Genomic DNA, 72,089 nt, shown 5'->3' on the forward strand with positions numbered 1-72,089 from the left:
ACATTTTTACATAAATAATACAAATAATTTTCATTCATTCATTCATTTATATAAAACCATTATACACCTAAATTCTGACTGGATGAGCTGTGAAAATAAAATAAAATTAACTATACATGCATTTACTATATTGACATACTCATATGCTGTATTTGTATTTGAGAACCATTCAAATGATTCGCAATTCACGCTCCGAAATCCCGAACTGAATCAAATGATTCCCGAACCCGAACTGAAGCGAATGAATCGAACTCCCGAACTGAAACAAATGATTCCCGAACCCGCAATAAAGACTCGATCTGAATCAAATGATTCCCGAGCCCGCACTAAAGACCCGAATTGAATGAAATGATTCTATGTCCCGAACTGAAACAAATGATTCCCGAGACCGCACTAAAGACTCGATCTGAATCAAATGATTCCCGAACCCGCACTGAACACCCGATCTGAAACGAATGGTTCGAACTCCCGAACTGAAACAATGATTCCCGAACCTGCACTGAACTCCCGAAAACAAATGATTCGCAAGCCCGCACAAAAGAACCGATCGGAATCAAATGATTCGAACTCGCGAACTGAATAAAAAAATTCCCGAACCCGCACTAAAGACCCGAACTGAATCAAATGATTCGAACTGCCGAACTGAATTAAAATGATTCCTGAACCCGCACTAAAGACCCGAACTGAAACAAATGATTCGAACTGCCGAACTGAATCAAATGATTCCCGAAACCGCACTAAAGACCCGAACTGAATCAAATGATTCGAACTCGCGAACTGAATAAAAAAAATTCCCGAACCCGCACTAAAGACCCGAACTGAATCAAATGATTCGAACTCCCGAACTAAAACAAATGATTCGAACTGCCGAACTGAATCAAATGATTCCCGAAACCGCACTAAAGACTCGAACTGAATCAAATGATTCGAACTCGCGAACTGAATAAAAAAAATTACCGAACCCGCACTAAAGACCCGAACTGAATCAAATGATTCGAACTGCCGAACTGAATCAAATGATTCCTGAACCCGCACTAAAGACCCGAACTGAATCAAATTATTCGAACTCCTGAACTGAAATAAATGATTCCCGAAACCGCACTAAAGACCCGATCTGAAACGAATGATTCGAACTCCCGAACTGAAACAAATGATTCGAACTGCCGAACTGAATCAAATGATTCCCGAAACCGCACTAAAGACCCAAACTGAATCAAATGATTCGAACTCGCGAACTGAATAAAAAAAATTCCCGAACCCGCACTAAAGACCCGAACTGAATCAAATGATTCGAACTCCCGAACTAAAACAAATGATTCGAACTGCCGAACTGAATCAAATGATTCCTGAACCCGCACTAAAGACCCGAACTGAAACGAATGATTCGAACTCCCGAACTGAAACAAATGATTCGAACTGCCGAACTGAATCAAATGATTCCCGAAACCGCACTAAAGACCCGAACTGAATCAAATGATTCGAACTGCCGAACTGAATCAAATGATTCCCGAAACCGCACTAAAGACCCGAACTGAATCAAATGATTCGAACTCGTGAACTGAATAAAAAAAATTACCGAACCCGCACTAAAGACCCGAACTGAATCAAGTGATTCGAACTCCCGAACTAAAACAAATGATTCGAACTGCCGAACTGAATCAAATGATTCCTGAACCCGCACTAAAGACCCGAACTGAAACGAATGATTCGAACTCCCGAACTGAAACAAATGATTCGAACTGCCGAACTGAATCAAATGATTCCCGAAACCGCACTAAAGACCCGAACTGAATCAAATGATTCGAACTGCCAAACTGAATCAAATGATTCCCGAAACCGCACTAAAGACCCGAACTGAATCAAATGATTCGAACTCGTGAACTGAATAAAAAAAATTACCGAACCCGCACTAAAGACCCGAACTGAATCAAGTGATTCGAACTGCCGAACTGAAATAAATGATTCCCGAACCCGCACTAAAGACCCGAACTGAATCAAATGATTCAAACTCCCGAACTAAATCAAATGAATGGCTCTTTTAATGTAATCTAGCTAACGATTAATGTTTTATACTATTTATACTATTAATGTTTTTTTAACTGTTGAATTTTGCGTAAAAAGATATGAGCATATTGAAAAATAACACTGCCTTTCAGTAATACAGCAATTTTTTTTTACAAGGGTTTTCTAGGCCTTAAATTTAAATTATATAAATAAATAAAAATAAGTCAATGAAAAAATAAAAACAAAACAAAGTAAATAAAACAATAAAAATAAAATAAAATAAAATAAAATCTTAATGGTCCTAAAAGCAGCTTCATGTTTTTTATGAAAACCATAATTTGCTGGGAAATAAATAAATAAATAAATAAAAAGTACAAAGAAGAAAACCCTAAGCCTAACTTTAAAATCTATTAATATAAACAAAAATCTTCATGTTCCTAAAACAGCTTTATGTTCTTCATTAAACTATTTACTATCAGTAAATGACTGCAGATTCCCGCTGGGATCCAAAGCACTGCTTTATTGAGAACAGTAACATGTTTTCATACAAATGACGTACCAACGTCCTTCAGAGTCTCATAATGACTTTAAACATGTGCTTTAATCTAAATCAAGTACCGCGCTTGTGTGGAGGAAAACAGAGCTGATTCCTCATTAAAACCTTCCTGCTCCTACGCAAAGCGCACTGAAATGCTTGAAATAAACGGATAATACTAAACTCTCATAACACTTCCTACAACTTAAAACTCAAGTCATGAACTGAGGATTGTAGTCTATGGAATATAATAACGCTGAACGTGAAGCAGAGCTTCAGCACAGACTACAGTACAAACATCAAACACAGTTCAGTCTGCGACTCCCGCTGGAAAAACATCATTCATACGTCAAAACTCAGCTGAACTGTGCAGATCTCGTCCACCGCTTCAATCCTCATCAGGAAATACAGTCAGAATAAACCCTGTCATGATACTGCAGCGTTAAACTCACATGAGTGAAACCATCACAAAATCGACCAGGTCACACTTCACCTCAAAATCTGAAGACATTATGTTCTGCTTGAAGTAAATAAGGCCTGGAATTACTGTTATTTATGGATTGTTTTGGCATTATTTTCTTGAAAATTGCACAGATATTTCCAAACATTTATTGTCATAATGCGAAAAAAAATATTGCAAATGTAATGTATTTAAACATCATGCTATTTATTTTTTGTACTAGACAGTCAAATTTAGTGCAAAAAAAAAGAAAAAAAAAAATCTAAGCAAAGCTTGTAAATCCATTACAGAAAATACACTGAGAATTTGAGGGAACTGAAGTAACTATAAGTAAATCCTAAATAACCTGAAATAAAAAATGAAACAAAAATAAAATACAAAAAATAAACAAAAATAAAATACAAAAAATAAACAAATAAAATCTTCTTCCTAAAACAGGCATCATGCGCTTTATGAAATAATAATAATAATAATAATAAAGAATAAAAAAATGAATAATCCTTAAATAGGCAACATAATTTGCTAAAATAAAACAATTAAAACAAACAAATATATGAAAATGAAAAAAAAGTTAAAAATAAAAAAAGAATAATCCTCACATAGGCAACAATTTGCTGGGAAAAATAAAATAAAAATAAATAAATAAATATATATAAATGAAAAATAAAATAAAAAATAATCCTTATATAGGCAATATAATTTGCTGGGAAAAATAAAATAAAATAAAACAAAAAAATGAACATTATATATATTTTAAAAAATGAACATTATATATATAAACAATAATAACTGAAAAATGAAAAAAAAAAAATATAGCAATTAATAAGTAAAATAAAATAAAACAAAAAATTTAAATTCAAAAATATATAAAGATGGAAAAAAAAAACGAATTAAACCTTCATCCTAAAACAGGCATCATGTGGATGGATACAATATAAGAAAAGGGGGGGAAAAAATAAGGCTTCAAGTTCTTTATGAAAAACAGTATACTGGGGGGGGAAAATAAATAAATAAAACTGAAAAAAACAAAATAAAATCTTTATTTTTAATAAATAATTATCCAACATAATATAACATAAATTGCTGGTAAAAATAAAATAAAATAAAACAAAACAAAACAAAACAAGCTTGTAAAACTGGTTCTAAAACAGGCCTCACTTCATTTATGCAAACTATAATTTCTAATCTTTTCTGTTCTATTTCTGAGGTGAAAGTGACCTGGGTGTGTTTTCATGAGGTTCACCTCACACTCTTTCAGTATCGTCTGGATCGGTGACGCGAGCGTCTGCGTCGTCCTCGACTGGACGAGCGGCTGCGGCTGCTGCTTCCTCTCTGACTGCGGCTGCTGCTGCGGCTCTTGCTGCTGCTCTGGCTGTACTTCCTGCCGCGTCTGCCGCGAGAGCCCCGCGTCCGGCTTCCGCTCCGCCTGCGACCGCCCCTGCCCCGACTGCGGCTGCGTCGTCTCCCGCCGCTGCGTCTGCGCGTGCGATCGCGTCTGTCTCCGTCCGTGCGCTCCTCCTGTTTCTTGGAGTTGCTGGTTTCTTTGTCCGGGTTTTCCGTCGGCAGCGTCACGCCGTTGAGCTGCGCCTGCGCGCCGCAGATCTGCAGGTCCACGTGGACGAGCGGGGCGGCGACGTTCTCGTCCGTGTTGGTGCTCTTCTTCAGCAGGTTTCCCAGCAGTCTGTCGCGCAGCTCGCGCTCTTTCCTCTGCAGCTCCAGCGCTCGCGCTTTCTCGGCCTCCACGCGCCGCAGCTCGTCCTCCTGCTGCCGTCTGCGCTCCTCCAGCTGCTGCAGCCGCGCCAGCTCCACCTGCTGCTGCTCCACCTGCTGCTGCTTCAGCCTCTGAACACAAACAACACTTCTTTACTTTTAATGGTAAATTATTGAGATTTATTAAAAGTTCAAGAAAAGAACCCTACTAAATTTGACTTTAAACACCAAAGTGCTGGGTTTTTTTACATTTGAATTTTTGGCTTTAATAAATACATAATTTTTAGTAATCAAAAAGCACTTCTAATTGCAATTTAAAAATTTAATTTTTTTTTCTTTTTTTCTTTCTTTTTTCTTTTTTTTTTTTTTTTTACAATTTATCATGAATTTATTAACATTTTTGGAAAATTTTCCGACACTATATTTTTTTTCTTGTATTAATGATTTATGTTTTAATGATTCAAATAAAATTTTGTGATCAAAAAGTATGTTTAATTATTGAAATTATATACATTTATGGAACTTTATTCCATTCTCTGCAGGACTACCCCTCCCCATATATATTTTTTTCTACTTTAAATGTTTTCATTCTTTTTTTAAAGATTTAGGTTTACATTAAATGTTACTAAATTTCACAATTTTAATGGTTAAAATAAATTTTAGTGATCAAAAAGCATGTATAATTATTATTATAAAAAATGATAGTTTTATTATATTCTATTTATTTACTTTATAATTAATCAAGTTCTGAAATGTTGTGAAATCTGTATTTTTTTTTCCAAATGACCTTTTTTCCCCATTTTCTCCTGGACCCCCCCCTTTAATTTTTTCTATATTATATATTTTTTCTTTTTTTAAAGATTAATGTTTAAATGACATTTTACCTTTTCAAACCTCATGAAATTTGTATTTTTAATTAATTTTTTCCATTTAATGTTTTATTCATTATATAATCAAAAAGCATGTATAATTAGTGAAAGAATATTTTTTATTTATTTAGTTTTTTTTAATTAATCAATACTATACTGCAAGTTTAAGAAATAAAAAAAACTTTTTCAATCTTTATGAAATCTGTATTATTTTTGTCCCCAAATTACCTTTTTCCATTTTCTGCCGGATTCCTCCACCTCATTTAATTTTTTCTACATTATAGAATTTTTTTTTAATGATTTATGTTTACATTAAATGATTTATTAAATGATCCATTTTTATGATTAAAAAAAATTTTAATGATCAAAAGGCATGTATAATTATTGAAATTATTATTTTTTCTATTAATTTATTTTATTTTTTAACAATTAATCAATAATATATTGTGCGTTTTAAAATAATAATAGTCATTTTTCAGTTTTCAAATTCAAATGATTTTTTTTAATTATTTCATTTATTTATTTATTTATTTTTCTTACAATTAATCAATAATATATTGACTATTGAAAAAGTTTAGGAAAAATATGTAAAATTATTTAAAATAAATTTTATTAAATTTTTCAGTGTTCAAATGACACCTTTTAGTGATCAAAAATCATGCATAGTTATTTTTTATCTTATTTTATTTTGTATTTTTTTTATTAATAAAAAAAAATAGCTTTTCAATCCTTTTGAAATCTGTATTTTACCTGTAAATTACCTTTTTTACATTTTCTGCTGTGTTCATTTTCCCCCCATTTTAATGGAAAAATTAAATAATAAAAATAAAAAGCATGTCTAATCAATCCCATGTATTACTTTATTACAATAATAGTGTCCTTTTAAATATTAACATTTTTCATAAATTCTAAGTTTTCTGTTTTCATTTTTCTGGATTTGTGATTTATTACAAATGTTTTATCATAAATGGTGGTAATCAAACGAAGGCATAAATTTCTCATGATTTTTTAAAATCTGTAATCAAATCAAAATGTTTAATTCCTTTTATTTAAATTTATTGTGATTAAAATTGTGTGATTATTTCTTTAAGTTTTAATAATAATAACAACAATAATAATAATAATAATAATTCCTGTCACAATTTCTTCAAGTTAAACCAAACTTTCATGTTGGTGTGTTGTTGTGAAGAGCTTTAAAATTCAATGCCATTCCACGATATGCTGTAAACCCCATTTTTATGACTGAATTCCCACACAAGAAACCACAGGGGCCCAAAACTACGACTGTAAGATCAGACACAAGCCCTAATGACGGTTATATCTGTGAGTGAAGGTGTGAATGGAGTGTCGGATGAACCTTGGCTCTGCTGAGCAGCTCGGCGATGAGTCGGATGGACTCGAGGTTCCTCTGCGCCAGCAGCAGTTTGCGCTCCTCCATTGCGATCTTCAGCTGGAGCTTCTTCTGCTCCTCCTCCTGCTGCTTCTTCAGCTTCTTCTGGGTCTTCTTCTCCTCCTTCTCCTTCAGCTTCTGCTCTCGTTTGCGCAGTTTCTCCTCTCTCCTCCTCTCCTTCTCCTCCTCCTCCTGCTCACGCTGCTTCCTGAAACACAGAGTAATGATGCCGAAAATTCAGCTTTGATCACAGAAATAAATTACAGCTGAACAGATATTCACATGGAAAATGGATCATTTAAATTCCAAAAAATGTTCACAATTTTTACAGTATTTTTGATCAAATAAAAGCAGAAGAGACTCTTTCAGTCTTTCAGTTGTGTGGATGAGTGCAGCACCTCTCCTCCTCCTTGCGTCGCTCCTCCTCCTCCTTCTCTCGGCGTTTCTGCTCCTCTCGTTGTTTCTCCAGCTCCTGCAGCTTCTGTCGCTCCTGCTGACGTTTCTTCAGCGAGGAATCGCTCAGGTGTTTAGTCGTGTCAAACGTCACCTGAGAAAACACACGTTCAGCTGTTAATAAACATCCTAAAACTTCAGGTTTGCAGCTGTCTGAACAGGCGAATCTCACAAAAACATGTGAAAATGTATTTTGCATTAAAAAAATAAACCTTATTTAAAGACCATTAAGGTTTTTTATGCATTGCAACATTACAATCATTACCAAAAAAATAAAAAAAACAAATTCTCATTAATCATTATATTTCTCATTATATATCTCAATCATTACAATTTTCTGTGAGTTTATTAAAGATTTAAAGTCCTATAAAATGTTTTATTATTTCCCAAATTCTGTTTTTGTTCAATTCCCCGACCATTTATTTTTTCTACATTTTATATATTTTTTAATTGTTAATCATTTAAGTTTAAATGACATTCTTCACCATTTTAATGATTAGTGATCAAAAAACATATATAATTAATTAAATAATAATTATTTTATTTTATTTAGATTTCTTTTAATAATATATTGTAAGCTTAGGAAAAATACTTTTTCAGTCCTTATGAAATCTGTATTATTTCTTTCCAAATTTGTTTTCCCTCCTTTAATTTTTTTTATACATACATATATACACACACACATATATATATATATATATATATATATATATATATATATGTAATGATTTATGTTTAAATTAAATTTTATTAATTTTTTTACTATTTTAATAATTCAAATAAATGTAAAGCATGTATAATTATTGAAATAATGATTTATTTTATTTATTTATTTATTTTTACAATTAATAATATATTTCAAGTTCAAGAAAAATTATTTAATTTAAAAAAATAATTTTATTATAATAATTATAATTATTATTATTATTTTATTATAATTAATTAAAATGAATTTTAGTGATCAAAAATAATTATTGAAATAATGATTTTTAATTAATTAATTTATTTATTTATTTATTTTTAATTAAGCAATAATATATTGCAAGCTTAAGAAAAAATTACTTTTTCAATCCTTGAGAAATCTGTATTTTTTTCCAAATATTTTTTCCATTTTCTGCTTTTATACAGTATACGATTTTTTTCTTTCTTTTTTAAATGATCTGTTTAAATTAAATTTTATTACATTTTTCACCATTTTAATAAATAAAATAAATGTTAGTGATCAAAAAGTTTATAATTATATTATATTATATTTATAATTATTAAAATAATGATTTTTTAATTTAGTTTTTCTTCTTTTTTTACAATTAATATTTGCAATATTTGCAATATATTGGAAGTCTACAATAACTTAGAATGACATTGATATTTATTTAGGTTTTATTTAACTTAGAATGATATTTATTTATTTATTTTATTATTGTTTATTACTACTTATGCACTGTAACATTACAATCACTACAAAATAAACAAACACCAGATTCTCATTAATCATTATATTTTTCACTATTTTTACTAGTATTTTTGTTAAGTTTAAATTGAAGTGCTTAAATAATTAAATAAACAAGCTAATCAACAAAAATTCATAAACACTATATTGACATTTTAATAAAAAAAACACTAATAAAAATGACAAAACCACATCAAAATGACTAAAACTGTAACTAAAAATAAAGTAAAAACAGATAAAAATATATTTTTTTATTTAAACTGCTAAGATACTAAGCTAACAATGTTATGTAAATCAACATACAGTAAAAACACATTAAAAAATTTAAATTGTGCTTATTTTTTATTATTATTTTGAAAAGATAAAATAGAAGCATTTAGACATTTGGATCCCCATATGTGTGTGTGTGTGTGTGTGTGTGTGTGTGTGCATATATATATATATATATATATATATTTTTTTTTTTTAATACATGTTTTGAGGAGCAACTAGGGAAACTGTTTAGGCAAAAGGATTTTTCGGATGAGAATTAAGGGTGAAATAAGTTCAATTGCCATAAAAATCTCACAAAAAAACAGCAATGTCTTCAGTATAAGCTCCATTCTCATTATGCAAAATGTAATGTGATGTTTTAGGTTTGGTGTAAGTGTGAGTTCTTGACAGGTTCTGTGAACTTTACACAGTTGAAGATGCTGTGGTTAAAGTTCAGTGTGATAATGAGCAGCGACAGACAGAGTTCAGATCATCTGACACAGGATATGGTGTGTGTGAGTGTGTGTGAGTGTCTCTGCGCCGCTGAATAATCCCCCGATTCATAACACAGCCGTGACTCTCATTTAATTAAAGGCGGTTAAAGCGATGCTGTGATTGAAGCGCTCTGATGAACAGACTCGTCTCATTAACTGAGCTGAAGAACAGCACGAGACATTCAATATCAAACCTGCTCAATGAAATTAAGCTTCTGAGAAAGAGCTGGATAAAACTGGAGCACGTTTCCCTCAGCTTTTCTTCTCTACTGTGCGTTTACACAGCAGGGTTATTATCGTAATTAAAACTAAAACCAAAATGATTAAAAAAAATTACCTGAAATAAAATAAGCATTCTCATGTCTTCTTTGAGCTTAAACAATAAAATTACATTTTTTAAAAATGTTTTATGCCTTCATTTTTCTTAAACTAAAACACAGGACACAAACTTTCTGAAAAAATAAATAAATAAATAAATAAATTTAAAAAAATAAAATAAATCACAGAATCCTATTATTATTGAATAATAATATACATACAGTCATGTGAAAAAGTGAGGACATCCTATTGAATTCCATGGTTTTCTGTATCAGGACATCATTTAAAAAAAAAAAAAAAAAAAGGTGCTTGGCTGGTGTCATTATTCACTGAACAAAAATAAAGCCAAAATAGAAAAGCCATGTGTGACAAAGTTAGGACGCCCTGACTGTTAACACTGGAATTAAGAGGGTAAATCACAGTCAAATACCTTTGATTAACTGATCGTCAGCATGTCCGAACGCTTCTATAAACGCAAAAGCTTTGGCAGTTTGCTGGTCTGGAGCCTTCAGGTGTGTGTTAACACAATGCCAAGGAGGTAAGACATCAGCAATCGTCTTAGAGAAGCAACTGTTGCTGCCATCAATCTGAGAAGAGTAATACGGCCATTTCCAAACTATTTGAAGTTTATTCACAAGTGGGAGACATTTAAAACAGACACCTCTCCTTCCAGGAGTGGACGTCCCAGAAAATTCACCCCAAGATCAGACCGTGTAAAGCTCAGAGAAATGGCAGACAACCCAAGAACTACACCTCAGACTCTACAGGCCTCAGTTCACATGTTAAATGATAGAGTTCATGACAATACCATTAGGAAAATATGGGACGAAAATGTCATGTTTGGAAGACTTGGCAGAAGAAAGCTTCATTGCAGCACAGTTTAGGTCTGCAAAGTTGCATCTGAACAAAACACAAGTCTTCTAGAATAACGTCCTTTGAACAGACGAGAGCGAAGTGGAGATGTTTGGCCATAATGCACAGCGCCAAGTTTGGTGAAAACCTAAAGAGCATATCAGCACAAACACCTCATACCAAAAGACAAGCATGCTGGAGGAGGGCTGATCATTTTGGGCTTGTTTTGTGGCCACAGGACCTGAACACCTCACAGTCATTGAGTTATCCATGAACTCCTCTGTATATCAAAGTATTCTACAGTCAAATGTGAGGGCGTCTGTCTGACATCTAATGTTGGGCCAAAACTGGGTCATGCAACAGGACAATGATCCCAAGCACACCAGCAAATCTACAACAGAATGGCTGAAAAGAAAAGAATCAAGGTGTTGCAATAGTCCAGTCCAAGTCCAGAGCTCATCCTGACTCAAATGCTGTGGTGAGAGCTGTGCATAAGCAAATGCCCACAAACCTCAATAAACTGGAGCAACGTTGAAAAGAAGAGTGGTCCAAATTCCTCCAGAAGGATGTGAGAGACTGATAAAATCACACAGAAAATGAATGCTTCAAGTTACTGCTGCTAAAAGTGGATCTACAGGTAATTGACTCATAGGGTGTCTTAACTTTGTCACACATGGCCTTTCCATATTGGCTTTATTATTGTTAAATAAATAATGACACAGTGTGATATGTCATGTGATGATGTTTACCTGAGGATTTATTTTCCAAATTTTAAGACCTGCCAAGGACCAGATAATTTTTTATTATGTCCCGATACAGAAAACCATGAAATTCAATAGGGTGTCTGAACTTTTTCACATGACTGTATATTAAATAATTAACGTTTTATGAATTCAGTTGATTAGACTTTCCTTTTGGTTTTTAAAATTTAAATAAAATAAAATTTAATTTAATTTAATTTAAATTAAAACGGAAAAAAAAGAATTTGGGAAAAAAATAAAAGATTTCACAGGGGTCTAAAATATAAATTGTTGAATTTTTAATTATTAATAATTTAATTACTAAAATTCTTCACACAAAATCCAGAAAACAAAACAAACAAAAAAAAAAAAAAAAAAAAAAAATTCAAACATTTCACAAGATCCTAATATTATAAAAAATAAAGTAAAATACAATCATTAAAAAGTTTAATGAAAAAAACAAGTTTAATGAATTCAGTTGATTAGACATGCCTTTTGATTAAAATATGTACATGAAAAAATAAAAAAATATTAAAATTACAAAAAGAAAAAAAAAAACAACAAATTCAGTAAAAAGTTGTATTAATTCAGTTTATTAGACATGGCTTTTAATTAAAATATGTAAATAAAAAATAAACATTTAATTATTATTATTTTTTTTTAATAAATTAATTTGTGAAAAAATAGAATTAATTTCACAGGGACCTAAAATGTTAGTTTTGTTGAATTTTTAGTAAACTGTTGCTAAATTTTCAGAAGTTTAATTAATTAGACATGCTTTTTGACTACTAAAACTGTTAAAATACAGAAAAAAATAAAACCTTTTTGTAAAGTTTTATGAATATTTAGTTTTTAAAAATGAAAAATAATATAATAATAATAAATAAATAAAATACATAAATAATAATAATTAAACTTCAAGCAGAAAAAAAATTTCTAGTAAATTGCTGCTAAAGTTTCATGATTTTAATTAATTACACATGTTTTTTAAAATCATTAAAACAGAATCCAGAAAAAATAAAACACTTCATAGGATCTTTGTATTGTTAAAAAAAAAAAAAAAAAAAAAAAAAAAAAAATTCAATAAATAAATAATATTTATTAAATAATGTTAAAGTGTAATGAATTCAGTTGATTCAACATGCCTTTTGACTATTAAAATTGAAAAACAAGAAGAAAAAAAAAAATAATTTTTATTAAAATTAAAGCAGAAAAATGAGAAAAAATAAAACTATGTAATTTTTTGTTAAACTTCTAACAAATTGTTGCTAAATTTTCATGATATAAATACATTAGACATGCAATTACATTAAAAGAAAAATAATTAATTTATTAAAAAGGTAGTTTCATGAATTCAACTGATTAGACATGCCTTTTGATTATTTCAGTTTAAATAGAAAAATTATTTCCTATTATTGTAAAGAAAAAAGTAACATGTATTAAAATGGTAAAGTTGCAATAAATAAAAAAAAATAATTATAATTGTTATTATTTAAATGTAACTAAAAAATAAAATTTTAATCAAAAAACAGAATTTGAGAAAAAATAAAGGGATATTAAATGTTTATTATTTTAATTAATTACACAGGCTTTTTCATTTACTAAAATCATTAAAACACAATCCAGAAAAATAAAACATTTCATAGGATCCTTTTATTTTAAAATAAATAAATAAAAACTATAACAACAAAAACAACAACCACAATAAGAATTATTAAAACTAAAGCAGAAAAAAAATGAGAAAAAAATAAAACTTTATGTAATTTTTGTTACATTTCTAACAAATTGTTGCAAAATTTTCATGATTTAAATTAATTAGACATGCAATTAAATTAAAAGAAAAAAGAAATTAATTTATTAAAAAGGTAAAGTTTCACGAATTCAGCTGATTAGACATGCCTTTTGATTATTTACATTTAAATAGAACAATGATTTCATATTATTAAAAAGAAAACTACTAAAATCATTAAAACACAATCCAGAAAAACATAAAATATTTTTACTATTTTACTTTTATTTTAAAATAAATAAGTAAACTATAACAACAAAAATAACAACAATAAATAATAATACAAAATAACAATTATTTAAAAATAAAAAATATATATTATTACTTTTATTTAAAATTAATACATTTTTTTATTTAAAATTATTTGTGTTTAAAAAAAAAAAATTTAAAGAGAAAGAAAAAAATCAATTTGGGGGAAAAAAATAAAACAGTTAATGTTCATGATTTTAATTAATTAGACGTGATTTTCAATTACTAAAACTGAAGGGAAAAAGCTGATTCCAGAAAATTAAAAATGGAAAAAATGTGAATTAGTGAAAAAATACAAACTGAGAACTGACCTTAATGCTGCAGGCGACGGCCTTCCCGTCATCGCCCTTAAACATGAGCTTCATCCCCCTGAGCGAGTCCATGGCTCTGACGAAGCCCGTGTGGTCCTGATACTGAATGTACCCCTCAAAATTCAGGTGTCCCCCCGAACGAGAAGGTGTTGAAGTTCTTCCCGGTCATCTCCTCCCGGTACGGATCCAGCATGGGGATGTCCACGTTCCGGATCTTCCCGAAGCGCTGGAAAACCGTCCTGAGCACCGTCTCCGAGGGTCTGTCGGGAACGCCGTCCTTCGGCGAGAACCACTTGCACGGGAGCCCCTCCAGATGGACCGTATCGGGCCGTTCTCCCGGAACCGTCTCGTTCATGTCCTTGGCGTCGCGGAAGAAGGAATCCCAGTCGTGACGGGTGGGAAAATCGGCTTTGTTTTCGACGGCACGGATTTTTAGGATGTCTGTGAATCCGCTGAGCTTGATGCTTTTTCCGTCCAGCTTGGTCAGGACGCGTTTGACGGCGCTCTTGTTCTCCACCTCGCCCTCGAAGCGGATGAAGTCCATGGTGCTCTTGGAGATGCGCAGGGAGGAAAACTGCTCCGGTTGCACCATGGACTTCAGACGCTCCATCACCTCCCAGTTGGAGATGGATTTGCCGGGCGTCTTGAGGTGAGGAAGAGCCACGCTCACCGTGATTTTGGCGATGGGCTTGAGGTAGAGGTTGTATTCTGGACACAGATCCACCGCCTCGGCCGTGTCGCTCACGATGGACGTCATTCTGGAGACGCTTCAGCTGAACACTGCACAAAAACACAGTGTGGACATCTATTTTAACTAAGCGTTAAACAAATATTGGGAAAGTGTATTTAACTCAATACTGATCTGTATCAGTGTTACTATCATTAACTAAAATTCACCTTATTTGAAATAAAATAAATGCTAAATGAAATTAAAAAAAAATATATCAGTTACAATTTCAACTTCAATCAACAATATTTCAGTTAGTTGCCAAAAAAAACATTTCTCATTTTCTTGAAGTACTAAAATTACTAAAAATTAAAATAACCCCTCAAAAAAGTAATAAATGTATTCAAAAGGTAGTTTCATGAATAACGTTGATTAGATATGCCTTTTTGATTATTAAAATTTTAATTAAAGAAAATAAATAAATAAAAGTTACAATAAATAAATAAATATTATTTAAAGTTAAATGTAAAAAAAAAAAAAAATAGAATGCAGGGGAAAAAATGGAATCCAGAAAATTTAAAATGGAAAAAAGGGGGTTAAATATTTATTTAAAAGATCAAATGAAAGATATGTCTTTTTGATTATTAAAATTTTAATTTAAAAAAATAAATAAATATAAGTTACAATAAATTAATAAATAAACAAATAATAATTATTATTATTTAAATTTAAATGTAAAAATAAATTAAATTAATTAGAGGCACTTTTCAATTACTAAAATCATTAAAACAGAATGCAGGGAAATCTGCATTCCAAAAATGGAATCCAGAAAATTAAAAAAATTTTTTTTTACTTCACATACTAAATTACTAAAATCGCTAAACTAAATTCAAATTAAAACTTAATTGAAAAATAATAATCATAATAATAATAATAATAATAATAATAATAATAATAATAAAAACCAAACAGAAATACTTGTAAATAAAAAATTAATAAATTACTAAAACCTAAACTGAAATGATTAAAAAACATTTGTTAAAGTAAATAAAATTAACGTTAACTTTTTATCTTAAAAAAAGATTAAAAAAAAAAAAACAATTTGCTTCCAAGGCAACACTTCTAATTTTCATTTAGTTTAAGATGAAGTACTAAATTACTTAAGTTGAAAATAATTATACTACAAAAAAAGAAACGCTGAAAACATTAAAAAAAAAAAAAAAACTAATAAAAACCAACAAAAACACAAACTGAAAATAACTACATTCAAATAAAAAAAAAAAAAGGAATAAAAGACAAGCTGAACTAAATCCAGCACTTATTTCACAATATTCACCACAAAACATTAAAAAACAGAATGATGAATACTATTACTACTGACAACAGACAAACAAACAAACAGACAAACAGACCAGCTCATATGTCTCTGTTTGAGCTCGTTCTGATTTTACCACAGTAAAATACAGTGTGTTACTGTAGTAAACTGCTGTAAATGATGTACATTTGTGTCAGAGTGAAAGAAACTGTTGACAGTGGCAATAATAAAGTGTTCCTCAGTAACACAACATTATTTGATCTTAAACAGTGTCTGTGATCATCGAATAAGAACTATATTATCCTGAACCCCCACGCAGAGCTGCGGTGATCTGCAGATTATTCATCATTTATTGATCATTTATTGATTTCTGAAAGTCGTTTTGCGGTTTAACCGTCACGGACCCGGATGACCGCGACACCGCGGGTTAACTCTGCTAAACTAGTGTCACTAGCTGAGATAAGGACACGTAAACGATTACTAACCTCTCTGAAAGCTTCAGACTGAAACATCAATAACAGCAGCAGCAGCGGTCAGTCCGCGCACACAACAAACTAACGGACATGATGCTGCTCACCGCTTCCGCATACGTCACCGCAGCCGGAAGTCACCGACGAACTCTGCTGCCCTCACGCGGACACTGCTCGACCTGCAGAGTCAAACTACTGCGAACTTACGAAAGTGAAAAGAGTTTAAAAATAGGTTTAGTCTGAATTAACAAAGATCTAATGACACACCAGCTGTGCTGAAGTCGGATAATAAATAAATGGTTTATTTACTTTGAATTTATAAATACAAAAAGAAACTGGTTTAGTCTTAATAAAGTTCTTAAGACACACTAACTGGTTTGTTAATGTCAGGTAGTAAAGCTGCTCTCATGATAAAATAAAATAAAAAAAATAAAATAATAAAATAAAATGTAATAAAAACAAAGCAAAACAGAATAAAATAAAACAAAGCAAAAGAAAACTAAATAAAATAAAATATAAAATAAAATAAAACAAGAGAGCAAAACAAAACAAAATAAGATAGGCAAAAGAAAACAAAAAATAATAAAATAATAAAATAAAACAAAACAAAATAATAAAATAAAATATAATAAAACAAAGCAAAACAGAATAGAATAAAACAAAACATAAGAAAACTAAATAAAATAAAATAAAATAAGAAAGCAAAGCAAAACAAAACAAAACAAAATAATAAAATAAAATGCAATAAAAACAAAGCAAAATAAAACTAAATAAAATAAAACAAAGCAAAACTAAACTAAATAAAATAAAATATAAAATAAAATAAAACAAGAAAGCAAAACAAAACAAAATAAGATAGGACAAAAAAGATAAATAATCAAATAAAATCAAAAATAATATCTAAAATAAAATAAAACAAGACAACAAAACAAAACATAATAAGATAAGACAAAAAAGATAAATAATAAAATATATAAAAAAATAAAACAAAAAATAATAAAATAATAAAATAAAACAAAACAAAATAATAAAATAAAATATAATAAATCAAAGCAAAACAGAATAGAATAAAACAAAACATAAGAAAACTAAATAAAATAAAATAAAATATAAAATAAAATAAGAAAGCAAAGCAAAGCAAAGCAAAACAAAACAAAATAAGATAAGGCAAAAATAAAATAAATAAAATAGTATATAATAAAATAAAACAAGAAAACAAAACAAAACATAAGATAAGACAAAAAAGATAAATAATAAAATGTAAAATAAAATAAAACAAAAATAATAAAATAAAATAAAACAAAAAATAATAAAATAAAACAACAAAACAAAGCAAAACAGAATTTAAAAAACAAAGCAAAAGAAAACTAAATAAATTAAAATATAAAACAAAAAAAGAGAAATAAAATAAAAAATTAAATAATATAAAATAAAATAAAACAAGAAAACAAAACATAATAAGACAAAAAAGTTAAATAATAACATAAAATAAAATAAAACAAAAATAATAAAATAATAAAACAAAACAAAAGAAAACTAAATACACTAAAAAATAAAATAAAATAAAATAAAATAAAACAAAACAAAACTAAACTAAACTAAATACATTAAAAAATAAAATAAGAAAGCAAAACAAAACAAAATGAGATAAGACAAAAAAGATAAATAATAAAATAAAATCAAAAATAAAATAAAATAAAATAATATTTGGGTTGAAAACATTAAAAAAGATCTTGTAGCCTCTTTACTGAACATTAAGAAAATTATTAAAGAGACGCAAATAAGCTGTTATAATCTATCCTTTAAAACTAGATTAAAAAAAACATTCTTCATCATCTAATTCTAATCAATAATATGGTGATTGGCAATACATGTTCAATTACTTAAAATTTATACAAATAAATGGGTCGCTAATCAGTTTGTTAATGTCAAATAACAAAGTTACTCTCAGATTTTGATGCAATAATAAAAAGTAAAATAAAACTACTATAGTGATAAAATAAAAAAAAAAATCAATAAATAAAACAAAATTATAAATTTATTTTACACACAAATTAACTACTATAATCTATCCTTTAAAAATAGAATTATTAAAAAAAAATATTTCTTTAAAAACATCACAGGGCTAGAAAATACTGATGAACTGATGAATCACGCTTATTTACGACTAATTCTCACCTATTATATAATGGAAAGTACCAGTGTATGAGGTTTGATGTTAAAACGAAACTCAGTCTGGAAACAATGTTAATCTCCAGTAAATCTGTGAAGGAAAAAAACAAATCCAGAGCAGGAACCTCTCACGTTGTGGAAAACGCTTACAATTCAAGAATTTCATCCACATTATTCTTTCTACCTGCATCTAAAAAACCTTCAGTGTCTTGAGATTTTCTTCTAAATGCCTCCTGATAGTGTAATACAGATCAATGAGTGTCGTAGAACATAATCAGGTGTTTCGTGTTGATTTCTGTGGTGTTTGTGTGACGTGCGGCTCATAATCTGCTGATCTGGATCTCAAAATCGCTTCTGTTCTGGATCAAATAAAGCCCTTTAATCAGACTCTTCACATGACTCAACGTCACATGACTCTCGTCAGGTTTGAACCTGTTTGACACTGAAACAGTGCAGCTTTTATAATGTAATGACTTCAGCTTTCAAACCTGACTATTCCACCTCTTTACAAGCACAGTCAGGTGCAATAACCTGTTTATTGTTGTTTTGTATTATAACACACGAAATATCATCTCCTGCAAAAACATCTTTCTGCATTCAAATACAGCTGTATATTACTGCTGAAATATAACGCATGAAAGCAGTATAAGTTACAATTATTTAAATATACTACATTTAATGTGTTAAAGGGGGATAAATGTTAAATATGATAAAAGATAAATAAAAAATGTATTATAATTTTGTTATTATATAATAATTTAATTATTATAAAATAAATGTAATAAATAATACAAAAATAAAATACTATATAATAATAATAGTAATAACACATTCAAATAATGCAAAATTCAAATAATGTAAAAATTAATAATTTATTAAAAAAAAATTAGCAAAATAAATGTAATAAATAATAATTAATTAAATAATATATAATTATTCTAATTAATATATAACAATAATTAAATAATATATAATAATAATAATCCTATTTTTTAATATTTAAATTAAAATAATTAATTTAAAAATTAATCATTTAATAAAAAAAATAATTATCAAAATAAAAAAAAACATAATAAAAAAGCATTTTAACTCTTCAATCATCTTTTTTTTTACTCATTTTGACAGTCATATTAGAATTTTATTAATTTTATAAAAAAAAAAAAAATTGGGATCTGAATAAAACAATATCCCTGAGAGTTATAGTATGATATATTTATACATTAAACAGTTCATTATACACCCAATAACATGACACTGATGCTCTATACATTTTTTTGCAAGCAATATAAGTCACAATTATTTCATTATAATATATTAGATGTTGTAAAGGGGGGGCAAATGTTAAATATTAAAAGATAAATTGTCAAACAATTTATTAAATGATCAAAATGGATAATAAAATTTAAAAATGCATAATAAAATATATCATTTTAACTGTTCAATCTTTTTTTTTATTTACCTTTATTTTGGATATGCAATCAAAACAATATTCCTGAGAGTTTTCATTTTATATATTTATATATGACATATTATTATGTTATATATAATTATTATAATTACAATAAATAAAATAAAAAGTAAAATAAAAAAAACTAAAAACTAAATAAGAATAAAATAAAACAGCAAACAGAACAAAATAAAATATAATGAAACAAAACAAAGCAAAAAAATATATAAAATTAGATAAAATTGTCAGACAATTTATTAAATTATCAAAATGGATAATAACATTTTTAAATATTCATAAGAAAATATAGCATTTTAATTATTCAATCTTTTTTTATTTTGGCTAAACATTTAGGATGTGCAATCAAAACAATATTCCTGAGAGTTTTCATTGATATATTTATATATAACATATTATTATGTTATATATAAAATTATTATATTATAATTATAATATAATAAATAAAATAAAAAGTAACAAAATAACAATTATATAATTATAATATTATAATTATTAAGTACATATTATTTATATATACACACCCAGTAACATGACACTCTCTATCCAGGTACTCAATTTATTTTTGCTAAAGCAAAGACAAATGCATGTTGTTGTATAAAAACAAGAAACGTTTCTAACGGTAAGGAAGCACTGTGGATGTGTCCGAACAAGTGTTGAAATCATCGTGTTTATCGCTTACAGCCAGAAAAAGCTGTCGTACCTGCTTTACATCAGATTACCCATTCTATCCAATTTCATGAGAAAAGAAAAGAAACGCATTTGTGTGTGACACCAACATGCTGATATGATAAACACAACAAAACACTTTCAGAGTTTTCACACAATTCTGTCTCAGCTCTGAGAGTTTAGTGTTTCCTAAACGTCTTGGCATCAGGGAGCTGACGTCACATTAATAATGCAGAGGCAGCAGACGTCCACCGTAGTGTCATTTAAGAGCAGCTCATCAGGAATCATTACTCACACGCTTTGGTCAAAACCTTAGTGCTTCTGCATGAAGGAGCAAAACATCACAGAGACGCTACGACATCACCTAGCAACCAGCTGGAGCACCCTAGCAACTGCATAGCAACAGCAAACACTGCTCACATTGTCTTTAGGAAACGTAAACATACAGTTACTGTCCACTGTCTGCATATAGAAAACACTTCACATATTACTGACACAACAACAGCCTAAAATCATCTCATCATTAACTACATGAGTAAAGACCAAATTCGCAGAGGAACTTTGAAGTTGGCTTGAGAAAACCTTGTCTGAAAGTTTGAAATAACTTTAAAAAGCTTAAAGTTTGAATTTAACAGTTGAAACTGAAGTTTGGGACAGAGTGGGAACGCACACGTTTCTAGCACGAATCAGCGCGTTACTACCATTAGGATGCTTAAACCATGCTGCTAGTATGATTTAACACAGTTTAACCATGTTGCTAGCATAATTTAGCATGAATTAGCATGTCACTAGAATGATTTACCATGTTCCTAGTATTTTGCTACCATGATTAGCAAGTTAGCATGCTTTTAGTATGATAGTACCATGATTACCACCATGCTTAACATGTTACTAGTATGTTGCTAGCATAATTAGCAAGTTACTAACACGTTTTAGCATAATTAGCATGCTACTTACATACTTAGTATGTTACTAGCATATTGCTAGCAGGATTATAACATGACTAACAAGTTACTAGCATGTTGTTACCTTGATAGCCATGTTTCTAGCATGATCAGCATGTGTCCAACATGATTAACATGTTACTAGCACGGTTTAGCATGATTAGCATGTTTGCTAGCATGTTGCTGGCATAATTATAGCATGATTAGCATGTTTATAACATGTTTATAACATGATTAACATGTTACTACCATGTTTCTAACATGATTAGCATGTTACTAGCACGGTTTAGCATGATTAGCATGTTTGCTAGCATGTTGCTGGCATAATTATAGCATGATTAGCATGTTTATAACATGTGTATAACATGACTAACAAGTTACTAGCATGTTGCTAGCATGATTAGCATGTGTCCAGCATGATTAACATGTTACTAGCACGTTGCTAGCATGTTTACAACTTGATTAGCAAGTTATTAGCATGTTTTAGCATGATTAGTGTTACTAGCATAATTAGCATGTTGCTAGAACAATTAAAACAGAATTAACATATTTATTACATGTTTATAACACAACTAACAAGTTACTAGCATTTTGCTAAGATGAATAGCATGTTACCAGCATGTTGTTAGCATGTTTCTAACATGATTAGCAAGTTACTAGCATGTTTTAGCATGATTTGCATGTTACTAACATGTTGCTAGCACAATTATAGCACAATTAGCATTATTATAGCACGTTTATAACGTGACTAACATGTTACTAGCATGTTGTTAACATGTTTTTATCATGATTAGCAAGTTACTAACGTATTTTAGCATGATTAGCATGTTATTAACATGTTACTAGCATGTTTTAGCATGATTAGCATGTTTGCTAGCATGTTGCTAGCATATTTAGCACTTTGCTGGCACATTTATAACATGATTAGCATGTTTATAACATGTTCATAACATGACTAACAAGTTACTAGCATGTTGCTAACATGTTTCTCGCATGTTTTTTTCATGATTAGCATGTTACTAACATAATTAGCATGTTGCTAGTACAATTAAAACGTGGTTAAGATGTTTATTACATGTCTATAACACGAATAACAAGTTACTAGTATGATTAGCATGTTTCCAGCATGTTGTTAGCATGTTTCTAACATGATTAACAAGTTACCAACATGTTTTAGCATGATTTGCATGTTACTAGCATGTCGCTAGCACAATTATAGCACAATTAGCATTATTATAACATGTTTATAACGTGACTAACAAGTTACTAGCATGTTGTTACCATGTTTAACAAGTTTCCAGCATGTTGTTAGCATGTTTCCACCATTATTCACATGTTACTAGCATGTTGTTAACATGTTTTTATCATGATTAGCAAGTTACTAACATGTTTTAGCATGATTAGCATGTTGCTAGCATGTTTCTAGCATGATTAGCAATTAAGTTACACGCATGTTGCTAGCATGATTACCAAGTCGCTGGGATGTCGCTAACATTTTTCTAGCATGATATTTTTTAACACGTTTTAACATAAAAAACAAGTTAAAATCAGCTGATTTTGTAAAATGAACTGCTTAAAACCAGCTAAAACCAGTTAAAAAATCAGATAAAACCAGCCTAGGTTTACATTGGTCTGCCAGCTTGAAGAGCTAAAAAGTGGCCAAAACCACTTTATCTCCAGCCTGGAAGAACAGCCAAAGCAGCCATTCAGCTGGTTTTAGCAGGTTTTTAGATACTGACTAAATTTTGGCTCAGAAGAGGATGAAACAATTGCTTTCTCAAGCCAACTTACTAAAGGCACTTCAAAAATGACTAAAAACATTTGGGAGTAGTGTTTTAGTATTTGGGATCACTAGTAATCAGCTAAAACATAATGAAGCTTAATTTGATCAGCTAATAGTGCATTGCCAATGTAACGGCTCATGGGTAAACTAAAGGAACAGTTCACCCAAAAATAAAACTTATGGGCTCATATTTTAGTTTAAAACGTCTTAATGATGGATTTGTTTCATCTTTTGTCTTCTCAAGATGTGAACTGATGGACTGGAGTGGTGTGGATTACTTGTGGATTATTGTGATGTTTTTATCAGCTTTCATTCTGACGGCACCCATTCACTGCAGTTTTGGATGAACTGTTCCTTTCTGCTCACGGAATCAGATTTCGTCTTAAACCATTTAAACAGCAGCGTTTTAAACGTCACTTACAGCACACAAACACTGAAATCACATTTACAGAGAAACAGTCTCAGTACATGTTGATTCCTGCATCTGGAAGACGATCATTAAAGGCACAGCAACTAAAACAGGAGAGCAGGACAAAGTGCATCTGTGGAAATATCAAATCAGAAATAATCTACATTACATCTACATGTTTTCAGAGCATCATGGTAATAAAATAGTGGTGCATAATTTTATAAAGGAGATGATTGCATTGAAGTTTGTTCCAGTTGCTCATCAACATCCATCCTAACAATTTAAAAAGCAGCTACTGTATATATTTTCATGTATAAAAATCCAATTTAAACCCTGAAAAATCAATATTATAAATATGTGTAAAACATATAGCTTCTATTACATGATTGTGCATTTTTAATGACCATTATTTAACATGTGAAATGAACTAACAATGAGCAATATATATATATATATATATATATATATATATACATAAAATAATCTTTGTAAAAATAAAAATATATTTTTTTTGTTCATGTTAGTTAACAGTGCATTAACTAATGTTAACAAATACAACTTTTAATTTTAAAATGTTTTAGTAAATGAATAAATTAACATTAAGACAAATACTGTAGAATACTGTTCATTGTTAGTTCATGTTCACAAATGAAACCTTACTGTAAAATTTTACTTTTATTTCTACTCACTATAGTACCGTTAGATGTATTATTTCTTTTAACCTATTTTTTTATTTTTTTATATATATATATTATTCATAATTTCTTAATTTGAATATTTTGATCAAAAACAATTTTAATTTATTTATTTACGTAATTAAATTTTTTATTTCAAATAATTTATTTGTTTTTTATTTTTATTTATTTATTTACGCTGTAAAAAAAAATTGTTGCAACTTAAAAGTAAGTGTTCATGCTGCCTTAAAATTTTAAGTGTACTCAACTCAAATATTCATGTTTTCACATAGTACAACTTAACATTTCATGTTGACTAAACTTAAAATTTTAAGGCAATACAAACACTTGCTTTTTTAAGTTGAAACAACTTTTTACAGTGTATTTATTTATAGATTTTCGCATTTTTCAATTTCAGAATTTTTTTTTTTTTTTAGAAAATTAGTTTAAACCACACATTAAACGAGCAGCTCAGTTGGTCTCAGAGTAATAATGTCTTTGCATATTTCTCTATTTATTCACACTTTGTTCTTAACCAAACAGGTTGGACATGGGTCTGGATTTGACGGGGCTCTTGAGCGAATCCTCTCCTTCCTCGTTCTCCCTGAATGAAGTGCTGTGGACGATCTGCGTCTTGAAGCGGTTCCTCTGCAGTCTGATCCGGCCGATGGAGGACTTCCTATAGAGCGACTTGGGCTTGGACTGACCATCGGCCGTCATCTCCTCAGGGTGATTCAGCAGCCGTAGAGGGTTAAGGTTGGACGGGAGGACTTTAGGAAGCTTCCATCGCCCGGCACCAGATGCGTTCTCCGTGTCTGAGCTCACACAAGCCCCTATGATGTCCTTGATGTCGCCTGTTACACTGGATTGGAGATACTGCGCTGCTTTCTTCCCGCTGTAGTCCCTCACATCCACATCAGCATTATACGCTCCCACCAGAAGCTTCATGACCTCGATGTGGTTGTGCATGGCCGCCAGGTGTAGAGGTGTGTAGCCGGCACTGGATCGGGCGTTTACGTTGATGGCGACGCCGTGCCGTTTGGCGAAATTCACCAGCATAGCAAAAAGCTCGTGTTTGCCTTGCTTGGCCGCCCAGTGCAGACACGTGAACCCGGTGACAAAGTCCTTTTTGGAGATGAGAGTGGGTTCACACTCGAGCAGCCGCTGCAGACTGTCCCATTCGCCATCTGCTGTGCACATCATCCACTCGTGCTCCAGCGGGTCTAAGGTTACCGAAGCACAATCCTCATCCACAGATGACATTCTGAACTCACTGCTTCTGGCCAACATGTGCCCTTGAGGGTTACGGTGCACCAGTGAGCGTCTCACCTGCATATGCATTACATAATATTTGCATTATGTACATTTGGATTATATATTATATGCATTATGTGATTTTGCATTATATAATATATGCAATATGTGATTTAGCATTATACATTTTATGCATTGTGTGATTTTGCATTATATATTATATGCATGATGTACACTTGGATTATATATTATGAACTATAAGCATAATCATTACTACATGCATTACGTGCATATGCATTATATAGTATATGCACGTAATGCATGTAGTGCATATAACATATTAAGTGATTTTACATGATTTATATGCATTTGGAATATACATATATTATATGTTTTATCCACATTTGGATTATATATTACATGCATTATGTGAATATGCATTATATACTATAAGCATTATGTGATTGATCATTATATATTATATGCATAATGTGCATTTATATTATATATGCATTATAACCATTATCATTATTACATGCATTTTGTGATTTCGCATTATTCGTTAGATGCATTGTGTGCATATGTATTAAATATTATATGCACAATGCGATTTTGCATTATATATTATTTCCATAATGTGCATAATTATTATTACACGAATTATGTGCATATGCATCACATATCACATGCATTACGTGATTTTGCAATATACATTATATGCATAATTATGTGCATTTGGATTATATATTATATGGAAAGAGCATAATCTTTATTACATGCATTAACTGCAAATGCATCATCTCCACCTTATTTTTCCCATAAGAGTGGGTGCAGCCATTTGTACATTTTTTGTGTCTGGCTTCCAGTCTCATCCACTTCCAGCTATTTTTAGCTGCACAAAAAGCTCGTTTTGCTGTTTCATATTGCAAACTGGTGTGTCTTAGCATATTATTTTACTGTATTATCTTAAATATGAACACACTGGTTTGTAGTGCAAACTGTTTTACCGTTTACTGCACTTCGATATTCTTCTCATTATTTCCCTATGGCGGATTATGAACCGGACGTCTAACACATTACCAGAAAACAGCTTACTTCCGCACTGAAAAAATAGGGTGGATATGCATTATATGATTTTGCATTATTTATTATATGCATTTTTGTAATGTATTTTCTATGCATTATGTGCATATGCATTATGTGATTTTGCATTATATATTATATGCATAATGTACACTTGGACTATATATTATATGCATTACAAGCATAATCATTATTAGATGCATTATGTGCATATGCATCATATATTACATGCATTAAGTGATTTTGCATTATTTATTACATGCATTATGTGCATATGCATTATATATTGTATGCACTATGTGATTTTGCTTTACATATACACATTATGCATTATTTATTATAATGTGCACTTGGATTATATATTATATGCATTATAAGCATAATCATTATTACATGCATTATGTGCATATGCATCATATATTACATGCATTATGTGCATATGCATCACATATATGGATTGTATGATTTTGCATTATATATTATATGCATAACGTGTATTTGGATTATATATTATATGCATTATGAGCATTATGTGCATTTACACTATTATGTGCAATGGCATTACATATTATATGCATAATGTGCATAATTATTATTACATGAATTATGTGCATATGCATCACATATCGCATGCATTATGTGATTTTTTTATATACATAATGTATTAATGTATTACATATAATGTATTATTTTACAATATACATTATATGCATAATTATGTGCATTTGGATTATATATTACATGGAATGAGCATAACCTTTATTACATGCATTATATGCAAATGCATCATATGATTTTGCATTATTTATAATATGCATTTTTGAAATATATTTTCTATGCATTATGTGCATATGCATTATATATTATATGCATAATGTGCACTTGGACTATATATTATATGCATTACAAGCATAATCATTATTACATGCATTATGTGAATATGCATCATATATGCATTATATGATTTTGCATTATTTATTACATGCATTATGTGCACAATCATTATTACATGCATTATGTGCATATGCATTATATATTGTATGCACTATGTGATTTCGCTTTACATATTATACACATAATTATTTATTATATTGTGCACTTAGATTATATATTATATGCATAAGCATAATCATTATTACATGCATTATGTGCATATGCATCATATATTACATGCATTATGTGCATATGCATCACATATATGCATTGTATGATTTTGCATTATATATTACATTCATAACGTGCATTTGGATTATATATTATATGCATTATGAGCATTATGTGCATTTACACTATTATGTGCAATTGCATTATATATTATATGCATAATGTGCATAATTATTATTACATGAATTATGTGCATATGCATCATATATGCATTATATGATTTTGCATTATTTATTACATGCATTATGTGCATATGCATTACATATTATATGCATTATGTGCTTTTGCATGATTTATTATATGCAATATGTGCATATGCATTATATATTGTATGCACTATATGATTTTGCTTTACATATTATACACATTATTATTTATTATAATGTGCACTTAGATTATATATTATATGCATTATAAGCATAATCATCATTACATGCATTATGTGCATATGCATCATATGTTACATGCATTATGTGCATACGCATTACATATATGCATTGTGTGATTTTGCATTATATATTATATGCATTATGAGCATCATGTGCATTTACGCTATATGTGCATTTGCATTATATATGATATGCATTATGTGCATTTGCATTATATGTGATATGGTTTGTGTGTATTTCCATTATAAACTGCATGCATTACATTACTGCATGTGCATTTGCACCCGTCCCACCTGTGGAGAACTGCTCATCATGAGCTCTATAAAGTTCTTGCGGCTGCATTTGGGGGTGCTGCCATCCTCAGTCTGTCCATCATGTGCTCCATCCTCAGAAGAGGCCAGCAGACTCCGCTGAGATCCCCTCGATGCTCTCCGTCGACTAATGATGACCTGTGGTGTGACAGAAGCTCTGCCAACTCCAGCCTCCAGCTCTGCCTCTCCTGCCCTAGATTCCGCTTCTCCTGTTGACTGGGCATTACAGAGCTCAGGAGCATTTGCTTTCACATCATTTCCAGGCAGAGTTTCAGACTCTTTCTCAATCAGTGCAATGTCAGACACACACAGCTCCTCCTCAGCATCTCTAACAGCTTTCATCTCCTCAGAATCACCGATTTCCCCACGCACTTTGCCGTTCTCTTCGAAATGCAATGCATTAATTCCTCTATTGATGTCTTCATCATCATCACCATTATCGTTAGGCTTCTCATCCTGCGCGCTCCCGCTGCGCATCTCCGGGTTTCTGTACTTCTTCTTCAGACACACCACTTTCTCCCCGTTTTCTTGCTTTACGTAGGCGATATTATCCACAAAACGCTTAAATCTCTCTTTTAGCACGGCTCGCTTCGTATTTTCGCTGCTCAGAAAGACTTTAAAATGCGCGACCAAGTCCTTGTTTTTCACACGCCCCCCATTTTCCAGTAGAAAGTCCAGGACGGATTCTTGCGTGCACTCCGTCGCCATCATATCATGTTTTATAATAATAATAAATAAGCGAACAGCGTCTAGTGCGTCATTTCGACAGGTTGACATCGATAAATCAGTCTGTGCGCAGGTGAACACATCGTGGTTTGTATTAAACGCAGGCTGTAGATGAGATTGAGTACTGACTGTGTCAGATAGGGGTCGGTAGAGTTTATAAAGATGATGTTTGCATCCTAGCAACTCCTGTTGGAGAACAAAATCACTGATGTGAAACTGGAGTGCACGGACGTCCATTCGGGCTCAAACGCGCTTAGCGTTAACACGCTCAGCGGCTCCGCGTTGAGCCAAAATGAATTCCAGTTTCACCGCGACAGCACTGAGGGCGAGTCCGAGCTTGGAACGTACCACTTTGCCGGGACGAGGGGGGGTTGGAGGGCTATTGAGCGTTAGAGGCTTTAATTAATCAAACCGAGCACGATTTCTATCTTTCATTTGGATTAAATCGGCTTGTAATCTTAAGTAAGTGCTCGGTAATATATTTAGCGTTTGAAGTCCTTATACTCTGTCGACTAAAATTCAGACTAAACCCTCTCCGTGAGAGTGAAATGGTAGAGCAGCTGTTCCCAGTGGTGTGTCAGCTGGAAATTATTGGAGAGGCGGGTCAGGGCAACTTTTGACTTTCATCCGAAAGCGATTCGAGATTTCTACAAATATTCGCTACTTTTCCGCGCGCAAATGGCTTCTTCAGACGTGGTTCGACAGATGGTACGTATGCGATCGATGTTTTCCCGATTCGGAGTGTTTTGTCCTTTCTGTGGCTGTGTGAAGTTTGGGACAGTGGGAGTGAGTTGGCGTGAGCGCGCTTGGGAGTGTCCCGGATCAGCGCTCAACTATTTCACTCAATGACGAGAGCGCGCCTCATTTATTCATCTGTAAACAAACATTTAATTAATTAGTCGGGATAAATATATCCATCTATATCGATCTGAATGAATTAATCTGATTTATCAAACATTTATCTGATTTATGAATCCGAATGCGTGTGTGTGAATGATCAATCGGAATGCATTTCTAAATCTGAATTATTAATCTGAATACAAACATGCCATTTTATAACTGAATAAGTTTATTCGTATTATCTGATTTTTAAAATTGAACGCATTTATCATACATTAATCTGATTTCTGAATCTGAATGCATGTAGCCGATATGAATGAGCAATCTGAATACATTTTTTAATCTGAATTATGAATCAGAATGGATTTATCTGATATATCAGTTTGAAAGCTTTTATTTGTTGATCTGATTTATCGAATTGAATGCATTTATCTGATTTATGAATCTGAATGTGTATATAATCAAGCAATCTGAATACATTTCTTAATCTGAATTATAAATCTAAATGTAAACATGACTTTTGAATAAATTTATTGGATTTATCAGTTTGAATTCATTGATCTGATTTATGAATCTGAATGAGCAATCTGAATACATTTATCAATCTGAATACAAACTTCTGAATGATCAATTGTAATACATTTATGGTATTTCATTATATTTTACTAAAACATTTAATTTAAATAAAATACTAATACTAGATAAAAAAAAAATCTTATTAAAGTATTTCTAATTTTCATTTAGTTTAAAATGAAGGACTAAAATTGCTAACTTGAAATCAAATAAATAAAACAAAAATAAATGAAACCCGCATAATGATAATTTAAAACATTAAAATGACAATACAATGACAACAAAATTACAAAAAAGTAACTAAAAAGAAAATTAAAGCAAAGTATAAAAGTAAAAGCTAATTCAAATAAAATAAAGTTTATCTAATATTAATATTTTATTTCAGTTATTTGAAACTTTATTTCAGAAAAAAGCTAATTCAAATAAAATAAAATATTAATATCAGATTAAAAAAAACTTTTTCATTTAGTTGCCAAAACAACATTTCTAATTTTCATTCAGTTTAAAATAAAGCTCTAAAATTGCTAACTTGAAATCAAATAAATAAAAACAAAAAATAAAACTAAAATAAATTAAACACACATAATGATAATTTAAAAATTAAAATGACAATAAAATGACAACAAAATTACAAAAATGTAACTAAAAAAAAAATGAAAATAGAAAGTATTAATATTAGATAAAAAAAAAAAAAGTTATTTCAGTTAGTTGAAACTTTATTTCAGATAAAAGCCACTTCAAATAAAAAAAAAATATTAATATTAGAAGGCAGTATTTCTAATTTTCATTTAGTTTAACATGAAGCACTAAAATTGCTAACTTGAAACCATCTAAATAAAAACTAAAACTAAAATAAATTAAACCCACATAATGATAATTTAAAAATTAAAATGAAAGTAAAATTACAAAAATGTAACTAAAAGTAAAATGAAAACAGCAAGTATAATTCAAATAAAATAAAATATTAATATTAGATTAAAAAAAAAAACTTTATTTCAGTTAGTTGCCAAGGCAACATTTCTAATTTAATTCAGTTTAAAATCAAGCACTAAAATGGCTAACTTTAAATCAAATAAATAAAAACTAAATCAAAGTTTAAATTAAACCTATATATATCTTTTTTGTTGAAGCATTTATTGTATGTATATTTACAGTTATATAAAAGTATACACTGGATATATGAAGTCTGAGAACACAAACAAACTTGGAAAAAGTTTTACATTTGATACAGTTTTAAATGCTAAAAATCAAAAGTTTAGATTTGTAACAATGTAACATTTTAGAATGGATAAATGTGAAACTGTGTGTGCAGTGTGAGTTATAATAGATTAAGAGAATGATTGGAAAAGCAGCTTTCTGTTAATCACAGCAGTCAGCGTCATGTTTTCTCGCTCGCTGGTCTCTTCCAGGACAAGAACGCCCGTCCGCTGGCTCTATCAGGACATGTTGGGTTTGACAGTCTGCCAGATCAACTGGTCAACAAGTCCACTAGTCAGGGATTCTGCTTCAACATCCTGTGCATCGGTAAGAAATTACACTAACAGAGCTTTTAGACGACAGAACGCATGGAGTACAGCAAGTGTGATCGTGCTTTGTTCAATTGTTTAGTATCTGTCCATACAGTAATACTCGCATAATAATAGTGCATATTTCTCTCTTCAGGTGAAACTGGGATTGGTAAATCCACACTGATGGACACTCTTTTCAACACCAATTTTGAGAATTTCGAATCGTCCCATTTTGAGCCGAAGGTGAAGTTGCGAGCGCAGACGTACGATCTTCAGGAGAGCAATGTTCGTCTGAAGCTCACCGTGGTTAATACTGTCGGCTTTGGAGATCAGATGAACAAGCAAGAGAGGTCAGTCCTGTTCACTTAGTGATTTAACATCTAATATGTTACAGGTTTGGAGTAAAATGTGTCCTTCCATCACTTTCTCACCAATGGATGTGAATGGGTGCCGTCAGAATGAGAGTCCAAACAGCTGATAAAAACATCACAATAATCCACAAGTAATCCACACCACTCCAGTCCATCAGTTCACATCTTGAGAAGACAAAAGCTGAAACAAATCCATCAGTTGTAAGAATTGTAAGAATAAATAAAAATTGTTTTTATGCATTCAAATAATTAGACATCCTGAAACAATAACAATAAAACAATGTAGCTGCAAGCAGCGATTACCGGGGTTCAGGCGCTTTAGTTATTTAAGCACATAAGGAAAAAGCCATTACATATTATTTAGCAAGCCTGTAACCACCTAAATCAATTATTAAAAAATCATTTTTGTCAAATCCAGGTGATTTGCCATATGAATATGATGTTTTTATAACTTTTATGACTGATGTAGCGCCTGCTGTGCTCCAAACACCTTGAAACTTTGCACGCTTCTTTAGAATAGTTTTGTGAAGTTTTGAGTTTTTGTTTAGGCTTTATAGGCTTTTCTAAAGGACCCCGTTATAGCTTCCCAAAGAGTAAATTTCAATGTTTTTGATAATTATTGACCTAAAGAGTCACACTGCGGAAAACCGTGAAATGTACAATCATTTACGCCCTCAAGATATGCGATATCACCCCCCAGTGGCTGATTTCTTTCAAATTACTCACAGACCTTTGGGGCCGTGAGTCAACCTAATAGGTGCTCAAACTTCATTGGGCAATGACGGCCATGTTTTTTGAGATATGCAAATGACCCCATAGACACTTGTGGCACTTTGGACCAAGACCGTGCACAACGATTTTTATGGTGATAGGACAAATGATTGTGCAGTTATAGCCATTTTAATGTTTTTTTTCCCCTCTTATAGCACCACCAAGTGGCCAATCTCCACGATTTTTGTCCTGTGACCTCAGATTGAGCTCTTACATAAATGTGCCAAGTTTGGTAGAGATATCTCATTCTGTTTAGGAGTTATAGGCGTTTTACTAAAAGTAGCTCCGCCCCCTTCAAACGTTTTGGCGTCCCTTTGTGACGGTGAGTCAAAAGTTAAACTTTTTTTTCTTTCTGCACTGGTTTGGTTCCGATCGGGTGAAAACCCTAGGATTAGTTCGCAAAAGTAGGCTTTTCAAAACATTTAAAAAAACGTTTGATTGACAGCAGTGGTACTAGAGGCAAAGTTGTTCGGAAGGAGGAGGTCTATCATACGATACGAATATTGTGCGTATGTGCGGAAAACTGCAATGTACAATCGTTTATGCCCTCAAAATATGCGATATCAAATATGCTTTCAAATTTCTCTTAGACCTTTGGGGGCTGTGAGTCAAACAGGCCCACCTAGTTTCGTTCCGATCTGCCTTCGTTAACCTAATAGGTGCTCAAACTTCATCGGCCAATGGCGGCCATGTTTTTTGAGATACGCAAATGACCCCATAGACACTTGTGGCACTTTGGACCAAGACCGTGCACAGTGATTTTCATGTCGATAGGACAAATGATTGCACAGTTATAGCCATTTTCATGTATTTTTTCCCCTCTTATAGCACCACCAAGTGGCCAAGCTCCGCAATTTTTGACCTGTGACCTCAGATTGAGCTCTTACATAAGTGTGCCAAGTTTGGTGGAGATATCTCATTCCATTCAGGAGTTTTAGGCATTTTACTAAATGTGGCTCCTCCCCCTTCAAACATTTTGGCGTCCCTTTGCGACGGTGAGTCGAAAGTTTGACTTTTTTTTGATAATCGCTCTTTAGAGAATCTTTCTGCACTCGCTTGGTTCCAATCGGGCGAAAAACCTAGGACTCGTTTCCAAAAGTAGGTTTTGTGAAAAATCCAAAATAGGAGTTATGAGCGATTTCATACTTTTGTTCGCTGTAGCGCCCCCGTCAGGCCGATTGGGGCGAGCATTGGCGACGTTGCAGGCGGTGTGAGTACTACCATCCCTCCAAGTTTCAAGTCTCTACGACTTACGTTTTGGTCTGCACGATCAGTTTTACATGGAAATCGCTGATCCGTGACCATTCTAACAATTACAATAGAGTTTCAGTGCTACGCCCTTGAACCCCTAATACGGTGAGAAAAAAAAAAAAAATTAATTGAGCTCTAAACATGTAATTTTTGTTAATCTATTAATAAATTGAAAAGTTTCATGATTTTTTAATTAATAAAATTTTATTTAACCATTAAAAAGGAGTTTATAGGGCCCCAATTATGGATTATGGACTCAATGTATTTAAGTTAAAAGCGTCTTAATGATGGATTTGTTTCAGCTTTTGTCTTCTCAAGATGTGAACTGATGGACAGGAGTGGTGTGGATTACTTGTGATGTTTTTATCAGCTGTTTGGACTCTCATTCTGACGGCACCCATTCACATCAATTGTTGAAACAGTGATGGAATGACACATTTCTACAAATCTGATGAACAAACAAACTCATCCTAATCTTAGACGACCTTTATTTTTGGCGGAACTACTGAATTATTTTGAATAAAAGATGTGTAACCCTTGTCTTCCCTGAATGATATTGACGTTCTGTCTCTGTTCCAGTTATCAGCACATAGTGGATTACATCGACACACAGTTTGAGTCGTACTTACAAGAGGAGCTGAAGATCAAGCGCTCTCTTCACAACTACCACGACTCCAGGATCCACGCGTGTCTGTACTTCATCGCTCCGTCCGGACACTCGCTCAAATCCTTAGACCTGGTCACGATGAAGAAGCTGGACAGCAAGGTCAGAAAGCAAACACATTAGATTATTCCTGACCTTCTGTTTCTGGAAGACGGTGGAAGACGGCAGTCCTGCTTTATCTGCTCAGTATCTGAGATTGAGAATAAAAACATTCTGTGTCTTGTTTTTAATCTTGACTGTTTTAATCTTGAGGGCTTTTGTCTCAGTACAGCAGAGGAATGTTTTTATACGTTGCAGACGTGGCTGGTGGCTAAAAACAAGCCTGTGGTTTGTCTATATTGGTCTTTTCGGTGTCGTTCAGTCTGTCGCGGTTCTGCTTCTGCCCCGCAGGTCAACATCATTCCCGTCATCGCTAAAGCCGACACCATCTCCAAGAGCGAACTGCACAAGTTTAAGATCAAGATCATGAGCGAGCTGGTCAGCAACGGCGTGCAGATCTACCAGTTTCCCATCGATGACGAAACCGTGGCCAAGATCAACACCGCCATGAACGTGAGTTCAGACGCTCATGCTGAAATAAACTACAAAAAACAACAGGAAAAAGGGTTTATTTGTGCAGTATTCACTTTTAACAACCCTAAAGGTTCTTTTAAATCATCCAAATATAAGGAGTATGTATATAAGATACTATTATAGATTTTATAAAAATAAATTATAATAATAAATAAATATATATATATATTATTTTACAGTTATAGCAATTTTAAGCTTTTATTTATTTTAGTATTTTTTATTTAGTTATTTTATTTAGTATTTTTTTTGAGTAACACTCAATTTGATTAAGACCAGTGTAGCATTGAGATACTATTATAGATTTTATAAAAAAAATAAATAAATAAAATTCTACAATAATTATTTCATAGTAATTTACATTAATACATTTACAGATATAATATTATTATTATTAATTAATTTATTTATTTTCATTTTACAGTTATAGTCATTTTGTTAAGTTTTTTTTTTGTATTTTAGTATTTTTTGACACTCAATCTGATTAAGACCAGTGTTATTTTAGCATTATTTAGATACTATTATTGATTTTATAAAAAAAACTATATGAATTATTTCATATTCATTTACATTAATATATTTGTAGAAATTACATATATATTATTTCCTTCATTTGAATTTTACAGTTTAGTAATTTTGTTAATATTAGTATCTTTTGACATCCGATTTGATTAAGGCCAGTGTAATTTTAGCATTATTGTGACACTATTATAGATTTTATTTTAAAAAACAACATTAATTATTTCATATGTATTTGCATTAAAAAAAAAAAATATATATATATATATATATATATACTTAATAAAAATATAAAAAATTATAAAAATATAAATTATAGAAATTCTTTTTTATTTTAATTTTACAGTTATAGTAATTTGTTACATGTTTTTGTTCATTTTAATTTATAATTATTATATATTAGAATGTATATATTTTTATTTTTTTTATTTTAGTGCACCAAATTAAACTAATTAAAATGAGAAATGTTGCAAACTAGCTAAAAAAAAGTATTTTTATTATCTTATTTTATTTCAGGTAATATGTATTTTCCTTTTTTTCTTTTACTGGTTTTAATTTTATTGTTCGTTTTAAGTATAATAACCCTGATTGAGGCATTTAACGCTATTATTTGGCAGTTTATCACAGAATATGTGTGTTTTTTTACTATGCAAACTAAATGTTTCATTGTATCATCACAAATAAAATTGACAGTTAAATTCAACAAAATCTTTAATGAATTTTTAATAATAGTTTGAAGATTAATTTTCCTAACTTGCTTTGTCAGATTCGTCTCAGATTATCGAGTCATTCACTGAATCACAGATGATTATTTCTGACTCAGGAGTGAAGAACCATCATTTGCACACGTAGAATAATGTGCGTAATAGAACCAGGAGCGCATCAGAAGACTGAAGGATAGTGTAGTTTGTAAATGTTTTGCTGGCTGTGTCAGGGTCATCTTCCGTTCGCTGTGGTCGGGAGTACGGAGGAGGTGAACATTGGAAACAAGATGGTGAAGGCGAGGCAGTATCCTTGGGGCGTCGTGCAGGGTGAGCGTTTATCATTCATTGTTGTCGTGTGATGACGTGAGAGTTACACACAAATACACCACCAGTCATTTTTGAACAGGTTTTTTGTTTTTTAAAGAAGTCTCTTCTACTCACCAGGCCTGCATTTATTTGATCCAAATTACAGCAAAAACAGTAAAATTGTGAAATATTATTACTATTTAAAATAACTGCTTTCTATTTGAATATATTTTAAACTGTTTTTATCATCATTATTCCAGTCACATGAGCCTTCAGAAATCATTCTAATATTCTGATTTGCTGCTGAAAAAAATGAGTAGAATTTTCAGGTTTCTTTGATGAATAGAAAGTTCAGAAGAACTGTAACATTTGTAACATTATAAATCATCTTTATCATCACTTTTGATACATTTAAAGCATCTTTGCTAAATAAAAGTATTCATTTTCTATAATTTATCTATAATACTATTATAGATGTTATTTATTATAATTTATATATATATAAAAAAAAAAAAATATATATATATATATATATATATACACGTTTTTGTTATAGATTTTATTAAAAAAAACCTACATTAATTATTTTATATTAATTTACATTAATATATTTAATATAATATATTTGTTTATATATATTTTTTTATAATTATTTTTATTTATTTATTTATTTATTTTTTTTTTACAGTTATAGTAATAGTATTTTGTTACATGTTTTTGTTCATTTTAGTATTTTTTTAAACTCAATTTGAAAGGCCAGTGTTATTTTAGCATTATATGTGTATTTATATATATATATATATATATCTATAGATTTTATAAAATGAAACCCTACGTTATTTCATATTAATTCGCATTAATATAATTAATATCATATAATCGTTTATATATATATATATATATATATATATATATATATATTTAGTTTTGTTTTGTTTTCTAATATGCTGATTTAGTTATGATTTTTTTTTTTTTTTTTTTTAAATATAAAGTTCAGAAGAACAGCATTTATCTGAAATAGAAATCTTTTGTAATATTATAAATGCCTTTATCATCACTTTTGATCCCTTTATAGCACCCTTGCTAAATAAAAGTATGAATTTCTATAATTTCTTTACCAAAAAAAAAAAATTTTAAATGCAAAAATTGTACTGACTCCAAGCTTTTGAATGATATAGTGTATAATCTTACAAAAGTTTTTTTATTTCAGATAAATTATGATCTTTGGATCTTTCTATTCATGAAAGAATCCTGAAAAACAAAAACAAAAAAATAATAATAATAATTTAAAAAAAAAATCTTGAGCAGCAAATCAGCATATTAGAATGATTTCTGAAGGATCATGTGACACTGAAGACTGGAGTAATGATGATGAAAATTCAACTTTGATCAAAGAAATAAATTACAATTTAACACATATTCACATAGAAAACAGCTGTTTTAAATTGCAAAAATATTTCACATTTTTACAGTATTTTTGATCAAATAAATCCAGGCTTGGTGAGCAGAAGAGACTTCTTTAAAAAACATAAAAAATCCTACTGTTCAAAAACTTTTGACTGGTGGTGTATACAATCAAGTATCAGTAGTTTTGTGTTCCATTAAGTTTATTTCTTAAGTTTTCTTTACTTAAAGAGTTCTTGGGTCACGTTTATGTTTCAGTGGAGAACGAGAACCACTGTGACTTCGTGAAGCTGCGTGAGATGCTGATCTGCGTGAACATGGAGGATCTGCGGGAGCAAACGCACACGCGCCACTACGAGCTCTACAGACGCTGCAAACTGGAGGAGATGGGCTTCAAAGACACCGACCCCGAGTGCAAACCCGTCAGGTGAGACGCTCATTACTCCAGATCTCGTCATGTGTGATGCCCCGCGCCGCCGCTGCGTAATCGCCAATAAGGCGTCTTTGGAGACGGCGTGGGAACTGTTTATTTAACCTCGCTCACAAGGACATTCCACAGATTTCTGCACGGCTTTTCAAAACAGCGGCCTGAACTCTTGAGCGCAGCGAGGCCAGATTCTCAGCTAATGAACGGCTTTCTTAGCGAGAGCCTTCAGATTCGCATTGATGGAGGAAAGAAGGAGAGTGTTTTAAGAGTCTGATCATTCTCACGTGGACACAGAAAACAACAGGCTGTTTAAATGCAGTTTGATCACATTTGAGGCTATAAAGTCTTATGAGTTAACATTTAAATGTCTTAAATGGTGTAACAAAAGTCTTAATTATCATTTTAAGACGTCAGGTATATGATTATTAAACTTAAGAATGTTTTGAATTAAATAACCACATTTAAAGTCATAAAACATGGCACTGTTGCATGTTCTACACAGGGTTATTACAGTAAACTTTAAAAAAAAATATATATTTTCGTTACTTGAAATAAAATATGTCTTAACTGAAATAAAAATTAAATTTGTTAAAAATATGTCATAAATAAAATTTATATATTTTTCATACATTTCTCATTTTCATTCAGTTTAACTTGATGTGCAAAAATAACTAAAACAGAAATGAAAATGAGTAAAAACAATTTCAACTATTAACTATTTAATTTCTATTTTTCTGTAATTAAATTTTAATGATCAAAAAGCATGTCTAATTAATCAATAAATTAATTAATAAATACTAAATTAAGAAATTCATAATTTTTTTAACAACAATAATATATATATATATATATATATATATATATATATATTTTTTTTTTTTTTTTAATTTATATAAATAAAATTTATTTATATAAATCAGTTGTGTATTTTAAGTTTTCTGGCAATCAAATGAAGGCATAACCCATTACTTTATCTTTTAATTAAATAAAAATTAAATTAAACAACCCTTTATGTTAACTAAAACTAAAAATGATAAAAAAATTTAATTTAATTTAATAAAATTTTAATGATCAAAAAGCATGTCTAATTAATCAAATTCATAAAAACAAATGTATGGGTTTTTTTTTATTTATTTAACAATAATAGGGCCCAATTTATATTTTTCTTTATATCTTTTTATTTATTTATTTTTATTTTTATTTATTTATTTATTTATTTTTTTTTTTTTTTTGAGAAAATCAGTTGTGTATCTTAATTTTTCTAGCAATCAAATGAAGGCATAATTAATTAGTTTATCTTTAAAAAAATAAATAAATAAAATTAATAAAAATTAAATTAAACAACACTTTCATTTTAACTAAAACTGAAATAAATAAAATAAAATGAATAAAAGCATATGCATTTCAAAATAAGAGTCCTGGAGTCTTTTGGGCTTGTTTTTGATGAAAAGTCCAGCAGTTTTTCTGGTTATTATTGGTATGTTGGCTACATAATGAACTGGATCTGGCATTTAATGAAGCATAAACTCTCTATTTTTCAAAAGACTAGTGTTAATTTTATTTATGTAGTTCTTAAATGAGCAGAAATTTTAACTCGCCAGAGATTAACAACAAAAAACTGTGATGCGTTTGAAATCAAATCACGAGGCGCCTGATGATCTGATGACGCTCAGATGTTTTGTTTAACTAGTATTTGTGAGTTTAACACATTTTCTTATGCTTGCAGTCTTCAGCAGACGTACGAGGCGAAGCGGCAGGAGTTTCTTGGCGAGCTGCAGAGACGAGAGGAGGAGATGCGACAGACGTTTGTCCAGAGAGTCAAAGAGAAGGAGGCCGAGCTGAAAGACGCCGAGCGAGAGGTGCGACACACGCATTATTGTTATTATTATTATTATTATTTATTTTTTTTATTATTATTTTTTTTTCTCATTTTCCATTTTGCTCTAAAATTTAACAACAGTTTATTAGAAGTTTAACTAAAAAGACAAAAAGAACTCCAAAAACAACTTCATTTATGTTTTGTTTTTTTTCCTTCAGAAAATCTGTTCTCTATGTTAATTTTTTCGGCAATCAAATGAAGGATTCCAGATCATTTAATTAAATTAAAATTGTAATTACATTTTTATAATCAGAAAGCACGTCCAATTAATCAATTTCAAAAAACAACTTTGTTTTTTTTTTTTTTTTTTTTTTTTTTTATATTTAGATTTTTTCCCCAGAAAATCAGTAGTGTATTTTAATTTTTCTGGCAATCAAATGAAGTCATACACAATGAATTCATCTTTGAATCAAATGAAAATGTAATTACACAACCCTTTCTTTCTTTTTGGCAAGTTTTTACATTACAGAGCTTGAATGACAGTGTAAATACTAAGGTAAAAAAAACAACAGTACAGTGAATAATACTTCAGGGTAATTTAAAAGAAATAAACTAAATTAAAAAAAGTTTTAATAATTTTACTATTAATAGTATTAGTAGTTTTGTAAACTACTGTAAAATAGTAATTTATTTCCATCACAATTTCTTCAAGTTAAATTGAATCAAACTTTTATTTTGACAGGTTGCTTTGACATTAGTCCATATTTTGATTTGATTTAAATGTAGCCTATGAGTGGATTATTTAATTTGTCACATTCTCCAAAACAAAAGTCACAGGCCCTGCATTCATGCTTCATGCTGTCTAATCTTACGTAAGGACTCACCATTACATGATGTCAGATAACCGGTTGACCAGTGATCGAGCTACTAACCGGCGGTGTGTGTGTGTGTGTGGTGGTTCAGTTGCAGGGAAAGTTCGAGCAGCTGAAGCGACTGCACGCGGATGAGAAGAGTAAGCTGGAGGAGAAGCGCAAGAGTCTGGAGGAGGAGATGAGCGCCTTCAGCAAACGCAAAGCCGCCACCGAACTCCTGCAGGCGCAGTCCTTCAACGCCAGCACCAACAACAAGAAGGACAAAGACCGCAAGAAGTGAGTATGAACCACAGCACGGTTCTGAAAACATACGTCAACTACACAATTTGCAGCAGTAAAAAAAGCAGACATGGCAACCCTGCGTCAGAGGAACTTACATGTGTCAACAAAATGAAAAAGCAACAAATGTAATTTATAATAAATCAATTTCATATTATATATTTAGAGAGGATGAAAAAACAATACAATTATAAACTAGATCAAAACGTTTGTCAAGACAAACTTTAAGTTGGCTTAAGAAAGCCTAGCCTGAAAGTTCAAAGCAGCTGTAAAAGCCTGAAATTTGAAAATTTAGATAGATGGATTTGATACTTAACATGTAGTTAGCATGATTAGCATTTGGTTAGCATGTTGCTAATCATGTTTCTAGCATTAATAACATGTTACTAGCATGATTGGGAATTAGCATGTTATTAGCATTATTAGCGTGTTACTTGCATGTGGCTACCATGATTAACAAGTTACTAGCATGGTGTTAGCATGATTAGCATTTTGCTAGCATAGATGTGTTACTAGCATGATGCTAGCATGAGATAACAAGCTACTAGCCTGTTTTTACAGTGATTAGCATGTTGCTAGCATGTTGTTAGCATGATTAGCATGTTGCTAATCATGTTTTAACATGATTTTTAACCCGATTAACATGTTGCTAGCATGATTATCATGAAGTTAGCATGTTGCTAATCATGTTTTAACATGATTTTTAACCCAATTAACATGTTGCTAGCATGATTATCATGAAGTTAGCATGTTGCTAATCATGTTTCTAGCATGATTCTTGCATGATTATCGTTACTACCGCGTTGTTAGCATGATTAACAAGTTAGTGGCATGTTGCTAGCATGATTAATAAGTTATTAGCATAATTATAGCATAATTACCAAGTTACTAGCATGTTTATAACATGATTAGCTAGTTACTAACATGTTGCTAGCATGATTAGCATGTTACTGACATGTTAGAATGATTAATAAGTTACAAGCATGTTTCTAGCATGATTAACATGTTGCTAACATGTTTCTAATATGATTAGCATGTTATTAGCATTATTAGCGTGTTACTTGCATTCATGGTTAACAATTTACTAGCATTTTGTTAGCATGATTACCATGTTACTACCATGTTGCTAACATAAGCGTGTTACTACCATGATGCTAGCATGATTAACAAGTTACTAGCCTGTTTTACAGTGATTAGCATCTTGCTAGCATGTTGTTAGCATGATTAACGTGTTACTAGCATGTTTTAACATGATTAACAAGTTATTAGCATATTGTTAGCATGATTAGCATGTTACTAGCATGTTGTTAGCATGATTAACAAGTTATTAGCATATTGCTAGCATGATTAACCTATTATTAACATGTTACTAGCATGATGTTATCATGATTAACATGGTACTAGCATGTTGTTAGCATGATTAACATGTTGCTAGCATGTTTTAGCATGATTAACATGTTACTAGCATGTTGTTAACATGATTACCGTGTTACTAACAAGTTGCTAGCATGATTAACATGCTACTAGCATGTTGTTAGCATGATTAACAAGTTACTAGCATATTGCTAGCATGATTAACATGTTATTAACGTTTTAGCATGATTAGCATGTTACTAGCATGTTTTAACATGATTAACGTGGTTAGCATGTTGTTAGCATGATGAACAAGTTACTAGCATGTTGCTAGCACAGTATGTGATGAACATGACTGTAGCCGCAGTGATGGTGTTTTGGTGGAGTCTTGTGTGAATGTGTGTGGTTGTGTTGTGGAATCTCTGGCATGTGTGTTTCTGTTCTCAAAGCTGGTGTTTGTCATTCTTCAGCTCTGGATTCATGTGAAGGCGAGGCGGACGGATCTGTCACCATCATCAACAGCATGTTTACGCACAGCAGTGTTATAAATGTACATTGATGGAGTTGTATGTTACTGACACCAGCATTGACGGTACTGTATCACGGACACGCGTCAGGTCGTCTTACCTTTGAAGAACAGCACACGTCTTCACTTTGGTGCCTAAAAATGGAAATTCTTTCTTACGAGCACAACGCGGACGGTTTATCACAGAATATGCTCTTTTGAGAACTTGTAATCTACTATTTTTCCTGGTAAGTGTACGATTATTCGGCTGGAGACTTGTGTTTTTATGGTTGAGGAGGGCTAAAAACATTAATCGGAAATATACTATAGTAATTTACCACAAATGTTTACCTTATTGCATTTATTTTCCACTTTTTATACTCATATGTTACATGTATTTAAACAGTGTTATTTTGGGTGATGTTTAACCAAATAAACTTGTATTTTTCTGCAGATTGTATTTCTTGTGTTCTCTATGACTGGTTTCAATAATATTCTATATTTTATCACGCATACACACACATATATATAATAAAGTGCATATTTTATGAATATAACACAATCTTGTTTAGAGTTCAAATACTTAAATTATTTGACAAAAATAAAATACATATTTTCAATTATTCAATTATGAAGTTACTACTAACATATTAAAACTAATCTAAATGGCAATGATAAAAAAAAGAACTTAGAATTTTTAACTTTTAGAATAACAAAATGAATCATAGTTTAATTTAACATTAATATATTATTAAAACATTTGAGGAAAAAGCAGCTTTGTCATAATAACAGCAGAAATACAGAACAGGTCTTGCTGAGAAAAGAAAAAAAGTATTTTCTGGTAAGTGACACCTGAAAAAACCTGTATTTGAAACCAGATTATTTCCATTAAAAAACGTGTAAAATCATACAAATGTTCAAAATAGGTATGTTTTTTTTTTTTTTAACATATAATACTATAGTAATTTATCACAAATGTTAACATATCACATTTATTTTCCACATTTTATATTCGCGTTACATGTATTTAAACAGTGTTTTTTGGGTGATGTTTTAAACAAATAAATTTGTATTTTTTTCTTTCTCTGTGATAGGAACAAATCAGTAATATTCATAATATATATATAATAAAAGTCATATTTTATGAATATAACAATATTGTTTAGAATTCAGTTACTTAATTGAATTATGTGACAAATTAATGACATTATATATTTTTATATTAATATAAAGCATTTCAATTAAATTAATGTATTAAAATAATTATGTAAGCAGCTTTGTTATAATTACAGCAGAAATACGAACGTGTTGAGAATAGAAAAAAAACATTCTCTGGTAACTGACAGCCTGACAAACCTGTACAAACCAGATTATTTCTGTAAAAATCACACAAATGTTCAAAATAACTGTTAAATAAAAATAAAAATCAAACAACTGCTTAAAGTTTTATCTTGCATGTCACGTGATCATCATCCGACGTCAGAGAACCGTTAAAATGCGCATGTGTTGTCAAATTATTGAAATATTAAAGTAAATATTTTAGAGGTATATTTTGACTGATCTAAATATCAGCTATGATTGAATAATTTGAATATTTTTGGGTTTCATCTGACAAAAAAAAGTTTTGAATACTGTCGTATGACCGCCGTTCAAACATTAGATGGCGTCACCTGACTGTTATTGTCCGGAAAAGAGCGCGAATTCTGACTCGACAGATCTGAGGCAAATTTAAGAGCTACGGTACTTCAAGAAGTCTGCAAGAACAAGAAGTCGAGTTTATCATCGAGATGAGTAAGTAAACATTGTCATTATTTTTGTTAATTGAGCTGTTTATAAGTTTGTGTTTGAAGCTGTTATATTTCTTACACACGAGGTGGTTTGATTCGCTGTATAAATTGAAACTACGAAACCAGTCTAAATCATTTCAATCTAATCGATTAATACACGAACTGTGTTAAAAATCACCCAAACCAGTGGCTCTACTAGTCTCTTCTAATGGGTCACAGACAAGCAGCGAGAAGCAGTGTTAATTCAATACAAACCATTGCAAAGCGGCTTCACAGGAAATGAAATACCTTGTATTTTCCTGAGATGTTTATTACTAAAGTTGAACTAAAAATACATTTTAGGGCCCTATCAAATGTTCTGTTCCGCACATTCCATTTGATCTATCTGTCTGTCTATCTATCTATCTATCTATCTATCATCTCTTTATTAATTTATTTATTTATTTTTGGTTTTTCTGGTTTCCATTTTTTATTAAATTAAGTTGTAATTACATTTTAATTACATTTTAATTCCCAAAAATGCATGTCTAATTATTATTATTATTGTTGTTTTCAGAAAATCTGTTGTGTATTTTCATTTTACGGCAATCAGATTAAGGTATAAACCATTAATTTATCTTTTAATCAAATGAAAATTAAATTAAACAGCCCTATCAAATTCTAATTACATCTTTAGATTTTTCTGGATTCCATTTTTAATTAAATTAAATTGTAATTAAATTTTATTTAAAATGTAATCCTCAAAATGCACGCCTAAATTAATCAAATTCATTAAAACATTTTTTTTATGTTACTCATTTATTTATTTATTTATTTTTTTTAACAATAATAGGGCCCAGTTATTATTATTATTTTTATTTTTTAATTTTTTCAGAAAATCTGTTGTGTATTTTCATTTTGCCGGCAATCAAATGAAGGCATACACCATTCATTTATCTTTTAATCAAATGAAAATTACATTAAACGGCGCTATCAAATTTTAATTGCATTTTTAGATTTTTCTGGATTCCATTTTTAATTAAATTAAATTGTAATTAAATTTTATTGAAATTTTAATGCTCAAAATGCATGTCTAATTAATCAAATTCATAAAAACAACTTCATTTATGTGTTATTTTTATTTTTTTTAACAATAGTAGGGCCCAATTATTATTATTATTATTATTTTTTTTTTTTCCAGAAAATCTGTTGTGTATTTAAATTTTTCTGGCAATCAAATCAAGGCATAAACCATTAGTTTATCTTTTATTCAAATTCAAATTAAATGAAACAGGCCCTATCAAATTTTAATTATTTTTTTAGATTTAGATTCCATTTCTAATTAAATAAATTATAATTAAATTTTGATTAAATTCATAAAGCAACTTTATTTATGTTTTTTTAAATTAACTAATTAATTAATTAATTAATTAATTAATTAATTAATTAATATTTTGTGTGTTTTTTTTCTCCCAGAAAATCTGTTGTGTATTTACATTTTTTCCGGGAATTAAATGAAGGCATAAACCATTAATTTATCTTTTAATCAAATGAAAATTAAATTAAACAGACCCTATCAAATTTTATTTCAATTTTTAGATTTTTCTGGATTCCATTTTTAATGAAATTAAATTGTAATTAAATTTGAATCAAGTTCATAAAAACAACTTCATTTATGTTCTTTAACAATAATAGGGTCCACTTAATATTTAGTTTTTTCTGAAAATCTGTTGTGTATTTTAAGTTGTTCTGGCAAATGTAGGCATAAACCATTAATTTATCTTTTAATCAAATGAAAATTAAATAAATTAACCCCTCCTTCTTTTTTTTTTGGTTTACTGTTAAAATTAAAATGGGAAAGGAAAAATGTAATTATTTCTTTACAAAATAAAGCTTTAATTAAAGGTTTAAGTTTAATTTAAAAGTTTAATTATAAGATAAAGTTTTAAGAATTGTATTATTGGTAGTAGTAGTAGTATTACGTATACATTTTAGGCCTACTGTAAAATTGTAATTTATGTCACAATTTCTTCAAGTTAAAACTTTTAACTTTTATTTTGACAGGTTGAATTGACATTAGTCCATACTTTTGATTTATTTATCCACAGTTTGCCAAATTCTGAGACACGTTTTACTATCAATTCCATTTTTGCTCGATTAATGCACGAACTGCATTAAAAATAACCCAAACCAGTGGTCTTTTCTAATGGGTCACACACAAGCAACGAGAAGTAATGTTAATTAGATTCAATTGAGTTCACAATACAAATCATTGCAAAGCAGCTTCACAGAAAATGAAATACCTTGTATTTTCCTGAGATGTTTCTCCAGGCAGCATCATGGCGATGGTTTTCCTTGAGAAACTTTGTCAAAATCCAGCATTTCTCAACTTGCATGATCAACCTCTCCTCGTCCAGTGTTGATGACAAATACACTTTGGTCAAATGAGTTTTCAGTGTGAGCGAATCAACCTGCTGAAATACAAACCAGTGACCAACAAAATGTAATTTTCACTCATTGCTTGTCGCAGCTGGTAGGACATAAACTCATACTGACGTGGATGAGATACCTTCCGCCGCCGCCGGACGATCATTGAATTATTTCCCGGGATCGTGGTCACTTCCCGTGTCCTGAGGGGAATTTCAAACAAGCCAATTTCCAGTGTGACGCGGCCTGTAGTGAACGGAATAACCTCATTTGGTGCCGGGGCTCTTGGAATAATCGTCTGCATTTGCATTTAGATAGTCGGTCGTTGACGGCCGTCTTGAGCGACTCCTCTCAGCGTTCAGCGGGGAAATTGGTTTGTTACTTCAGTCTGCTGCGGAAGATTTGAAATTTCCAATTACAAGAGCGCACTCCATTCAGACACGAGATGTGACACTTCCAGGACCGCGCGTGCGGAAAAACACAGAGAGCCGGAGGAGAGAGATAGAGACGAGGATGAAGGGAACGGAGAAAGAAACAGACGGGTCACGATTTGATTAGAGCACAAGTCTTGTAGTGGACATCTTCATGTCTTCGTACGCTACTAGAGCAAAGAACACAGCTGAAATCACCAAGAAATGAGCAGAACCACTTCATGTTTTTGTAGAAATGTGTCATTCAGTCACTGTCTCACCAGTGGATCCTCTGCAGTGAATGGGTGCCGTCAGAATGAGAGTCCAAACAGCTGATCAAAACATCACAATAATCCACAAGTAATCCACAGTTAACATCTTGAGAAGACAAAAGCTGAAACATCAAGACGTTTTTAACTCAAAGACGTTTTTAAGTCCATAATTAATAGTCCATTAATAACGCTTCCTCCAGTGAAAAAGTGGTCTGGTCTGATTCAGGAGAGAAATCTGCACAGATCAAGAACCGTTTACAAGCATTTATAATTATGGATTATGGACTTGTATTTTAGCCAGAAGCAATGGTTTGAATTTAAAAATGTCTCATCTTCCAAACCAGGCCATCTGAGGCTAGAATATACTCTCAAAATATTAGAACTCTAATCTTGTAATTGCTACAAATTCCGAATGAATGTCGAAACATTTTGACTTTATTCTCATAATTTTGTATTTATTGTCTAAATATTTCCACTTTATTCTTATAATTTCGACTTTATTATCATAATTTTGACTATACTCACAAAAACATTTGAACTTTATTCTCATAATTTTAACTTTATTGTTGAAATATTTTCACTTTATTCGTGTAATTTTAACTTTATTCTCATAATTTTGACTTTATTCCTTTTTTTTTTCAGAAAATCTGTGTATTTTACTTTTACTGGCAATCAAATGAAGGCATAAACCATTAATTTATCTTTTATTCAAATGAAAATTAAATGAAACGGGCCCTATCAAATTTAAATATTTTTTTTTTTGATTTTTCAGGATTCCAATTTTAATTAAATTAAATTATAATTCAATTTTGATTACATTTTACATTTTTATTAAATTCATAAAAACAACTTAATTTATGTTTTTTTTTTAATAATAATAGGGCCCAAATAATATTTTGTATTTTTTTTCCTCCAGAAAATCTGTTGTGTAAAACATTTAGACTTTAACCTCATAATTTTGAATTTATTGTCAAAATATTTCCACTTTATTTTTGTAATTTCAACTTTATTCTCATATTGACTTTATTCTCAAAATATTATGACTTTAATCTCATAATCTTAGGGTTTTTTTGTTTTTGTTTTTTTTTTTTAACGTGGCACTAAAATGCCGTCATAGTAAATCAGACTGTCATGCACTGAAAAAAAATCACTTTGAAACTATTTTGATGAAATCAGTCCATATCACAAATAACTGCAAAGAAATGGCACGTGTGATCCATAAATGTGCCATGAAATAGTTTTTCTCTTGCAAAACATACTCCCATAATCTTTATTTACAACTTTGAAAATCTTTTTTTGTTGTTTATTTGTTGTTGCGTGCGGTGAGAGAGGATGACACAATATAAATCTGTTGTCTTTTTATCATTTTCTCATTATTTTGCGTCGCAGTCTCTCATCACACACAGTTCCGGTCCAAACGCACGACTCTGATAAAACATTATTTCATTTTCTGTGGCGCTGTAGATTCCTGCAGCTCAAACAAAGTCAAGATCATGGCTTTGATTCCCAGGCAATGCACAAAACTGATAACACGTGTTGTAGATTCAGTATTGCTGCTGGAAGCTGCTGTATTTTACACAGACGCTCGAGAACCTTTAATGAAACCAAACATCATAATAATGATTTACTGTTTTTTTTAATGAAACGCAGCTGCTTCTTTGCAGACTGACCTCTGTGTTAAACAGCACTAGTCCAGTTAATAACTAGATAAAAAAAGTCTGTCAAGACAAACTTTAGGTTGGCTTGAGAAAGCCACACCAGCCATGGTTAACATGAAGCTAGCAAGTTGCTAGCATAATTACCAAGTTGCTAACATGTTTCTAGCATGATTAGCAGGTTGCTAGTATGTCTCTATCATGATTATCAAGTTGCTAGCATGTTTCTAGCATGACTAGCAAGTTGTTAACAGGTTGCTAGCATTTTTCTAACATTATTAACAAGTTGTTAGCATGTTTCTAACATGATTTTAGTATGATTAGCAAGTTGCTAACATGTTTCTACCATTATTAACAGGTTGCTAGCATGTTTCTAGCATTATTAGCAGGTTGCTAGCATGTTTCTACCATGATTATCAAGTTGCTAACATGTTTCTAGCTTAATTAGCAAGTTGCTAGCATGTTGCTAGCATGATTTTAGTATGATTAACAAGTTGTTAACATGTTTCTAGGATGATTAGCAAGTTGTTAGCATTTGCTAACATGATTAACAAAGTTGTTAGCATGTTACTAGCATGTTTCTACCATGATTAGCAAGTTGCTAGCATGTTGCTAACATGATTAACAGGAGCTATCATGTTTCTAGCATGATTTTAGTATGATTAGCCAGTTGTTAACATGTTTCTAGGATGATAAGCAAGTTGTTAGCATGTTGCTAGCATGCTTGGCAGGTTGCTAGCATGTTTCTACCATGATTAGCCAGTTGTTAACATGTTGCTAACATGTCTCTATCATGATTATCAAGTTGTTAGCATGTTGCTAGCATGCTTGGCAGGTTGCTAGCATGTTTCTACCATGATTAGCCAGTTGTTAACATGTTGCTAGCTTGTCTCTATCATGATTATCATGTTGCTAACATGTTTCTAGCATGATTAGCAGGTTGCTAGCATGTTGCTAGCATGATTAACAGGAGCTAATATGTTTCTAGCATGATTTTAATATGATTAGCAAGTTGCTAACATGTTTCTACCATTATTAGAAAGTTGTTAGCATGTTGCTAACATGATAAACAGGAGCTAACATGTTTCTAGCATAATTTTAGTATGATTAGCAAGTTGCTAACATGTTTCTACCATTATTAACAGGTTGCTAGCATGTTTCTAACATTATTAGCATGTTGCTAGCATGATTTTAGTATGATTAACAAGTTGTTAACATGTTTCTAGGATGATTAGCAAGTTGTTAGCATTTGCTAACATGATTAACAAAGTTGTTAGCATGTTACTAGCATGTTTCTACCATGATTAGCAAGTTGCTAGCATGTTGCTAACATGATTAACTGGAGCTATCATGTTTCTACCATGATTTTAGTATGATTAGCCAGTTGTTAACATGTTTCTAGGATGATAAGCAAGTTGTTAGCATGTTGCTAGCATGCTTGGCAGGTTGCTAGCATGTTTCTACCATGATTAGCCAGTTGTTAACATGTTGCTAGCATGTCTCTATCATGATTATCAAGTTGCTAACATGTTTCTAGCTTAATTAACAAGTTGCTAGCATGTTGCTAGCATGATTAACAGGAGCTAATATGTTTCTAGCATGATTAGCAGGTTGCTAGCATGTTTCTACCATGATTAGCCAGTTGTTAACATGTTGTTAGCATGTCTCTATCATGATTATCAAGTTGCTAACATGTTTCTAGCATGTTATTAGCACGTTGCTAGCATGATTAGCATGTACATAACATGTAGCTAGAATGATTAGCAAGTTATTAACATGTCGTTAACATGATTAGCAAGTTTCTAGCAGGATTGTAGTTGCTAGGTTTGGCTAGACAGATAAATAGATTAGAAACATTAGAATGGAAGTTTGAATTGATCAGAAGTAGTACACAGAAGGGAAGTCTGGATTTAGTCTGAAGTTTGAGTTTTGGCAGCTGGAGTTTGAACAGTGTTGCCAGTTTGAACATTCCGTCAATAATCCAACACTAATGAATCCAATCAGTGCTTACAGTGAGTGGAATCGATTCTTCTTATGCTGTGACTGGAGAAACAACTGCTCTGTGAGATTGATTTAATGTGCAAATGCTGCACAACTCATCAGATACAGCCACCGTGTGATGTTCACTGTGCATGTGCTGTATGTAAATAACTCCACGAATCCTGTTCTAAATCAAAGGCATTTATTGCTAAAATGTACTTGACAAACAAACAAAACAAACCACATTATCATCATAATCAGTATAAGACAATGTGTAAATGAAAACAATGTCAAATACCAGAGAACAAGTGCTTGAGGAAATATTCCCCAACATCTCCACTCTAGCACCAATAGCATATAAATATGTCATCATATAGAGCTTCTTCTTTCAATGCAGTCGTGTGAAAAGTCCAACGTACGATCAGACGCCAGAGCTCGTGCTGAAACACGCTCTCAAGGAAACATTCACATCAATCATTCTGCCGTCATGGGTGATGTTATTCCTAGCACAAAAAGAGGATTTGCACTTCAGAAATTCTGCTTTCTGTGTTCACCTGTGAAAATAACATCACGTCGTGAGTGAATAATGGCAGTAGGCGAATCATTCCTCTCTTCGGAAGCGGGAACCCGTGACCGTCCGTCATCTCGTCTCCAACATGGAGACCGACGCGCGCCCGTCTTTTGGCGAGTAAAATGGCACTCGTGCCGAAACTCCAAAAAACGGCACCGGGATCAAATCCATAATGATTTGATAAAAGAGCACGACATACAGACCAATGAGATTAAAAACACCGTAGGAATCCGTCCAAAGAAATAGAAACGAAGCCAGGAGTCACTGGTGGGAACGTGTGGATGAATCATCTTGTGCTTATGAAGAACCGGCGTCCAAAGACATTGACTTCAACGCTGAGTGATGAGGAATCGATCCATGTGCTCATGACTCTTGATGCTTTTCATCATCTGTAACGGATCCAGAAATGTGTCTCGCTGACCATCATCAGCACCTTCAGACGCTTCTTTTGTGCTTCAGTCCGAGTAAAAGCCTGCAGCGTGACGGGACGCTCACTACGGAAGCCTGTTTCTGCCACTAAATATAAAATTCAAAAAGGTAACTGTGATTTTTTATTTCATAATTCTGACTTTTTACTTTGCAAGAAATCACTTCTAAAGTTCTAATGTCAGAATTGTGAGACGTAAATTGCAATTGCAATTCAGTTAGAATTACGAGATATACATTTGCAATTGTGAGAAAAAGTTGGAATTAAGAGAAAAAAGAAAATTGTGGGATGTAATATAACAATTGGCAGAAAAAGTCAGAATTGCGAGAGGTAAATCTGCAATTACGAAAGAAGTCGGAATTACGAGAAAAAAAGTCAATTGTAGAATGTAAACTTGTAATTGCGATTCAGCCAAAATTGCAAGAAATAATTTTGCAATTTCAAGAAAAAAGTCAATTGTTAGATGCAATATCACATTTGCCAGAAAAAATCAGAATTGCGAAATATAAACAAAATATAAATACATATATAATAAAAAAATCTGAATTGCAAGATGTAAACTTGCAATTACGATTCAGTAAAAATTGTGAGAAATAATTTTGAATTGTGCGAACAAAGTCAGAATTACAAGAAAAAAGTCAATTGTGAGATGCAATATCACATTTGCCAGAAAAAAATCAGAACTGCAAAATATAAACGTGCAATTGCAATTGCAAAAAAACCCCAAAAAAACAGAATTGTAAACTTGCATTTGTTTATATACATTTTTCAATTTGTGAAAACTTGGAATTATGAGAAAAAAATTCACAATTGCCAGAAAAAGTCAGAACTGCGAAATATAAACGAAATGTAAATATTTAAAAAATTAATTTAAAAAAATCTGAATTGCGAGATGTAAACCTGCAATGGCAATTCAATTCAGTCATTATGATATAAACTCATGATTACAAGAAAAAAAGCAGAATTGTGAGGAAAAATGTCACAATAAAATTACGAGAACATGTAGAACTGCAAGAAAAAAGGCAGAATTACAAGAAAAAGTAAAATGTGAGATTGTAATATCACAACTGCCAGAAAAAGTCAGAATTGCGAGATATAAATTTGCTATTGCAAAAAAAAAAAAAAAAAATGGAATTCCGAGAAAAAAATAAATTGTGAGATGCAATATAAAATTTGCCAGAAAAAGTCAAAACAAAAATCAAAACAAAATAAAAAAACTGATTTGTGAGATCTAAACTTGCAACTGCGATTCAGTCAGAACTGAGAGAAAAAGATGGGAATTACAAGAAAAAAGTCAAAGTCAGAATTGCAATATGTATACTCACAATTGCGAGAAAAAAATCTGAATTGCGAGATGTAAATTATGATATAAACTCACGATTACGAGAAATAAAGTAGAATTACAAAAAAAAGGGTCTGAATTGTGAGAAAAAATGTCAGAATAAACTTATAATTACAAGAAAAAGGTAAATTGTAAAATGTAATATCACAAGTGCCAAAAAAATTCAGAATTGTCAGATATAAACTCACTATTGCAAAAAAAAAAGGTCAGAACTGCAAGATCTAAATTTGCAATTGTAAGAAAAAAACTGGAATAAAGAGAAAACTGTCAATTGTGAGACGTAATATCACAATTGCCAAAAAAAGTCAGAATTGGGAGATGTAAACTTGTAAAAATGTGATTCAGGCAGAATTGCAAGATCTAAATTGTAAGAAAAAAGCCAGAATTAAGAGAAAAAAAGTCAATCATGAGACGTAATATCACAATTGGCAGAAAAAAGTCAGAATTGTGAGATTATATTTATGAGAAAAAATTGTGAGATGTTACCTCACAATTCTCAGTGGCTGAAACAGACTTCCACAGTTTACACAGGACGCGTCCGTGTGTTAAAAACAGCTGCACGTATGAATGCTTATATTTGTGACAAGGCGTCTTACGGCAAAATGCAATGCAACAGCGTCAGTCTAGAGCGTTTACACATAGACTAACGATTAAAAACAGTGCAAACAGAACTGGAACACGTCCTGTGTGAGCGGCCCGTTCGCTGGACGCCTCCGGACTGATTTGACACACGAGAACACACCAGTGGACCTGCGTCAGGACAGACGACATGTTTCATTTGACACCAAACTTTTTTTTTACATAAAACTAGATTTTAAAAAAATTAATTCAAACTTCGTTGGCTTGAGAAAACTGAGTCTGAAAGTTAGATGTCGTTGTAAAAGCTTTAAGTTTAGAACAGTTTGAAAGTTTAGCTTAATTGATTAAATTAAACGTGTCGTCTGCTCTGACTGAAGTCACTGTGTGCTCCTGTGAGTTTGTGCTTCAGACGCTGTTGTGATGCTGGTTAGTTGTTGAATCTGTCCTGAGCGTCCGCCGCGTGCCGTTCGTTCGTTCGTCTATAAAAATAAAGATGTGCTGCTTCGTCTGAACTCAACAGGTCCGTTCGTCTCCTCTAATGTAGAGCAGCAGCTGACGGAGATCCGTCTTCATTATGGACATTCAGACACGCTTCTAACACATGATGCTCAAACAGCCTGAAACGAACTCTACACGAGTACAGAAACAAACATTTGCACTAACACAAGCTCCATTTCACTTTGAAAAATGTCACAATGCATTTCACTTACTCATGGAATTATTTACTTATAATTTTACAAATAATGTAACTTTCATGTAGTATTATTAATGTTTTGAATTAGCTTTTATTTTTTTAAATTTCAGTTTTTGTTTTCATATTAATTTTAGTAAATATTTTAGTAATTTTTGTTTTGTGCATGTCATTTTTATTAGTTTTTAATATTACTATTTAGGATTAATTTATTTTTATTTCAGTTTTAGTTTTTATTTTATCGCCAGTTAGTTATTTTAGTGCTTAAATTTATTTTAGTTAAATGCCAGTGGAATATTTCTAATATTTATATTTCACTTTATTTTAGCTTTAAGTCAACATGAAAAAAACTGACAATTTAATTCATTATTTTATTAATTTATTTATAAAATATTGCAGTATTTATAATAAATTATTTTATTATTTTAAATTAATAAAATATAAAAAAAATAATAAAAGATCTCATATAACTCGCAACTCCAAGAAAAAAGTCAGAATTATGAGATATAAACTTAACAGTTAATATTTAAAAGAAAAAAGGTAGAATTGCGAGAAAAAAGTAAACTCGCAATTGCGAGAAAAAAGTAAACTCGCAATTGCGAGAAAAATTGTGCGAAAAAATTGCGAATTGTAAAATATAAAACTCGCAATTACGAGAAAAAAGGCAGAATTGCAAGAAAAAAGTCGGAATTACGAGAAAAAAGTAAAGTCGCAATTGCAAAAAAAAATGTTAAAAACAGTGCGAAAAAATTGTTGTTAAAAAAAACAGTTATGAAAAAAGGCAGAATTGCGAACTGTTTAATATTTAAAAGAAATATAAAACTCGCAATTATGAGAAAAGGTGAAAAAATTGTGAATTCTGAAATATAAAACTAGCAATAGGTCAGAATTGCAAGAAAAAATGTAACATTTAATATTTAAAAGAAAAAAAGTAGAATTGTGAGAAAAAAACTTGGGAGAAAAAGTGTGAATTGTGAAATATAAAACTCGCAATTGTTAGAAAAAAGTCAGAATTATGAGATATAAACTTATATTTAAAAGAAAAAAGTAGAATTGCGAGAAAAAAGTCGGAATTACTAGAAAAAAGTAAACTCGCAATTGCAAGAAAAAGTCAGAATTGTGCGAAAAAAGTGCGAATTGTAAAATATAAAACTCACAATATTTTAGATTTATTTAACGATAATAACCCTGGTGTGAAAATAAAGTGAAACAGTTCTGAGTTATAGTTAAACTGGATGTTTGTATGTGAATAAAAACACATCTGGTGTAATGGCTCAGACATGTGAAGGAAACCTTCCTCAGTAACTCAAGGAGCACACGGCTGAAACACGCTGGCCGAGTGTGTTTATGTACTCGCGTAAAGTCTGTTTCTGGCCTACGGCACACTGAGCACATGGAAAATTCATGAATCAAAGTGAAAATAGTTCATAAAACCGGAGTGTCTCTGGAGCTCAACACCAGCAGATACAAAGATCAGACCTCCACAGCGACACTCAGTAAACAAGAGACAAATAATGTCAGTAAACCAGCATGCACATCCCAGGATTCTCTAGGAAAGACAAAACCGGCATAGAAAACCAATAAAAAGAGTTTGTGCTTTCACAAAGAGTTTCACGGCACCAGCACTGTAAACGAACTTTCATTAGAAACCGCAGCGCGAGTGAATCTCAACGAAACATGCACAGCTCATATTTCAGACCAAAATTAAAAGAAAGAAAATTAAATATACTACAGATCAAAAATGTACAATCATTTGTAATGCTCACCAGGGCCAAATTCATTTGATTAAAAATACAGTAAAAACATTGAAATATTACTACAATTTAAAAAAAAATTATAATATATTTTTCTCATTTTAAAATGTAATTTATTCCTGTGATCAACGCTGAATTTTCAGCATCATTCCTCCAGTCTTACTGTTACTGTTTTTACTATATTTTAGAATTTTTTTTTTTTTAAATGAAGCCTTGTTGAGCATTATATAATTAATATCATTTTTTCCATTATATATATATATATATATATATATATAAAATCATAAATATATAATAATAGATAATTTTAATAAATTATTAATTTAATAATTTTAAATTATAATAAACTTTTAATGTTCTATGCCTTTTTTGATAACACATTTATATCAATTATAAATTAAAATGGAAAAAACAGAATGTGAAAAGAAAAAACATTTTACAGAGACCTATTATTGGAAAAAATTAACAAGTTAATGTTTTATAAATTTATGGATTACACATGCTTTTATAATAATTTTATTATTAGACTTTATAGAGCCCTATTAATGTAAACATTTTAATAAATTATGTAATTGTTAAAGTTTAAATTAAACTGATTAGACATTTTTTATTATTAAAACGTAATTAAATTATTAAAATGCAAACCAGAAAAACTAAAATTAAAACAGAATTTGGCAAAAAAATAAAATAAAGATTTTATTATAGAAAAAAAAAGAAATTTAGAATTATAATTAATATTATTTTTTGAATATATATATATATATAATAGTATTATTGTGTCAATATTTTCACAATTAAACAGTAAAACATTATTTTTTATTTGAATGAGAATGAAGGCACAACTATACTAATATTAACTTGCAGTATTAATATTTTACCATTTAAATAATATATTATGTTTTATAGCAATGAGAATCTAGTGGGAAAATAATAAAAAATTATGCAAAAAATCTTAATGGGTCCTAAAAATAGTCTTTAATTGCTTTATGCAAAAAAGAATTAATAATAGTTTTGATAATTTTAATTAAATTTTAATGCTTTTTTTTTCTCTTGATTTTGGTGTGAAATATGACACTCTCAGCAGGTTTTTTTTGAGATTCCTCACTCCCTACATTCACATCTCATCATCATATGCTATAAATAACATCCTCGTTGTGTCGTCATCATTCAGATCTGCCGATTAAGGTACCGAAGGAAACAAAAGCGCCGAACACGAGATCTCACACGGGAACGTGAGGATGAACCGGTTTGAAGGAGCAGCTGCAGGAATCATTTCCCAACGTCTCTGAGCTTCTGTCAGGATCCGATGGAGCTTCACGGAGGAAACGTCACACGATGCGATGTACACGCACTAGAGGGCGCCGCAGACTCACACATGCGTTTTCCTCCAGATGAAGACGCCATCTGAGCCTGATCTGTCATGTGAAAGGCCTTCCTGACGGATCTGTGAGGACGATGGCAGTAGAGATGCTCGTTTTTGTGCTCGTCTTCATCAGGAGACCCACGGAGATTCTTCTGTGAGATATTCCGGGTCTCAGGAGCTCGTTGGCTGGTGTTGCTCATCTAGAAGCTCTCCACGAAGCTGCCGGGGAACAGGCCCGTCCGGCCCGTGCGCTGAAGCGTCCCTTTGTACCAGCCGTCTTCACGTTTCTTATGCACGAACACGATGTCGCCCTCCTTCAGCTCGATCTCTGCTTCGCTCTGCGGCGGGTACGGGACGACCACGCGGTACCTGACGGAAAAGAGACAGAAAACTGCGCTCAACACGGTTAATAACAGACCAAACATTCACACACCACTGAACGAGTAATGACTCATTTAGAGTCATTTCTTGAGCAGCAAATCAGCATATTAGAATGGTTTCTAAAGGATGAAGACTGGAGTAATGATGCAGAAAATTCAGCTTTGATCACAGAAATCAATTACAGTTGAACAGATATTCACACAGAAAACAGCTGTTTTACATCGTGATAATATTTCACAATTTTTACAGCATTTTGACCAAATAAATGCAGCTTTGATGAGCAGAAGAGACTGGTTTCACAAAAAAAAACAATTATTATGCCAAACTTTTGACCAGTAGTGCATAAATATGACAAAATTGTAAAATCTGAATGTTTATATTTGATTATATTCTATGATGGTATTGTAGTGCCACATTAAAAATGAAAAAAAAAAATAAAAAAATACGAGATTAAAGTCGAAATACTACAAGAATAAAGTTGAAATATTTTCGTAGTATTTCAACTTTACTCTCTAAACATTTTGACTTTATTCTCTTAGTATTTCAACTTTATTCTCGTAGTATTGTGACTTTATTCTTGTAATATTTAGAGTTTATTGTCTTGTATTTTGACTTTATTCTCGCAGTATATTCTTGTAATATTGTAACTTTATTCTTGTAGTATTTCGACTTTTATCTCTTAGTATTTCAACTTTACTTTGTAGTATTTCAACTTTACTCTTGTAATATTTTGGCTTTATTCTTGTAGTATTTCAACTTTATTCTTGTAATATTTTATTTCGACTTTATTCTTGTAGTATTTTGGCTTTATTCTCGTAGTATTGTGACTTTATTCTTGTAATATTTTAACTTTATTCTCGTAGTATTTCGACTATACTCAAAATATTTCGACTTTATTCTTGTAGTATTTTGACTTTATTTTCGCAGAATATTCTCGTAGTATTTCGACTTTATTCTTGTAATATTTTAACTTTACTCTTGTAGTATTTCGACTATACTCAAAATATTTTGGCTTCATTCTTGTAGTATTTCAACTTTATTCTCGCAATATATTCTCGTAGTATTGTGACTTTATTCTTGTAATATTTTAACTTTACTCTCGTAGTATTTCGACTTTACTCTTAAAATATTTTGGCCTTATTCTTGTAGTATTGTGACTTTATTATTGTAATATTTCAACTTTATTGTCGTAGTACTTCGACTTTACTATCAAAATATTTTGGCTTGTAATATTTAGACTTTATTCTCTTGGTATTTCGACTTTACTCTTGTAGTATTTTGACTATACTCAAAATACTTTGGCTTTATTCTTGTAGTATTTCAACTTTATTCTCGCAGTATATTCTCGTAGTATTGTGACTTTATTCTCTTAGTATTTTGACTTTACTCTCAAAATATTTTGGCTTTTTTCTTATAGTATTTTGACTTTATTCTTGTGGTATTTCTACTTTACTCTCCAAATATTTTGGCTTTATTGTCGTAGCGTTTCAACTTTACTCTTGAAATATTTTGACTGTATTCTCGTAGTATTTTGGCGTCGTAGAATCGTAATTACATATTTCAATAATAGTAAACACACCAGATTTTTACACCATCAGTCCAGAAGAGGGCACAAGTGATAAATACAGACCAAACAGCAGCGTTTTGTATTGTTCAAAAACAAACCTAGTGCTTAAAATACATTTAATTTTAACCTAAAAAGCATAAAATTGCAAAACTGCTTACTACATGTTTTAAAAGCATGCGTTCAAATGTGTATTTTGATCTTAAATTTGATGAATATTCCGTGTTGTGATTTTCTTTTGACAGCCCGGATCAGGAGGTACGGACTCACCTCTCTCGGGATAATGGCTTGGGTTCGGGCCGGACGGCCAGCGGTGAGGACGAGCAGGGCTGCCGTGTCGGCGGAGACACAGAGAAGTTGAGGTCCAGCGATCCGGACTTCCTGTGCAGCGGCTCCATGCCCATCGCACCCTGCATCTCGCTCTCGATGGGACACGACCCGGCCCGTCCGTGACCGCCGGCCGACCGCAGCTCAGGAGCCATCGCCCCCTGAACCGAGGAGGACGAGGAGGGCTCGTGCGTCGGAGAGACGGACGGCGGCGAGCGGGACTTCTTTTTGGCTGCGGCTCCAGAAAGCAGCTTGAGGAGACCGCTGCTCTTCTTCTCTTTCTGTGTGAGAAACAGACACGGTACAGACAGAAAACATGAGAAAACGTGAACAGAATTGCAGAATCAAGTCACATCACCATTTCGATACACACAGAAAAATCTTCACTGCAAAACACCAAAATAAAAGTTTAATTTAACCTGAAGAAATTATAATAAACTCTTATTGTTCTATGCTAATTATGAATTAAAATGAATTTGGGAAAAAAATAAAACTGATTTTACGGGGCTCTATTATTGTACAAAATTAACAAATTATTAATTTGTTAATGTTTTATACATTCAGTGCATTAGACATGCTTTTTGATACTAATTATTAAAACAGAATCCAGATAAATTATAATGGAAAAATAAAACAGACTTTATAGGGCCCTATTACTCTAAAAAAAAAAATTAAAAAAAATTATGTAATTGTTCAAATTTTAATTAAACAAAATTAGATGTTTTATTATTAAAAAAAAAATAATAATAATTTTTAAAATGGAATCCAGAAAAAAAATGGAAACAGAATTTAGGGGAAAAACCCTGATTTTATAAGTTCCTAGAATGGAAAAATTACAATTTAGAAAACTGCATTTGGGAAAAATTAAAACAGATTTTATATAGCATTTTTATTGTAAAAGTTTTCATAAATTATTGCATTTTTAACATTTTATTAAATTATTAAAGAGTGATGAAATTATTACAATGGAATCCAGGAAAATTAAAATGAAAAACACAGAAATTAAAAAAAAAAAAAAAAAAAAAACTGAATTAGGGAAGAAATACCATGGATTTCTATGTAAAAATGAAAAAAACCATTAAATTGTTATTAACTTCATTGATTAGACATTAAAACAGAATCCAGAAAATAATTATGGAACCAGAAATTAGGAAAAATTATTTTATAGGGCCCTGCTATTGTCAAAATGTAAAAAAATTATCAAAATTTGTCAAAATTTAAAAATTAATAATAAAAATTGCAATTGGGAAAAAATAAAACAGTTTTAGTATGGCCTTCTTATTTGTAAAAGTTGTAATAAATTAATGGATTTTTTTTTAAGTTTTCTTAAATTATTAAAACACATTGGAAAACACAGAAATTGAATTTAAAAAACAGAATCAGGGAAGAAATACAATGGATTTCTTTGTAAAAATTAATTATATATGTATGTATATATAAAATGCTGTTAAAATGTTATGAATCAAATTTATTAGATATGCTTTTTGCTTATTGTAATTTAGTAAAATTATTAAAACAGAATCCAGAAAAAAATGTAAGAATTTAGAAAAAAATATTTTAGGGCTCTGCTATTGTCAAAATTGTAAAAAATTATTAAAGTTTTATAAAAACAATAGATTAAACATGCTTTCTAATTATTAAAATTGCATTAAAGTATTAAAACAGATTCCATAAAAATTCAAACAAAAAAAGACAGAATTTAGGTAAAAATAAACAGATTTCAAGTTGCGCTATTACATGTAAACATTTTAATGAATTATTAAGTTGTTAAAGTTTTATGAATTTAATCGATTAGACATGCTTTTGAATATTAAAATGGAATTATTAAAATGGAATCAAGAAAAAATGTAAATGGAATTTGAGGACAGATAATTTCCCTGTTGTTGTGGGATGATGTGGTGTGCTGATTGAGCTGCTGAAGGAGAACAGCGGGAGATTCTCGGTGCATGAGCGGCTCTGAGTAACGCTGACACACACACACACACACACACACATACACGCTGCACGTAGGAGGAGAAGCTTCATCTGCCAAACCATTCAGAGCCACAATAAACGCTCACAACACACACGAAGCAGACACTAGGGGGCGTCTGAGAGTCAACCCGAGTCCTCAAAAGCAGCTGGATCTCCACACGCTCCTGCGCTAACGAGGACGAACGTCTGCTGCAATCATCCCCAAACACTACCAACACCTCAACAACCACAGACAACACTCACATCACACACACATCACACTCTTACTGATCTTACTGTGAACAAATCCATACACAGAGATCTTCAGGAATGGACTTTTGAGGCCAAAACACAAGAACGGTTTCGAAATCATTGTTTCTGAACAGAGTAAAGTCTGTGGTGAACATATAAAGCTCAGGATGAGCTCACATTTCATCAGAGATGTGAGATCACATGATGTGTGTCTCTTCTTTTAGAGTTCATTAACAGCCCATAATTAACAGTCACTCAGACAACATGTGATCACGCCTCCAAACACGCATCACTCGTCTTCATCACACATCTGAGACCACTTATCTGATAGAAATAGATTGATTGATTGATTGATTGATTGATCAATTTCTGATTTTCTCACATCATTTACATCAGCTCCAGTAAATTTCACATTTGGTCGGGTCTGTGTTATTCATGTTATTATTAGTAAATTAAATAATATTAATACACTTTTCCCCCCCACATTGTTTAATTTTTTTCTCAAATGTTTTTTTTTTTTTTTCATTGTAATTTTTTTTGGATTTAGAGTTAGGGTATATTTCAATTTTCAATTTTTTTTTTATTTTTCCCAAAATCTGTGTTTTTTTTTGTTTTTTTGTTTTTAGAAACAATTTATTTGTTTGTAGATTCTATTTTTTGGGCATTGTTAAATTAAATTTTTAGTAATCAGAAAATGACTAATTTATTGAAGTCAAGAAATGTATACAATTTAACAACTTACTGACAATTCCACTTCATTTTCCCCAAATTCGTTTTTTTTTTTACATTTATTAATTTTTTTGTCTTTTCCAATTTATTGTTTCTAGATTCTTTTTTTGTGCTCTGGGCTCTGTTTTACATGTTAAATTAATTTTTAGTAATCAGAAAATGTCTAATTTATTGAAATCATGAAACTTAAACAATTTAACAACTATATGTTAGGTTTAACAAACAAACACACAAAAAATTAATTAATTAATATTATAATTATAATTATAAAAATATAAACACTTTATTTAATAAATACTTTACAGTTTAATAGTATTATAATTATATTTTTTTATTGAGTTTTAAAATTTTTATAATTTAAGAATAAATAACATTATTATTATTATTATTATTATTATTATTATTATTATTATATACATAAAACATTTTAAAATAGTTTACTGATATTATACTGGTATTTCTTTATTGATTTGTTTATTTTTATAATTTGATTAAATTATAAAGATTAGTAGTAGTAACATTATTTTTTATTAAATAGTATTTTAATTGATTTATTTATATTCAATTTGATTAAATAAAAATTATAACAATAAATACTATTATTATTATTATTATTATTATTATTATACATTACAGTTTTTATAAATATTTTAAATAGCTTTTATTTTTTCAGTTTTTATTTTTACATTTAAATACAGTTTTGGTAGTATATATACCTTTATCTTTTTTTAGCCTGTTTTTTTAAAATGTTACTATTTATATTTTTTTTATTTCAGTTATTTCATCATTGAATTAATTCTTACAATTTGAATAAATTAGAAGCATTATATAAATAAATATTTAATATATTTATTATATATTATTATATATTAATTTTTTATTAATTTTAATTTAAATATATATTTTTATAATAGTTTTGTAATATTTTAAACATCTTTTATTTTTTAGTTGTTATTTTAAATTTAAATACATTTTTGGTATTATGTGCTTTTATTTTTGTTTTAGCTTTTGTTTTTAAAAATGTTACTTTTTAGATTTTTTTTTTCCGTTTATTTATTTTTTAGGGCTTCAACCTACAATAGTAGCATTTCTAATTTTTTCATTTTTCATAATATTTCATCTCTTATATTTTATGTCACCGTTATATCAATGAACAAACATGTTTGTAGTAGTTGTATTTGAGTGTTTGAGCATCACTGACCTTCTCCACCTTCTTGTCGTCGAGTTTGTGCAGGCCTGCGTGTGCGTGTGCGGGTGAGGACGGCTGCAGCTCGGCTCCGTTGAGATGCGCGGCGCTGACGTTGGGAGGCGTGATGGCGGCGGCGGCGGAGCTCAGGGGCATCAGGGGCCGGACGGAGGCGGGGTGAGACTGAGGGCCCGCAGCCATGGACAGGGGCCGCGCTGGGGAGCGGGACGGACTGGCCTGCGGTCGCAGCGGCGTCACGGCTGCGGTGGGACGCTCGGGACTGCTGCTGCTCGCCGGAGGACTGTGGACTGACAACAGTAACGCAGCGTTCACACACACATCATCAACACACACGAGCTCACACTCAATGCAGCTTTGGTGCACAGATTGATTCGGTCCTGTTAAAACATTCACTTATAGTCGTCATTCCAAACTAGAGCTGCACGATTATTAGAGTAAAAACAAAACGCCGCAGCACCTCACAGCTCACGATTCAGTGTTTTACAATCTCATCATTACAAGTACTTTTTTTTTTTTTACAGCTATTTTACAAGTGAATTATTATTACAAAAGCTATAATTCTTATTTTAATATTTTATTGAGAATTAATAATATTATTCATCAAATATAAGAGGAATGTTTATAATTATTGTTAATATTATTATTGTTGTTTTTATATGCTATTATTGTTATATTAGTAATAGTAGTAGTATTACTACTAAAAAAATATTATTATTATTATTAACATTTTTTTTTATTAAATACTAGTTTAATAGTGTTTTTTTATTAATTTAATACTTTAATTAAATCTGATTAAATATTATTATTATTATTATTATTATTACAGTGTTTATAAATATTTTGAATAGCTTTTATTTCTTAGTCATTATTTTAAGCTTAAATTAATTTTTGGTATTATGTGCTTTTATCTTTTCTTTAGCTTTTGTTTTTTAAAATGTTACTATTTAGATATTTTTTTTATTTCTGTTTTTCTTCAATAATTAATTCTTACAATTTGGTTCAATTACAAGCATTATATAAATTATAAACATTTTATTATTAAATATTTTACAGTTACTTTTATAGTATTATACTGATATTTCTTAATGGAGTTTTTTTATAATTTGATTTAATTAAAAATAAAATAAAATAATAATAACAACAACAGTATTATTATTATTATTGTTATTGTTATTATTATTATTATTATCATCATTATATACATGATTTTAAATATTTTACAATTTACTACTATTACACTGGTATATATTTATTGATATATTTATTTTTATAATTTGATTAAATCATAACAAAATATTATCAGTAGTAGTAGTAGTAGTAGTATTACAATTATTTTTATTAAATACTAATATTATTTTGATTACATTTAATTTTACAATTTAATTTGATTAAATAATAATAATGACAATAAATGTTATTGTTATTATTATTATTATACATTATTACACCGTTTAATAGTTTAATAGAGATATATTTTATTGATTTGTTTAATTTTATAATTTTATTAATAACACTTATTATTACTATAATTTTTTTACTGTGATATAATGCAATAGTAATATTTCTTATTTTGTTTATTATTTTTATTGAGTAACAATAATAATATTAATTATAATCTTATTCTAATTATTATTATATTATTGCTAATATTTTTATATAGTGTTGTAATTATTAATAGTAGTGGTATTACTACTACTAAATTAAAATATTAACTATAATTATTGTAATATGTAAAAAAAACTAAATGTATTTAAGAAAACAACAACCACAATAATAATAATAATAATAATAATAATAACATTAGTATTTTGTTTAGCCCTACAAACACAGCCTGGAGCTTTAAAAAAAAAAAAACAAAGATAAAATAATTTTAAAATAATTTGTCGTGTTGATCGAGTAAATGACGTGACGGATGTGGTTTCCGTCCCGTGCTTCTGCGCCGCTGCACGAGCTTCACGTCGCTCCTCAGAGTTCAAGAAGTGGCGTAAACGCAACCCGACAATTACTGCCAACGCGGGCGGCGAGGCCTTCATTACTCCAGACGTCTTATCTGAGCTGGAAAACGCTTTAACAAGCTCCTTCAGCGCGCTAATGCGCCGCCATCTGACCTGATAGATTACAGAACGCTACACCAACACGCTTCACTGACGCACACAAAACACTCCTGACATCCGTCTGCAGCGCACGTGTGTGTGTGTGTGTGTGTGTGTGTGTGTGTGTGTGTTTGTTACCGCAGACAAATAACTGCAGAAACCTTCAGTATCCAGAAACGAACACGTGCCACATGTCAGCGCTCACAATCACACACCAAACAGCAGTAACACTCACCAGTTGTTTTTAATTAATTAGAGACTACACAACTATCACAAAGACATATGAAATCTGATGCTAAATTATTATTTTATTATATATCAAAATTAAACATCAAACTTTACAGTTTAATAGTATTATAGTGATAAATGATTCTTGATTTATTTAGTTTTTACAATTTTATTAAATAATGATAATAATAATGACTATTTTTATTATTTTTAAACAATTTACTGTTTACTTGTATTATATGTATTATGTATTATTGATTTGTTACATTTTTATAATTTGTTTAAATAATAATATGAAGTATATAATATAATATTATTAATAATATAATATTAATATTATCAATTATTATTACTGTTATTAACATTAAAATGTTTTGTATTATTTTAGTATTTGTTTTTGTTTGTTTTTTTACACAAAAATAGTATTATTAAATCATTTACCATTTACTAATATTATAGTGGTATTTCTTTATTGATTAGTTTAAATTGTATCACTTGTTTAATAATAATAATAATTATTATTATTATTATTATTACTATTATTATTGTTATATTACTATTATAAACATTAAAATTTTTAGTATTATTTACTATTACTAATAATAATAATAATAATAATAATGAGGATTGTTATCATTGTCATTATTGTTATTATTATTATTATTATTATTATTATATACATAAAATTGTGTTTTTAAATAGTTTACAGTTTTCTAATATTAGTGGTATTTCTTTACTGATTTGTTTAATTTTTTTAATTTGATTAAATCATAATAATAATAATAATAATAATAATAATAATTATTATTATTATTATTAGATCATATTTTTTTATTAAATACTTTACATTTTATTTCTTTATTGAGTTTTTTTATAATTTTATTAAATAATAATAATAACAACAACAATAATAACAACTATTATTAACATAAAACATTTTATTATTAAATACTTTTTTATAATTTTATAATTATAATTTTTAATTTATTTCATTCTTACAATTTGATGTAATAATAATTACAAAAACTATTATTATTATTATTATTAATTTACATTAAAAAATGTAAATAGTTTGCATTTTACCAATATTATAGTGGTATTTCTTTATTGATTTGTTTAATTTTTATTATTTGATTTAATCACAATAATAATTATTATATAACAAACAATAACAAATATTAATTAAAAAATTGTAATTAGATCTGCCTGTTATGGTTGATAAGTCACTGTTGATTGACAGGTGTGTCAAAAAAATTTAGTGTTAGTTCCCGCTCCCACTGATCTCATGTTCATGAGTGTTTTGAGTGTATGGTGGTGTGTTTCAGAAACAGTCTTACCCAGCTGCATGGCGGATCGGGCCTGATTGACGGTCTGCTGGCTGGACAAGCGCAGGCAGTTCTTCAGATGCACGGCTGCGGGCTGCAGCTGCGGGGACGACGGGCTGGTGAGCGGCGTGCCGGAACGGGACGCGGACGCGGACGCCATCAGGACCGGACTGGACGGACCGGCGGAGCTCGGGGAACCGGGAGCCTTCGCCTGAGCCGCTCCAGAGAGACACGAGCGCGTCTGACCGACGGCGAACGGAGCCCTGCGGAAACACACATCACACACTAATGCGTCACGCCTCCAGCGGCTCATTCTCTGATGCGTATCGACCGCTGCTCTACACACGCGTGTCAAACGCTTTCCTCAGCTCAGTAATGCAGGATCACAGACTGATTAGCAACACACGTCCCGCAGGAATCACGACCCACTCAGACATTCACTGTATTTCAGCACTAAAACCTGCAGATCCAGCATCTCCTGCAGCACTTCTCAACATTTTGACTTCATTTCTGCTGTAATGACAAATCTGCTCTTTTTCAAACTGATTTATGTACAAAAATTAGGAGCAACAATATATTAAAATTTATTTAGATATAATTAAATTATATGTTATATATGTTTTTACTTAAATGTATTTATTATTTACTAATAAAATAAATCTATCATATATATATATATATATATATATAATAAAATTTAATATAATTTCAATTGAAGCCATAATACCATAAGTTCTTTTGCTTTTAGACTTTTTTATTATCAGTGAATTTAACTGACTTTTTTAGTTTGTGATTTTTTTTATGCACAATTTATATTAATTATAAAAACGTTTATAACTGTAAGAATGTTATTCACTTTTAATTTTAATATAATGTTTTTATTTTATTCCTTTTATGAAAAAAAATCTATTTATAAATATGAAAAATTATTATATGTACAACATTTTCCAAAATATTTCTTTGAATGGTCTATCAAACATTAATATCAAGGAATGAATGGATGAATAAATAAATACATAAATATATAAATACATAACTGAATATATAAATCAATTTAACTAGCTTTTTTAGTTATGATTTTTTATTCAAAATTTATATTAAATTATAAAAACCTCTGTAACTGTAAGAATGTTATTAACTTTTAATTTTAATGTGATTTTTAATTGTTTTTTATTTCTTTTATGAAAAAAAAATCATTTTATAAATACGAAAAGTTATCAATTAATTTAACTGACTTTTTTAGTTGTTTGTGAGTTTTTATTCAGAATTTATATTATAAAAACTAAAAAAAATAAAAAATAACTTTAAATTTTAATGTAATTTTTAATTGTTTTTAAAAAATTTAACATTTTCTGAAATGTTTCTATGAATGGTTTATCAATAAATTAATAAATTCAACTTAATAAAATATATATATATATATATATATATATATATATATAATTATAATTAAATTTATAATTTCAATTGAAGCCATAATACCATAAGTTCTTTTGCTTTTAGACTTTTTTATTATCAGTGAATTTAACTGACTTTTTTAGTTTGTGATTTTTTTATGCACAATTTATATTAATTATAAAAACGTTTATAACTGTAAGAATGTTATTCACTTTTAATTTTAATATAATGTTTTTATTTTATTCCTTTTATGAAAAAAAATCTATTTATAAATATGAAAAATTATTATATGTACAACATTTTCCAAAATATTTCTTTGAATGGTCTATCAAACATTAATATCAAGGAATGAATGGATGAATAAATAAATACATAAATATATAAATACATAACTGAATATATAAATCAATTTAACTAGCTTTTTTAGTTATGATTTTTTTATATTAATATTATATTATATTATATTATTTATATTAAATTATAAAAACCTCTGTAACTGTAAGAATGTTATTAACTTTTAATTTTAATGTGATTTTTAATTGTTTTTTATTTATTTTATGAAAAAAAATCATTTTATAAATACGAAAAGTTATTATCAATTAATTTAACTGACTTTTTTAGTTGTTTGTGAGTTTTTATTCAGAATTTATATTATAAAAACTAAAAAAAATAAAAAATAACTTTAAATTTTAATGTAATTTTTAATTGTTTTTAAAAAATTTAACATTTTCTGAAATGTTTCTATGAATGGTTTATCAATAAATTAATAAATTCAACTTAATAAAATATATATATATATATATATATATTTTTTTTTTATTTATTTTTTTTTTTTTTTTTTTTTTGTTCCTGAAGTCCAATATGCTTTGTTTGGGTTTTGAATCTAAATCTTAATCTGAGTCTCCTTCCATGGTGTTGTTTTATAAAGATGTGTTTTTATGCACAGTCTGGTTTTGTGTCAAATCAAACATGTTGTCTCTGACTAACATCTATTACTGGATCTGTCTGAGTCTGTTCTTCATCAGATGTTTGCTGTGTTACCCATGAACCTTTGCATGTGCTGCTTCAAAAACAACTGAAATGAGGTGTAAATTCAGCGTTCCAGTTTTAGACGTGTGAATGTGAGCCGCCGCCGCTCAGGAGACTCAAATCAAGCTGCGTCTGCAGGAACTTTATGTACAACACAAACAAACACCTTTATATCATGAAATGAAAGTGGAGAGATAATGAATCTGAGACACAGTGAATCCACATGAGTGTGTGTGTGTGTGTGTGTGTGTGTTCTAGT

The 72,089-nt window shown here is 30.4% G+C and overlaps 4 protein-coding genes across 4 annotated transcripts in view; 1 reads left to right on the top strand and 3 right to left on the bottom strand.

The window, feature by feature from the left end:
- Positions 1-3,930: 3,930 nt before the first annotated feature.
- On the bottom strand, positions 3,931-16,453 carry akap17a (A kinase (PRKA) anchor protein 17A). The gene is given in 6 exon segments (XM_051118391.1): positions 3,931-4,841; positions 6,936-7,176; positions 7,367-7,515; positions 13,877-14,011; positions 14,013-14,656; positions 16,344-16,453. Coding segments are annotated over 5 exon segments (1,734 nt in total). The 5' UTR covers positions 14,634-14,656; positions 16,344-16,453; the 3' UTR covers positions 3,931-4,253.
- A 4,057-nt stretch (positions 16,454-20,510) lies between these two features.
- On the bottom strand, positions 20,511-29,799 carry sowahca (sosondowah ankyrin repeat domain family Ca). The gene is made up of 2 exons (XM_051119376.1): positions 28,628-29,799; positions 20,511-25,773 (listed from the first exon to the last, which is right to left on the bottom strand). Exons 1-2 carry the CDS (start codon positions 29,606-29,608, stop codon positions 24,976-24,978), a joined length of 1,779 nt encoding a protein of 592 aa, XP_050975333.1. The 5' UTR covers positions 29,609-29,799; the 3' UTR covers positions 20,511-24,975.
- A 131-nt stretch (positions 29,800-29,930) lies between these two features.
- Positions 29,931-44,560, top strand: septin10 (septin 10). The gene is made up of 10 exons (XM_051119377.1): positions 29,931-30,079; positions 32,194-32,308; positions 32,447-32,642; positions 35,265-35,451; positions 35,740-35,901; positions 37,373-37,469; positions 39,111-39,279; positions 41,006-41,138; positions 42,062-42,246; positions 44,073-44,560. Exons 1-10 carry the CDS (start codon positions 30,050-30,052, stop codon positions 44,086-44,088), a joined length of 1,290 nt encoding a protein of 429 aa, XP_050975334.1. The 5' UTR covers positions 29,931-30,049; the 3' UTR covers positions 44,089-44,560.
- Positions 44,561-58,835: 14,275 nt separating this feature from the next.
- The window catches only part of LOC127170955 (E3 ubiquitin-protein ligase SH3RF3), a 127,812-nt gene continuing 114,558 nt past the window's right edge, over positions 58,836-72,089 (bottom strand). Inside the window, exons 7-10 of the mRNA XM_051119328.1 lie at positions 69,416-69,666; positions 65,752-66,044; positions 61,560-61,897; positions 58,836-59,713 (exon numbers count right to left, since the gene is read on the bottom strand). Coding sequence (XP_050975285.1) covers positions 59,545-59,713; positions 61,560-61,897; positions 65,752-66,044; positions 69,416-69,666 — 1,051 coding nt within the window. The 3' untranslated portion in view covers positions 58,836-59,544. The remainder of the gene's footprint in view (positions 59,714-61,559; positions 61,898-65,751; positions 66,045-69,415; positions 69,667-72,089) is intronic.

This window comes from Labeo rohita, chromosome 9 (genome assembly GCF_022985175.1).
Source record: "Labeo rohita strain BAU-BD-2019 chromosome 9, IGBB_LRoh.1.0, whole genome shotgun sequence".
In the NCBI taxonomy this organism is placed as follows: domain Eukaryota; kingdom Metazoa; phylum Chordata; class Actinopteri; order Cypriniformes; family Cyprinidae; genus Labeo; species Labeo rohita.

Bases quoted from the DNA above. Each gene is read 5' to 3' on its own strand.
- septin10 (XM_051119377.1), top strand. From the start codon at position 30,050: ATGGCTTCTTCAGACGTGGTTCGACAGATG. The intron at 30,080-32,193 runs GTACGTATGCGA...GGTCTCTTCCAG, and splicing joins CAGACGTGGTTCGACAGATG to GACAAGAACGCCCGTCCGCT. The intron at 39,280-41,005 runs GTGAGACGCTCA...TTATGCTTGCAG, and splicing joins CCCGAGTGCAAACCCGTCAG to TCTTCAGCAGACGTACGAGG.
- sowahca (XM_051119376.1), bottom strand. From the start codon at position 29,608: ATGGACGTCCGTGCACTCCAGTTTCACATCAGTGATTTTGTTCTCCAA. The intron at 25,774-28,627 runs GTGGGACGGGTG...ATGCATATGCAG, and splicing joins TGATGAGCAGTTCTCCACAG to GTGAGACGCTCACTGGTGCA.